Genomic DNA, 61337 nt, shown 5'->3' with positions numbered 1-61337 from the left:
CTAAAATCAACCATCATATATCATGTTAAATTAAACAAAAGCCAGCCATGAAACCGAAAACCACGTACTTGTAAAACAGTAATGTTAATAAACTATAGCTTGAAAGAAAGAAAAAAAAAACAAGATATAGCTTGAAATTTAATATGACGGTAATTAAACTGGCCATCAATCAAGTGTAAACAAAGCAAAACCCGAAAAGGAATGGTTTGGGCAGTACAGTACAATAAAATTGCCTTTTGCTATCACTATGTGTCAAAAAATCGGCCAAAAATATTAACTAATCAAAATCATGACAAAAGTGTAATTTTATTTAGCGTACAATTATATTTACATTAAAGAACTGGACCTTTAGCAATTGTTTTTCACTCCTATAAAAAAAAAACCTATAATACTCGACTACTCTTGGGGTAATAAAGTAAATCCTAATACCGTTGTTTACGTGTTATGGGTCTCAAAAACATTTGCCGAATAGTTTTCACGTAAAAATTATAGTATAAATTTAAAATATACGAATTCAGGTTACCAATTACCTTTAAATTATAAAAAATATAGAGTTTTATCGATATTGTGGGGTTGTCATGGCACCCGTGGCCACCACAGAGCTCCGTCACTGCCTAAGTTCCGTTAAGGGTGCTAGGGTGGTGCAAGCATGGTTTCATATGATTTGGTAGAGAGTATTAATTTGGGTTTTTCTGGTTTGTTGCAACTGTTTTACACAAACTACCATTAGTTAATAACTGCCATTAGTTATGAACTATTCTGTACAAGTTTAAAAAATTGAATAAATTTTATGTATTTTGTAGGAACAATGGTGGGATTTTTTTTGTAACAGTAATCCAATTACAATCAACTTATACTTAAAATAAACTAATTCTGATCGAACTCCTCCTTAGCCATAACTCGTACATAACCATGTAAAACGTATCAAAATCGACTGGTTTCTGATGCCATTGGAAATGCTTTTGCACCTTCAACACATTCTTCTGCAACTTGAGATACTCATCAGAATCCACACTCTTTTTGAGGATTCTCTTCAGGTTTACAATATCTTCTGTTGAAACAACAACCGAGAAGCTACTCCAATCCAAGATATCTGCAAATGGCAGATCATAATGGTCGGCCAGGACAACAGGAACACAACCATAGTAGATTGCATCTCCTATACGAGCCGTGTTCACTTCAAACCCTTTAGCATGGAGGCAAAACTTGCTTCCAAGGAGTGACTCGGAGTATGGTGTTTGGAGACGCCTTTGATGAACCCCAATTTCTTTATCGTTCAACCATGTCTGAACCAAGGATTCTCGCACCCTTGAGTTCATTGCTCCAGCATAAAATGCAAGCATTTCCCTGTTACATTTGGGTAAAAAAAATTAAGGAAACTTCAAGTTTTTACAATAATTCAAATAATAATCACTGATAAAAAAAAATGTATATTAGCAATTAAACCTTTTGGATGGGTGACGACTAGGGTGGACGCCAGGTCTAGGCCATATTTGTGGTATTGATGCATCTTTATGTGCAGTATAACCCTGCAAAAAATAACTTGAAGAGCAAACAACTTGAATTGCGTTGATCCTGACTTGGGGCACTTTCTCCATTGCAGTCCTTCCAATAGAATGACACGCCACGTAGAAATGATCAGCCCCGCCCGTGCGGTTCCAATAAGGGTATTCGTGACTGATGCTCGTGATATAGTCTTTTATGAAGGTTTGAATGCCTTGTGGTCCAATTCTTTTATCATGTCTCATACTTGCAATGGAAAAAGGCAAGAAAAACAAGTCTGCTTCGGATGGATCTTGTGTGACAAAGTGACTCACCGAGAGTGAAATTTTGAAGTAGCTCTCGCTAGCGTAGTTGCCTCCTGGCGAACCACTTGCTGGTAGAAGAACGTTGGCAAATGGGTCGGTTTTTGCGTGTGGGTAAATGTATACTTTCATACTCTTGTTCATTTGTTTGTAGTTCTCCATGAAGATATCTTTGTCATGGTACACTTCTTTTACATTCAAAGGCTTTACTACTGAAATAAAGAAAGTCATCTCCAAGCTAGTCATAAATTACAAGTAGTAGCAAAATGGGTAATTTTCAGTATGGGTCGTTTGGTTTGAGTTGACCCACAAACAATTTTTTCCTATCTTCGTTAAAAACTTTGTTGCAAAATAGTAATCAAAAACTTATGTCATGTTCATTACATAATTCAAATCATTTAATAAAGCAATTAAAAAAATTCTATGTAAACATGATGGATGATTTTTGCCCCACCCTTTTTAAGCATACATTAAAAGTTACGTTGCGGGTACGTGTTACTATTCATAAATAGGTATGTCCAAATCAATCACATGTAAGATATTTAAGAGTTCTACAATTTGGCTTATATATTTAGGTGAGATGATCACATATCTATCATAGTTTTTGATATATTAACCACTATTTATAACTTGTATAGTTGTCTGTATAAATTGATGATAATGTCTACTTACGATAAATAAATATATTAAAAGTAGATCTTTCATTTCCTGATATTTAATTTCATTCATTTAAGCTCAAAACGATATGTCAAAATGTGGGTGCTAATAGGGGGCAAAATAGTAGAATTTCCATTCAAAAACCATGTGGCAATCTTGGAAGTGTCCAAATATAGAGTATGGCCCATATATCCATCATCTAAAGGAGCAAAGAAACGGGTAGAACATCATAATTTGGAAAATCTTTTTTTTTTCTTATACAGTAATATTTTTATTGTAACTAGCTAATACTGTTATTGTTAAAAGTCACAACCTATATGCATATATATGTATCACAAGTATTTGCCATTTAAATGAACAAATATATATATTTTTCATGTTTTTTTTTTTGTACAATCAAGTAATAATAGGGACATGATAACTAGCCCCTAAAATAGCAAATGTAATCTTTACATCCCATAAAACCAGCAAACTTTACAAAATGTGAAATTCATGAAATGTTTTGAGTATTACGTACATTGCAGAATAAACCACTTTTGAATTAATACACTTTTGCAGATTAATGTATATCCATAACAATATTACACATTATTTTAATATTAAAAAAAAACCCTTAGTATAGGCCGGTTTATCTATTAGCTAGCCCTCAAAACCATTAGACACTAACTAACCGGGCAGCTGCCAGGCAGCCACAACTTGTTGAAACTTGTATAGCATTGACTGATCAAATTTCATTTAAAAAGTCTCATCGACATTTGATTTTTAATAGTCAAAGAGATTGTTATTCTATAATTAATTGGCTTAATTATCCTTTTTTATTTTCTATCTTTTACAAATAATATGAAGTTTAATTTTCAAAACCATGGGTTTTCAAAACTAGATCGACTTTATTATATATATACTTAATTAATATAATATTCTTTTGGTTTAAAACATAAACTTACATTTTGTCAGAGTTAATGGTTTAATTAAAGTATAAAGAATTAAGAGACAAGAATTAATTAAACATGTGGGGGGAAAAAATAAAAACAAAATATGAATTACCTTTTGAAGAGGTAGAGCCTGGTTGATCATGATCAGCTGGCAATTGAGGACCCTCAGCATGCACCACCACATGACTTGTAGTATTTTCTGCCATGAGTAGTTGAATCTTTTCACCTTCTCTGCTATCCATTATACTTGGATCATCATCAGCAATCAGTACCTTATTAGCCAAATTCTTCTCGTCAACGATAATGGAAGTACTTAAACCGTCTTCTTCTTCTTCGTGCAATATACGAACGGCTTCGTCGTACTGGTGACTATGAGTTGATATACGATGGTTGAGAAGGACTTGATGTTGATCATCATGAGCTGGTTTCATATCAAAATGATGATGATGATCATAATCAATCATCATCATTTTTGTGGTGGAAGGGATAGATGTTATAAAAAAGAAGGTTATTTTTAGAATTATCAAACTGCATGATGTCATGAAAAACAACCCCTTGAATGAAGCTGCTTTTATCACCATAGGGGCCATCTATGTGTTATATATGTAAGTAGTCGATCAAAGTTTATATATATATATATAACTTTCACAAACCAAAGCCAAGAACACCACACTAATATATATAGACGTACTCGGTCCTTGAAGCGAATATATACGGTGTTGATTTTATAAAGAAATCAAGACATACATATCTAGCTTGCAAATTATCACCAAAAATTACAATATGGAGCAGAGACAATAAGGGGATATATAACTGGCCTTAATTCGTGAAGAAAATCGAATGATGGCTTTATGTGGTATGTAATATATTATGGTTATATATATGTTGTTTTACGGACGAAAAATACCAATAAGCTAGAACACACACAAATTACAAGTACGGACACTACCAAAAGTTATAGACACACAAGGTATATATTAAGGAAATATAAATCCCTGAAAGCTAGAATATTGTAGTTGGCCGGGCTAGCTTCTAGCTAGTAGTATTTCTGGTAGCTAGTTAGATTCGTTAGTTGTTAAAAAAATAAAACATAACTACTACTAGAGAAGAGTTGTAACCTGATGAGGAGGTACGTATATATATATCTATATCTATAGGCGGATGATGAGTGATTGAGTATATATATATATATATATATATATATATATATATATATATATATATAGGAGAGAGATCAAATAAGAAGGTGTCTTAAGGAGAGAAGGTCTTATGAACCAATCAGAACGTGACATGTGAATTTAAAAATAAAAAAAACACGGTGGCATTTTTGTAAATAAATCAAACTTTTGTCAGCCTAGTTCTGGATCAGCCTGGGTCTGGGTCAACTTGGGTTATGATCAACTTGGTTGGGTAAGCTTGGTCAGCTTGGTTGGTCAGTTTGGGTTCTGATCAGCTTGGTTAGTCAGCTTGATTAGCTTGGTTGGGTCAAATTGGTCAGCCTGGGTTATGGGTCAGCTTGGTCAGCTTGGAATCTGGGTCAGTTTGGGATCTACATTTGTGTAGATTATGTGTAGTTTTGTGTCAAGCTGACCTAACCGGACCCATACCCCAAGCTGACCCAATCCAACCCAACCCTAAGCTGATCCAAAACCCATTATCTACATTTGTGTAGATTAATCTACATTTGTGTAGATTGTGTCAAGCTGACCCTACCCAAGCTAATCAAGCTGACCCAACCTGAACCAGACCCCAAGCTAACCCAACCCAACCCCAAGCTCACCAAACTTGACCCCAAGCTGACCCAAAACCCATAATTTACATTTGTGTAGATTAATCTACATTTGTGTAGATTGTGTCAACCTGACCCAACCCAAGCTAACTAAGCTGGCTCAACCTGACCTAGACCCCAAGCTGACCCAACCCAACCCCAAGCTGACCCAACCCCAAGCTAACCAAACTTGACCCAATCAGACCCTGACCCCAATCTGACCAAACTGATCATGCTGACCAACCAAGCTAATCAGAACCCAAGCTGACCCAACCCAGAACCCAAGCTGACCCAAAACCCATAATCTACATTTGTGTAGATTATGTGTAAATTGTGTCAAGCTGACCCAACCTGAACAGACCCCAACCTGACACAACCTGACCTAGACCCAAGCTGACCAAACTGATTATGCTGGCCAACCAAGCTGATCAAAACCCAAGCTGACCCAGATCCAAGCTGATCGGAACCCAGGCTGATCACTTCAGAAAAGTTTGATTTATTTACCAAAATGCCACCGCGCATTTTTTTCATTTTGACACATGTCGCGTTCTAATTGGTTCATAGGATCTTTTCTCCCTTCTCTCCTTAAGACACCTTCTTTCAGGATCTCTACCATATATATATATATATATATAGGATTATGGGTTAATAAATAAGATGGCGAATGATCAGAGAAATAGGATGGTTAAACAATTAACTTAACTGCATAAATAATTCAAAGAAATTATTAAAGAAAAAGTTGACAAATATGGCCTTATATTTAATTATTAGAAGCTTCATCAAATAATTGAATAATCGATGATCCGTTTTTATTACAAATTCTTAGCAATTTAATAATGCATGCGAGAGTAGTGACAAGGACATGATCGATGGTCTATTCTCATATGCCCATTTTTGTGCCGTCGATCGACATTCTTTTATAACTTTTTCTTCTGAAATTAAAATCGCGCGAGTATATATATTTGCTAATTAGACAGTAATTTTTAAGCTATATATATGATATGCTAATTAATTAATTAAGCTAGTTTGTAAGATATATACAAGGTTGTTTCTTTGACATTTAAAACTAAGGTAGCTATCGATCAATCAAGATAGATGAAACCGGAAAGTTGTCCTTTTAAACTACATATATAAAAACAAAAATAAACCATCGTTTTGATGTGTTGCGTTTAATTGATAGTACTAATATATTTAACTAAACTATAAAATGACTTGACTTTAATTTCACTCAAATTACCCTGACACTCAAATGAATTACAATATATGTAAGAATGCACTACTAAATCAAGGTAGAACCTAACTAACTCTTTAGCCGGTAAATGAGAAGTAACCAACTAATTAAGCAAAACCCACGACAATGTATTTCCTTAAGTACTTCACCATTATTTAGAAAAATAACAAAATCACGTACGCTAGGAGAACCAACACGCTTTTGATAAAAGAATATAGCTTAATTAATTAATTAATTAATTAATTAGAACAATGGGGGAAAAAAAGTTCCATATTCGTCCATGAACTCGATCATGAACCACGTAAACGTTGCTTATGCAATATATCTTCGATTATATCATTCCTATACGTAGTTAACATAATACTCATCATATCATTTCCACGCACTACATATCATATTGATTTAGTTCCTGTTTACTTAAAAAGATAGTTAGAGGGGTAACGCCGCCGATAATGATCTGGTGGTGGCAAACTGGAAACTATGGCTGGCGAGAGTGGCGACAGGGGGTGACGGTGACGACTAGTAGTAACGGCAGTGTGGTGGACAGGTGTAGGCATTGGCGATGGTCGTGGTATAGAGTGATTATTAATGTAAAAGTAATCGTTGTAAAAAAAAGTAGTATAGTTATTTTTTGAGTTGAATTGTTAATGTTATAAATTGTTGCATTAAGAGTTTGATAGGTATATTGAGCATGTAAAATGGAATTTTGCCTTTTCAACTATTTGTTTTTTAAAGAGAGAGTTCCGTAATGTGAGCTCGGTTAAACAACGAAAAGTAGACCTCCTAAAATTCACGGGTAATTTATACCTTAAGAAAAGATTTGATAAGAGATAACTATTAAGTTAATCAAAAATAAGATGTTTACTTTGACTTAAACAAAAATATACTAAATATATTGTTTAGTAATACAAACATTATTCATTCGTATACTAAAAGAAATAAAATAATAAACGGGCCTAGTTGTCATATATGCTAACTAAAATCAACCATCTTATTAAATTTAAATTTAATATCACATTAACTAAACCATCAAGTGTAAACAAAGCAAAACTTGTAAAGGAAATGGTTGGACAGTACAATAAAATTGCCGTTTGCTGTCACTATATATGTGTCAAAAATCGGCCAAAAGATATCACTAATCAAAATCAGTCACAAAAGTCGTGTAAACCAATGTGTTTTAATTACCTCTTCCTTTTATTTTAAATATATGTCCTAATTTGAATTTTATAAGTTTTTTTATTTTAATTTTGATCGAAAATTATTTTGTTGTATTATATAATAATCAAAGAAATGTATCAATAAAAAAAATATATTTAAAATGCAATTCATCCATATTTTTTTTTATGAAAAATGATAATGAGAGCCCTAATGGTTGTCATTAATAGTTATTACATGCATAAAAGGTAGTATCTTATATATCAATAACCGCCCTTCTGAATTTTCACAAAACAAAGTACAAATTTTATTGAATCAAATTAATTAATACTGACAACCCTAAGTAATGTAGTCTCTAAGAATGTAAAAAAAATTCAGGACCCGGCTCGAATATAAAATTAGACCCCCTAATGCTAAATGTAAAAATATAATACTATGACCATGAATGTTTTTAACATTTGAAATAAAGCATGGCATAAAAGAATAATATAATTTATATTTTTAAAAAAATCTTACGATGTTTTATGTGTAATATATTGGAAACAATTACAAACTTAAATTTACTATCTTAAAATATAATAGTAAAAAAAAATAAAATAAACAAATCAATTATTATTAGATGTTAAACATTATCAAAATAAATTAGTATTATAATATCTTATGTACGTGAGTAAAAATCTAAAACTTTAAATTGTGTAAACTAAAAAGACTGAAGTTGAAATCCAATCAAATAAAGAGCCCGGAACTATAAATTGTGTAAATTAAAAATCAAATAAAGAGCCCAGAAGATTAAATATTCAATTCCAATCATCTTTTTTTTTTCCTTTTTTTTTAACAGCGAGTTAATAGTTAGTAATTAGCATTCAAAACACCACAGTGACATCCAATTGAGCATTATGCGATGCTCGAACTATGCATATCTGTGATGAAACCCAAGACTCTCAAAAAACCTCATAATAATCCTCCCTCTATTTCTGTAACTCACATTTTATTCATAAAAAAAAACACTCTAACATGTTGATATCAATTAACATACACATAGTAAGCTTGAAGGTAGTGGGGCCTCAATGGAGGTGGTCCCGGCTCAGTTGCACCATTTGCACAACCTCATAGCCGGTCATGGCCCTAAGAGTTGTTATTAACAAACCTCTTTTTTTATATATAACAAAAACAATATTATTATGGTCAATTTGAAGGGAAAAATATAATATAATTCATTAAAAACAATCAAGACTACCATTATTTGTTTTGGTGATACTAAGATATTAAATCGTAACTATTCTGTACAAGTTAAAAAAATTGAATAAATTTTATATATTTTGTAGGAACAATGGTGGGATTTTTTTGGTAACAGTAAGCCAAGTACAATCAACTTATACTTAAAATAAATTAATTAATCTTATAGAACTCCTCCTTAGCCATAACTCGTACATAACCATGTAAAATGTATCAAAATCGACTGGTTTCTGATGCCATTGAAAATGCTTTTGCACCTTCAACACATTCTTCTGCAACTTGAGATACTCATCAGAAGCCACACTCTTTTTGAGGATTCTCTTCAGATTTGCAATATCTTCTGTTGAAACCACAACCGAGAAGCTACTCCAATCCAAGATATCTGCAAATGGCAGATCATAATGGTCGGCCAGGACAACAGGTACGCAACCATAGTAGATTGCATCTCCTATACGAGCCGTGTTCACTTCAAACCCTTTTGCGTGGAGGCAAAACTTGCTTCCAAGGAGTGACTCGGAGTATGGGGTTTGGAGACGCCTTTGATGAACCCCAATTACTTTATCGTTCAACCATGTCTGAACCAAGGATTCTCGTACCCTTGAATTCATTGCTCCGGCATAAAATGCAAGCATTTCCCTGTCACATTTGGGTAAAAAAATTAAGAAAACTTCAAGCTTTTACAATAATAAAAAAAAATGTAAATTAGCAATTAAACCTTTTGGATGGGTGACGACTAGGGTGGACGCCTGGCCTAGGCCATATTTGTGGTATTGATGCATCTTTATGTGCAGTATAACCCTGCAAAAAATAACTTGAAGAGCAAACAACTTGAATTGCGTTGATCCTGACTTGGGGCACTTTCTCCATTGCAGTCCTTCCAATAGAATGACACGCCACGTAGAAATGATCAGCCCCACCCGTGCGGTTCCAATAAGGGTATTCATGACTGATGCTCGTGATATAGTCTTTTATGAAGGTTTGAATGCCTTGTGGTCCAATTCTTTTATCATGTCTCATACTTGCAATGGAAAAAGGCAAGAAAAACAAGTCTGCTTCGGATGGATCTTGTGTGACAAAGTGACTCACCGAGAGTGAAATTTTGAAGTAGCTCTCGCTAGCGTAGTTGCCTCCTGGCAAACCACTTGCTGGTAGAAGAACGTTGGCAAATGGGTCGGTTTTTGCGTGTGGGTAAATGTATACTTTCATACTCTTGTTCATTTGTTTGTAGTTCTCCATGAAGATATCTTTGTCATGGTACACTTCTTTTACATTCAAAGGCTTTACTACTGAAATAAAGAAAGTCATCTCCAAGCTAGTCATAAATTACAAGTAGTAGCAAAATGGGTAATTTTCAGTATGGGTCGTTTGGTTTGAGTTGACCAAAATGCTAATCAAAAACTTATGTCATGTTCATAACATAATTCAAATCATTTAATAAAGCAATTAAAAAATTCTATGTAAACATGATGGATGATTTTTGCCCCACTCTTTTTAAGCATATATTAAAAGTTACGTTGCGGGTACGTGTTACTATTCATAAGTAGGTATGTCCAAATCAATCACATGTAAGATATTTAAGAGTTCTACAATTTGGCTTATATATTTAGGTGAGATGATCACATATCTATCATAGTTTTGATATATTAACCACTATTTATAACTTGTAGTAGTTTGTATAAATCAATAATGTATACTTATGATAAATATATTAAAATAGTAGATCTATCATTTCATGATATTTAATCCATTCATTTAAGCCTAAAACGATATGTCAAAATGTGGGTGCTAATAGGGGGCAAAATAGTAAATTTCCATTCAAAAACCATGTGGCAATCTTGAAAGTGTCCGAATATAGAGTATGGCCCATATATCCATCATCTAAGGAGCAAAGAAACGGGTAAAACATCATAATTTGGAATATCTTTTTTTTTTCTTATTATTATTTTATCGTAAGAATAATACTGTATGTTTTTATTGTTAGAACCACAACCTATCTACCAATAAACTAAAACAGAATTGTAATATTCTTTGATCGACACATGGCATCGTAATTAAGTGACATGTGTTCTTTTTTTAAACTTATTATAGATACCATGTTATATAATAATTTTTAATTTTTAATAACCTTTATCAAATTGTTTACGGATATAGAATATGAGTTGGTTTAAGATTCCAATTCCAATGTTAATAAAACTACAAAATATATTAAATTTCCGTATGGTAAAACCACGGACTATATCATGTGTTGGAGATCATATTACTTGCCATGAATTTGATATGTTTAACTATTTAAGTTATGCATTATTATTTTAATCAGCTTAGGTTTATAGTTATTATTATATCTTTAATTTCATATCCATCGATTAAACATCGTAACTTTTTTGAATTACCACTGAATTTCATACGTACGTTAGGATTCTTTTAATTTTTTTATTTTTTTAATTTATTATTTTTAATTGTACATAGATTTAATTTCATTATTAGACATAGAATTAAACTCTAACTCTTGATTTATATATACATAACACATTATAACCTTATTTGATTCACTACCACAAAAATGTCATATATTCACACTTACTTTTAAGAGGTGTGAAAAACTTTTTAATTTGTTCACACTTAAAAATGTTTAAAAAGTATACACATATAAAAGTGTGAAGAAATTTAAAAATTTATAATTTTTTCACACTTATATATATGGAAAGAAAAAGTTCACACCCAAAAGTGTGAACAAACACTACAATAAATATGTCATTTCCTCACACTTGTTTTTTAATAATTTTGAAATGTGTGAAAATTTTTGTTAATTTAATCACATTTATAAGTGTATAGAAATAATTTACATTTAAAAGTGTGAAGAAATTTAAAAAATCACAATATTTACACACTTATACATGTGGAAAAGAAAAGTTCACACTTTCAAGTGTGTAAAAATATGTCAATTGTTCACACTCTTAGGTGTTAAAGTTAATTTGTAACACTTATGTTCTTCACATAGGGGGAGTGTGAAGAAATCATGTGTTATAAATTAACTTTCACACTTTTAAGTGTGAAAAAATTTGACAATTGTTCACACTTTTAAGTGGTAACATTTTGTTTACACATTTATAAGTGTGAAAAAATTAAAACTTTTAAAATTTATTCACACTTTTAAATGTGATTTTTTTCTACACACTTTTATATGTGATTAAATTCATAAACTTTTTCACATTTCTTATAACCAAGTGTGAATAAATGAGATTTTTTTTGTAGTGAAATGTCAAACATATTCACATTTAAAAGTGTGAAAGTTATATTGTAACACTTAAATTCTTAACACTTCTCTTGTGTGAAGAAATTTAGTGTTACAAATTAATCCTCACACTTTTAAGTATGAATAATTAAGATACTTTTACACACTTAAATGTGTGAAACTTTTTTTTCCACATATATAAATGTGAAAAACTTATAACTTTTCAAATTTCTTTACATTTTTATAAGTGAATACTTTTTACACTTTTTTAAGTGTGAACAAATTAAACAATTTTTTCACACTTGTTAAAAGCAAATGTGAATAAATGGAAATTTTTTTGTAGTGATTGATCGTTTTCTCATTAATAAAATTGTTTTTTTTTCTTTATCAATTCTTTCTCTTATAAATTATATTGCTTCAAAATTTTGAGTTTACGATCCAAAATCACAAACCTATTGTCGTCATCCACTATGCTTACAAGTTCCGATTTTGATGTGATTGTAAAAATTTAAGGTAAATCAAAGTCTCTAACTAAACATATATTATATTCCCAATATTGTTTATTATAATTTAGCTTTGATCATCGGCTTACTTTAACCACAATTTATTTTATACTCACGAATCATGTAGGAAGCATATGCAAAAAGTTTTATAAAACAATCTATATAGCTACCATACATCATACGGGTATTAGGACTAATATGCATATAAATGTATCATAAGTATTTGCTATTTACATGAATATATATATTTTTCATGTTATTTTTGTACAATCAAGTAATAGGAACATGATAACTAGTCCTTAAAATAGCAAATGTAATCTTTACATCCCATAAAACCAGCAAACTTTACAAAATGTGAAATTCATCAAATGTTTTGAGTATTACATTGCAGAATAAATCACTTTTTCATTCATACATACATAAAATTAATGTATATCTATAACAATATTACACATAATTTTAATATTAAAAAAAAAAAAAACATAAAATAACCCTTAGTTATAGGTTCATCTCTTAGCCCTCAAAACCATTAGACACTAATTAACCAGCTGCCAGGCAGCCACAACTTGTTGAAACTTGTATAACACTGACTGATCAAATTTTTCACTTAAAAAAATCTGACATTTGATTTTTATATAGTCAAAGAGATTATTCTAGTATTCTACTATTAGTGGCTTATCCTTCTCTTTTTTCTATCTTTTACAAATATGAATTTTAATTTTCAAAACTAGACTTCTTATATATATACAGTACTTAATTAATATATATTCTTTTGGTTTGAAACATTTTTAAAAATATACATGCATTTTCTCTGAGTGAAACTTTGAATGGTTCAAGTATATATAAAGAATTAAACATGTGGGGGGATACAAATAATAAAAACAAAATATTACCTTTTGAAGAAGTAGAACCATGATCAGCTGGCAATTGAGGACCCTCAGCATGCACCACCACATGACTTGTAGTATTTTCTGCCATGAGTAGTTGAATCTTTTCACCTTCTCTGCTATCCATTATACTTGGATCATCATCAGCAATCAGTACCTTATTAGCCAAATTCTTCTCGTCAACGATAATGGAAGTACTTAAACCGTCTTCTTCTTCTTCGTGCAATATACGAACGGCTTCGTCGTACTGGTGACTATGAGTTGATATACGATGGTTGAGAAGGACTTGATGTTGATCATCATGAGCTGGTTTCATATCAAAATGATGATGATGATCATAATCAATCATCATCATTTTTGTGGTGGAAGGGATAGATGTTATAAAAAAGAAGGTTATTTTTAGAATTATCAAACTGCATGATGTCATGAAAAACAACCCCTTGAATGAAGCTGCTTTTATCACCATAGGGGCCATCTATGTGTTATATATGTAAGTAGTCGATCAAAGTTTATATATATATATATAACTTTCACAAACCAAATAAGCCAAGAACACCACACTAATATATATATATAGACACACAAAGTATATGTATATAGATAAATCCCTGAAAGAATATTGTAGTTGGGCTTCTAGTATATATTTCTGGTAGATTCGTTGTTAAAAAAATAAAACATAACTACTAGAGAAGAGTTTTGTAACCTGATGAGGAGGTACGTATATAATATATATATATATATATTGGCTGATGAGTACGTGTATATATATGGGTTAAGAAATATATATTAAGATGGCGAATGAGAGAAGTAGGATGGTTAAACAAACTTAATTAACTGCATGAATAATTCAAAGAAATTATATATTAAAGAAAAAGTTGACAAATATGGCCATATATTTAATTAGTAGAAGCTTCATCAATCAAATAATTGAATAATCGATGATCAATTTTTATTACAAATTCTTAGCAATTTAATAAAGGGAGAGTACTAGTGACAAGGACATGATGGTCTATTCTCATAGATGCCCATTTTTGTGCCGTCGATCGATCGACATTTTTTATATCTTTTTCTTCTGAAAAACGAGTATATATATATATATATATATATATATATATAGGGTGAGGATCCTGAAAAAATGTGTTAAAGAGATAAGGGAAAGAAGGTCCTATTAGCCAATCAAAATGCGACATATGCCAAAATTTTTAAAAAAATGCGGGTGACAATTTTGTAAATAAATTAAGTTTTGTGAAGCTTAGTCAGCTTAGGCTCTTAGCGGGTTGGGTCAGCTTGGGTTAGGTCAGCTTGAGTTGAATCAGCTTAATTTGGGTCAGCTTGATCAGTCATCTTGAGGTCTGGATCAGTTTGGGTCAGCTTGGGGTCTGGTCAAGTGTGTATATATGTATATACACACTTTAAAATAATAAGAGATGCGGCTAAAATATATATATATATATATATATATATATATATATATATATATATATATATATATTGAAAATAGGAGGAAAACGTATAATTTGAGGATTATGCATAATAAGAGGGGAGATTAAGGGTATCAAGTGTATCCCAAGGCCCCAACCTTCTCTTTTTGTTATATTATAGATAGATTTGCTAAGTAGACAAAGTTATATATAAATTAAGCTAGTTGTAAGATAGCGGTTGTTTCTTTGACATTTAAAATTAAGGTAGCTAGCTATCAATCAAATTAGATGAAACCGGAAAATTTTCCTTTTAAACTTTAAACAAAAATATAAACCATCGTTTTATGTTGCGTTTAATTGATAGTACTAATATAGTTAACTACACTATAAAATGACTTGACTTTAATTTCACTCAAATGAAATACAATATATGTAAGAATGCACTAAATCAAGGTAGAACCTAACTAACTCTTTAGCCGGTAAATGAGAAGTAATTAACCAACTAAGCAAAGTTGAGCAAAACCCACGACAATATATTTCCTTAATTACTTCACCATTATTTAGAAAAATAACAAATTTACGTACGCTAGGAGAACCAACACGCTTATAATAAAGGAATATAGCTTAATTAAGTAATTAGAACAATGGGAAAAAAAAAGTTCCATGTTTGTCAATGAACTCGATCATGAACCCCGTAAACGTTGCTTATGCAATATATCTTCGATTATTTCATTCCTATACGTAATTAAGATAATACTCATATAATTTCTACGCACTACATGTCATACTGATTTAGGTTTTGTTTACTTAAATCTTTTATTATACTAAAGAACAGTGGCTCTAATAACTTATTAACCAATCACAACTCTCGATTTTTTAATGTTTGACTTTTGTTTCCAATTTTGACTTTAATTTACATTTTTTTGTTTTCCATCACAAATTTATACTTTTTACCCAATAATTTTAATATAATAAATAAATAATAATAACTAATATATATCCAATAAAATAATAGCTAATATTTATCCAACTAAATAATAACTAATGTATTCTATCATATATAATTTTTTAATTAAAAATAAAATAAATTAAATGTAAATATATATTAAAATCTTAATAATAATTGTACTATTTTTGATTTTTTACATAATTTTATCTCAATTTGACAAAATTAAAATTTGATGATGTCATCTTTATATTTACAATTTAGTGAAAAGATCAAATGCAAACTCTTTTTTTTTTGTGAAAATCAGGAAACACATCCTAGCCATCCATCACTTCTTATCTACGACTCAGATTAAAGGACACCCCATCTTTATAATTTTAACACGGAGGGGGTATATCTGTCTTTTCACCTCTTAAACAAAACCCCCAAACACCTTCACTGTTTCACATTCTTTCCCGATCTCAAATTCTTCTAACCCTAATTCCCTCTCACACTCCCTCTTTCTCTGCCCTCCCTTTCTTCTCCGGCCACTTTTTCTTCTCCGGTCGCCGTCTCTTCTCCGTCCGATGTCGCCATTAGTCATTGATAATCGTTTTTAATCTTATCTCGAATCTCACAATCAACAATAATTTCAACAGATGCTTCTAGGACTCAGAAACAACAAAAGATGAAGGTTAAACTATAATTAACTTCGATCAAATCTTCAGTCAATTCCAGTAAGTTATAATTTGATTACTCTTTTTTTTTTAATTTTAAACTTAATTTTCATAGGTTATTTATTAGATTTATTGATTATGATGGTGACGTTATATACTAAAACCTATATATATATATAGTTCCGTTATTACAAGAACTTTATACATGTCGATAACCATGAGAACTTGTTTGTTTGATCAATGGTTATAAATAATAATTGAAATTAATGTAAATTAAATATGTAGCATGTAATGAGTCATTATTAAAAAATGGATAAAAGGGTAAAGATGGAATAAAAAACCGAACAACTTTTTGAAAAAATCATGGACTTCATTTTCTAATTTCAAACCTAGCTCATTGATCGGTTCTGTTCGTGTTTCTCTCCAACTCTCCATGTGAGTTGTAAAAAAGAATAATTTTAATACGTAAACTTGTGAATATATGAAATATAAAAATTAATAAATCACATACCGTAAACTTTTTAATACACATATGAATATGAATTTTTTTATGGGAAAATGATCCGTACTGTAGACTTTACCTAAGCTTAGGTATTGCCACATTAAAAAAAGTTATATATTAAACCTTTGAATTTAATAAACATACATAACCCCCCTGAATTTTACATAAACTCCTCCTGAATTTTACATAATCACCCCCTGCTTTACCTAAGATAGGTACTGCATGTTTTACCTAACTTTTCCCCTTCTTTTATTTACATAAGTTTGCCTCTAGACTTTTTAAATGATATACATATTCTAACTTATACACATATAAAAATATAAAATTTCTAATATGTACACATGTAAATGACTTAATTCATAAATATATAATAATTTTAACTATTAGCTTTTTAACTTGTACACCTGTTCAAAAACATTAAGATAGTACAAAAGTTTTAACTGGTACACATGTTTTAAGTGGTACAAATGTATAATAGTTTTAAAAATTCTAAAAAAAATAATACAAGGATCACTATCAAAATCAAAACTTAAGGATGGTTTGAAAATAAATATATCAAAGAACTATATAGTATATGGTTTCAGTATTAAATCTATCGTAATTATGGATAAAATAAGTTTGTAGCTTTAATTTTGATTAAGAAAGTAAGAAAAATATGGTATGTTAAGTTAGATCGATGAGAAGGATAATTGAGAAAATAATGGATATTTACAACTATATAAGTGGTTATATGTAACACCATGAGAGAGATTTACGGGATTTTTTTTTATAGATTAATAAAAATATTTGAATATGATTTTGCAAATTACAAAACACCCTTAAATGTATTTAATAGAAATTAGTTCTCATGGTAGTTCTCATTTTATCTTTTTACTATATATATATAGCTACAGGGGTACTCACACAAAACGTCACCGTCGTCGATCTGATGGTGGCAAAGATGGCTGGTGAGAGTGGCGACAGGGGTGGCGGTGGCGAGTAATAGTAACAACAGTATGATAGACAGGTGTAAGCATTGGCGATGGTCGTGGTATGAAGTGATATTAATGTAAAAGTAATTGTTATAAAAAAAAATAGTGTAATTATTTTTGGAGTTGAATTATTAATGTTATAAAGTTTTGCATTAAAAGTTTGATAGGTATGTTGAGTATGTAAGGATGTTTAAGTTAATGAATAAAAAAGGCAATTTTTACTTTTCAAATCTTTGTTTTTTAAAGAGAGATCTTGAGCTGGTTAAACAACGAAAATTAAGCCTATAAAATTTACTGGTAATTTATACCCTTAAAAAATTATTGATAAGAGATAAACTATTAGGTTAATCGAAATCAAAGATGTTTACTTTGACTTAAACAAGAAATATATTAAATAATTTATATATATATATATATATGTATATATATATTTTTGGGGGTAAAAAAGGTTACCCCGATGATTCTATTATAACAGCAAATCGGTGTTTCGTACAGGTAATGTGAGTAAATAACACATTAACTCATGTATATGACATGCCATGTACATGTAGACAACTAGCTAAGACTAGCAGCAAGAAAAACCATATACTTGCACTACATAATCAAAAGAAACGTAGATATGCAATGCAATCTTACCAGCTATACATTAGCCATGTTCATCTCTTCCATCATAAGGTGTGCATTGGTGCATCTTCCACGTCTTCAAAACAAGTATATTGCTGGACTTTTCTTTGAATTTGATAGTTAGAATCTTCAATCTAGTGGCCGGTAGCCACAATCAAGTCTCGAATCTGGTTAGCGCTTCGAGTCTCGTTCGAAAACAATCTTGCATTTCTTTCTTTCCAAATGAAGTATGTCGCTGCTGCCACCACCAATCTACTTAAGATGCTCGTTTGCAGATTTCCTCTTTGACAATGACAAAAGATGACTTACAATCAGAATCCATTTTCCATCAACTTGTTGCATATGCGCCAAAGGTCTGATTAAATTCCAAACCTCCATGGAAAAAGAACACTGGAAAAAAAGGTGATCTCGAGAGTTCACACCAATTTGGCACAAGGGCAACACATTAAATTGAAATTATACAAGCTCCCAACTTCCTAATGTTTCATCCTATCTTGAGTTCTTAATTTATTCCTAATAACTAACCACAAATGAAACGCATGTATGGAAATGCAATTATGAAACCAAACAATGTTTACCCACGGTACCTCATTTTGTCTTAAGCGAATTGTATGTCATACGACACTTGCTGAAAATCAAGGGTTCTTGCCTTCAGAAATATGCCAAGTAAGCAAATCAGGTTTATCATGAAGAATATGCCAATAATTTATATATTGTTAATTAGTAATACAAACATTATTCATATACTAAAAGATATAAAATAATAAACGGGCCTAGTTGTCATATATGCTAACTAAAATCAACCATCTTATTAAATTTAAATTTAATATCACATTAACTAAACCATCAAGTGTAAACAAAGCAAAACTGATCGTACAATAAAATTGCCGGTTGCTGTCATTATATGTGTCAAAAATCGGCCAAAAAATATCATTAATCAAAATCAGTCACAAAAGTCGTGTAAATAAATGTGTTGTAATTACCTCTTCGTTTTATTTTAAATATTTATCGTAAAAAAAGTATATATTATCGTCAATGTTGTATAATATGTATAAATGAAGTCGGTGGTAAATAAATATAATGTTTTAGTCCTGTTAACCAATTCACAACGCTCATATATATGCCAGCTTTGAAGAACTAGATACCAGGAATATGATAGCATTAATTATTATTATTTGTATAACATTAATTTATAATGGAGTATAATATAATACAAACGCTAAAAGATTCTTTCGTAACGGAATGATCCAGTATCGTGTTTGTATAAAATAACATTTTGTTTACTATATCTAATTATATATATGAAGTTAATGTTGGAATAAACATGGTTTGATTCAAGGGAAAATACTCACCAGATGATCCTGTGGAACCTGTAAGGGCATTAAACATAATTGTCATTGATTTCGGGTTTCCAAAACAAGGTGATTAAGTGATGATGAGATGAGTAATTCGGCTGTGATGTTATGCAAGAATTAGAGAGAGGAAAACACACGAAAATTAGGGTATTGTATGTGTAAGGATTAACCTTAACTTAAGGTTAATTACTCTCTATTTATAATGAGAGTAATTACACATTCAACCCTTTAGTATTTACACATTCAACCCTTCTAGTGTTTAATGTGTGTACCATTAGTCCTCTTAGTTACAATCACCTAATGGGAAACCCTATACTACGTCTCTAAGAGTAAATACGTTCATCATATATTTACTTAGACATAGGGATTTCATTATCATCAATTATCATATCAGGAATGATAAACAATCAGTGACGGTCACACTAACATGGTTCCAATAGTTAACATACAATATCGTTCTGTGAGGACAAAACCATATATTCTAATATTGGTCTTATCTATATCTATATTTATATTATAAATTACCTTTTAGATAAAGCAAATAGCTTTTTGTAAAAAAGAAAAAATAATAAATTTAAAATTTTATTAAAATCAAATTACATAAATAACACACTACTCATTACCTCCTAACCTCCACCACTACCAATTTACGTCGTTGCTGCCACCCCTACGGCCGTCGCGCCACCGCCACCTCCACCACCACTGCTATACACCACAACAATCATCGCCACATCACGCGGATCGTTTTAATAACTCTAAATCAAAAACTGACCATTGTATAATTTACTACTTTCAAAAGACAGTAAATGCATGCATAAAAAGTTATATTTTAAAACTAGTTCAAAATTTTGTGTTTTTATCTTCAATGCATGTAGTATTAACTATACTCTTTAACCCTTTTATTGTCAAAAATCTAATTTTAAATTTGCTTATCTTTTTCGTACATCTTGTATGCATTAAAGGTATGTTTGGTAAGAAGCTTTTAAGAGCTTCAAACTTTTATCAAAAAACTCTGATGTTATAAAAAGCTTCGTTTGGTTAAAAGAGCTTCAAGTTCTAAATTTAATGAAAAAACTCTTTTTTCAAACGCTACTCATACTAGTGTTTGGAAGTGGCTGGAGGCTTTTTACACATCAAATTACTTACATAGCCTTTAATTAAAGGGGAGTGATATATCTACATCAATTTTTAGCCATCTACAACAATCGCATATATTTTACAGCACAGTGTACAACTGTTTAATGCATGGATTGTTGTGGATGGCTAATTTTAGTTGTAGATATATCACTTCTCTTAATTAAATTATGTACGAATTGCACTACTCTTCTACTACTCTACTACTTACAATTCCTCTTTCCATGTCTATTAAAGACAAAAATAAAGAATGGGTATTTAGTTGGCATAATTTAACAAAAGAAAAAAAGAATTACTCGTATTTTTTTCATATATATTTTAACTTTAGTTTTTCTTTTATTAAATTAACGAATACCATTTTATTAATTGGTTTGAAAATACATAAGTATTTTTATAAATAATATAGCAAATAGGAAGGACTTCATGTTCAAAACCAAACTTTTGCTCATGAAATACTGGTAAATCATTATGTCTATTTTTGTCATTTTACATATTTTATTAAAGCCTACAGCTATTTTACCAAACACCTATATATATCTAAAAAGCTCCAGCTACTAAGTTTCCAGCTACAACTACCAGCTACAGGCTTGCAGCTATCAACTACCAGCTAACAGCTAGTTTTGCTAAACATACCCTAATTATTTTCTTAGCTTTTTTACAATTTTATATGTTAGAAGAAGTAAAATTTCCTTTCGATACAAGGCATGCATCTTAACTATAGGACATGAAGATGTAAGAAACAGGTCATTTGAATTACGATTTGTATCATTAATATATAAAAAGAAAAGAAGAAGAAATTAAGTATAAAGTAGTTCATGATGACCTACATGTATAGTTAATTTAATTAAAATTCAGAATATTCTTTTACATCCTTATATTGCTACTTTCTTCCCAAAAGGCGACACCAAGTGATCACATTTAAATACCATTGGGGTAACTTAATGGTTGACAGTATAATATTTATGATTTTTTTTTTAAATCAATGAAGGCCGGCCGGTCTTTCAAATTTTGTCAAATGCAAATCTAATTTGATGAATGGATCTTAACTACATTATATTGAGTAATTGAGTTAACAAACCCTTTAAAACATACATAAGTAAAATTCGATCATGAGATGAACACATAAAAATGTGGGTGTTAGTTACCTATATAAAAAAAATTCACATTTAAATATTTAAATACTTTTGACACTCTGTTACTTTGGAAAGTTTCCCATCATGTTTATTTGAATAATATTAATTGGGGTGATGAATTGTCGCACTCGTAGATAACGACATGCTCGTTTATAAAATTTTGGAACTAGGCTTTTGTGCATATGATTCTAGACAACTGGACGACGGCTTACGGAGATCAAATTCGAGCTAGAAAAAATGTTTACATAGAAAGGAATATGAGCAACTCACAAATGATCATTTTTATTCTCATAACAACCACTGTTCCTCTTTTGTAACCCGCAATTTTATTAACGCTGATATGGAAATTATTACCATCAACCGCTGTTACTTCCGCCCACCGCCACTGCATCGCGCGGGTATCCATCTAGTATCAAATGGAATGAACATTACTATTAATGATGCACGTTATAGTTTCAACTTTTTCTAACCCAGAAAATAACGGACCAATGGTTATACTGACAAGAATATAAAAAAATTAATATGTATAATATACATTAAGAGGTCATGCAGTGCGCACTAACATCATGATGACAAGATACATGAATGTGGTTTTTAGACATCTTGTTTTTTCCATACAAAAAGAATAAGTGAGGCAGCTTGTTGCTCGTTTACCTTCTATTCCTGCATAAAATTTATAAGTATTGGAATGAAATTGAAAAAATATATATATTAACGTGCATACAAATTTGTATATCTCATGTCAAAGCTTATTCTCCGAATTTTATGATAATTATATAATTATTTAATTTACTTTAAATACAACCCTAATGTTGCGTTTAGCAAAACTCATTTATAAAAGATGTTGTACATTTATAATTGGGATAGAAGGAATGTGCGTAAGAGGGAGGATTTAATTTAACAAATTCGAAATTTGATTAATTAATCGTAATATTCTTATCAAAGAGAGGATATATATGAGAATATGAGATAGATACATGATCAGTTTGCAAATTAGGATTTCACCCATCGGTCTCCATGTTGGCATGTTGCCAAAATGCCAACTAGTCAACTACATAGTCGTTAATTGGTAGTTGGATGAAATTATTTTTACTTTTCCCCTATTGGAAGACTGATAAAGTTATTCTGAAATTCTTGTTTATGTATGGTGTAGTTTCCGTTCAAAAAAAAAAAAAAGTATGGTGTAGTTTAAGCACCACGTACGTATCTATATAAGTGCGTTTGTGGGCGTGTGTGTTTTATAAATAGTGTAAAGCCACTGCCACTTGTTTGTTGAACTTGAACATTAACTTTTTGTTGAATTGTCCCATTCATATAAAGTGTTGTATTTCATAATATATGACTTATTAGAAGACTTGACAATTTGTGCACATGAGTTGTAATAATTGAGGTTTGCTTGCACATATTAAATTTCATTATTATATGTAAAATGTATTCAAGTTGCAAACAACGTGATATATATACTTACATTGCGTAGCAAAAATTTTGTCAAGAACATTGGTTTTTTTTAAAAATGCATTAGGTCCGAGAGAATAATAAATCACGTTTTAATGTTTTGTGAATTTGGTAGTATGAATACCTGAGTCCTAACTAGGGATGAGTAAAAAAAACCATTAACCCGTGCCCGAACCGGGAACCGACCCGCCCGAAGCCCAAACGGGTCGGGTCACGGGTCACGCATTTATGGTTTTCGCGGGTCAAGGGTCGCGCGGGTCGAGTGAAGGCAAAAACCGAAAAAAAGTGAAGGAAACCCGTGACCCGCCCGCGACCCGCCCGTACCCGATCCGAACCGGACCTTCACGGGCCGGGTCACGGTTTCGATTTTCATGCATTCGCGGGTCGTGAGCCGGGCCGGGTCGGGCCATTTGCACATCCCTAGTCCCAACACTGATCACAAAATATTATGAAATTCTGTCTTATAAACTTCTAGGCACACATGAAATATGTAAACTAGAAATGAAATGACATGATACATAGTAATCATCTAAATGGAAGCGTGTTAGGAAAAATCATTTAAGGTTTTTCCGTAGGAGCAAAAGTTTACGATTATACACATAGGACATGTTTAAATTGGCTCGGATTGACTCGATCATGAGGTTGATTTTTTTTATATAAAACCAAAATGACATCCAAAAGATAGTGAGATATGCACCATAATCTTTTCTATATACTATCAATTCATGTTTCAAAAAGCGGTATATAACGTCTACTAGACATTGAGGACATTGAGAAGCGATCATGGGCCTCATATTGGGTCGGTGATGGATTGAACCGGGCCGGAAACCAAATTTTTTTTAATTATTTTAACTGAGAACCAACCATGTTATACCGGATTGAGTTGGTGTATATGGTTATATATTCGCGTTCAACATATATTACAAAACTAGCTTAAGCACCCGGGTAATATTAAGGGGTATTTGTGTTTGCGTTTCCAAAATAGATTATGCGTTTAAAAATTGCGTTTTGAAAAAGCATGTCCCTACCTGCTTTTTCAAAACTGCGTTTTCTCTCTAATTAAACACAAATAATCACTTATTTTGCCAAACACATTTTTCGATTATTTGCTTTATATAAACGCAATAATCAGATAATCAGCTCAAAACTCAATCACAAACACCCCCTAAGATAACTAATTATATTTATAGAAATTGTAACGTAAATGTTAAATGTAAAAACTTGACAACAAAGCTAACAATGTAATACACATAACTTTATAATAGCATACCATTTAAATTTATTTTAAAACATAAAACACAAATAGAAAATTTAAAATATGATCAAATAATAGAAAATTTTAACACATTTTGACGTGTCATTATATGTTTTGTTTGGTTTGTCTTCTAATTAGTTGAGTTATTACGTCTAAATGAATTATCACCTGTATATTTTTTTTTCATTGGTTATGTTCTTTATGCAAGTTATTTGCTAATTATGAATGATATATAAATATGCAAATCAGATTATTGAAGGATTTTTAATTACAATAATTTATTTAATTTGGTTTTTGATAATGACAGCTACATAAGTTGTAATTAAAGTACATAAAATAGTTTTATTTTATCATAAAACTCAAGGATGAATTTTTGATATGTAATGTATGTTTTTTTGGGGTTTTTTTTGTGTGGTCGAGGTATAAGGCAGAAAAGAAGCTAAAGATGTACTAAATTTATTTGGAAATTTTAAAGTAAAGCCTACCATACCAATTTAAACACATTCTTAAATATTACTCAAAGTAGTGACAAATGTTCGATTAAAGCTGATATCCATCAGCATAAAAGTGACTGAGAACAATAGGCAACTTATGGAGGCTTGGAAATTGCCATCGGGGACTGATCAAACAAGTAGCAACAATGAAGCAATTTAACTCAGCCTACTTATGCTGCCTAATTTTGGTGGGGGCTGTTTTGCTTACAGGTGACAAAGTACTTTAGATCATTATCAGTAGTTACTTGTAATATATTTGTTAAATTGTCAGCAATTTCACATGGCAACATTTATACATGTCTACTGTTATATGTACGTCCCAATAAAAGCTCAAAGATAAACTGTTCTACCAGGGGCAAGAACAACCTACAGGACACTTGATTGGGATACTAAAAGAAAATAGAACCTATAAGGACTCATGATAACTGTCAAAAGTGGTTGATGAAAGTTGGAGCATGATCACGGATAAAGTCACTTGTTGACATACTTGACAGGAAGAATCGCTAGTAGCCTCCGTTCTAATAGTAAACAACTACTGCTACAAGCAAGGGTTTTCTGCAATTCTTGATAAGGCATCAGCTGCATTGTAACCATTCTTGGGCTGGGATGCGATTACATAATCATAACCCAACAATTTTGAGACCCATTTTTGTTGCACAGGTGTTGTTATTCACTGCTCTAGCAAATTGCTGAGGCTTCGCTGATCCGTTTGAATACAAAATTCTGACTGAAATTCGGCAATGAAAGTTTTGGTATTGACGTCATGACTTGCTAGAGGTGTTCAAAGGGCTTTGATAGTGTACCACTTGCCAAACACCTTGGGAAGGGTCGGGAAATCACCTCCCTGCGAGCTATGAAACCAACTCCCTGCAAGCTACATAGTCACCTCCCAGCAGGCAATGTAGCTTCCGGACACGACACAGCAGAAAAAGATGTCCTATACCACGATCACGTACGACCTTTTCAGAGTTGGCACCCACGATCTACGACAAGACAAGGGGATTTACTATCAAAAAGACGTAGTGGCTAACGGCTCTCTAGAGCTTCTCCTGTAAATACCCCCTCAAATCCTTATTTGAGGCCATGACCAAGATTCACCAAAACACTTGGTGGTGTATAGTAGCACCCGGTCTACTACCGGATGGGAACCTCCAACAAGTAACAATCCAACCCTAATCCCCTTCCTAACACAAGATTTACTCTCTTAACTTGGGTCAGGTGGGTGTAACCCTCACACAAATGTGAGAAGCTTAGCTATAATCCCATAATTGACCTTCATTTAATAGATCTGTGAGAAGCAGAGATATAATCCCACTATTGCAAACAACTTTTGATAATAACCTGTAAGGCCTAAGAATCCACGGCACTAGCATGGGTTTAATTTTTTTTCTTGGTCCACTTTGAACTATGAGAAGAAACGAGGTGAGCCAGATATTCTACTATTTCTTTCTGGCTAAATGCACATTTACTCGCTTTAAGCAAGAATTGAGGTTGCCTTAACAATTCTAACATATTCAAGAACCAGGATGCATGTCCCAATCGAGGTTATAGACTAATATATCCTCGAAAAGCAGCAGAATAAAGTTACAAAGGTAAGGACGAAATAACGAGCTCACAAATGCATGAAACGTGGATGCAGCATCACAAAGACCAAAAGGCATAACAAGGTAATGATAATGGCCATTATGGGTACGAGAAACAGTTTTTTTTCTGAACATGGACACGTACCTGGCAAAAACCTGGAGTTTTGTAAAATAAGATGCTCCATGATTCATGGACCGTGAATCTCATCGAGCATGTCCTCAACGCGGCTGTCATTGGATGGATATGAATTTGGATCTGATCTACGATCCAACATGATCCGCTCCATATCCAAAATAAGTTAAAAAGATGGAATACTATAGGTGGATCGATCCATTAGAAGCTTCAAAATATCTTTTTTAACACAATCAAAAGTTTGCTCATCTATTTTAAGCGCCCCTCCCTTGCAACCTGACGTCCCATTGTCTCCCAAGTCTCAACCTCACACCCACCGTTCCCCTGTGCTAACACCGTCATCTGATCAACAGAACTTACGTTACATTTCATGATAGATTACTATATCAAATGCTATCTAGGTAGATGATTTAAACACAACACATATAGAAAGAGCATATGCAAGAGTATGACAAGTTGCATTTCAGTAAAGAAAGAAGAGGTCAGCAACGAAATGCCATCAAAGTAAAGTAAAGATCTTTAAAACACATGCAGAATCACCAACTTTTCAAGTTTGGAATAAGTGAACATATACCTCAAAAATCACAAATGCTAAACACTGACATTTTATCAAACACTTTGCGAGCACCAATTTTAGAATCCAAATCATAAAGTAGAGCTGTCTGGAGATTAGAGGTGGCAATACCTTCCCATATGCATATACTGGGCGATTTTAGGTAGATGTTCATAAACTTTGGGTGTATTTGGGTGGTAATAATCATCTAAACGGGTTCAGATTTTTGAACTTTCGGGTTGAAATGGAGTGAGAGATTGAAAGGGAAGTGGTTAAAAAATGGCTTATGGCCATAGGACGTACTTTCAGGTAAAAAATTTTTTTTGACAATTCTCAAATATTTTAAAATTATCAATGTAACTACTCTTTTCGTCCCAATCGAAAAGTTCAAGCTTTTATATCTATATTATATAATAAAGCAAATTTTACTCCATGTTAATTATTTCTGTCTTTGAAATATTTTATTTGTCCTTGGACATTTTTTATTTCCATAATATCATTTTTACCCTAAAATCAGGTACGTTCTAACCATTATCCCTCTTTTGTAACCCGCAATTTTGTTAACGCTGATATGGAAATTACTACCATCAACCGATATCACTTCCGCCCACCGCCGCAGTATACCGTCGTTGCATCGCGCGGGTATCTATCTAGTGACTGTCAAAGTCTTTCTCAAGCAACTTTGACCATCAATATTATTGTTTGTGTTTTATAATACTTGACAAAAGTTATATTATTATAAAATACATTAAAAACGTAATCAATTCATATATATGACATTAAATATTACATAACACAAATAGAATTGTAGACGGTCAAAGTTAATCATTAAAGACTGAATATGTCAAACTATGACATTTAAATTGGGACGGAGGGGGTACTTTATTAACCAATCAACACTTTTAATCTCTTAAAAAAAAACTTGAACTGCCCAAACTACTAGTCTATTTTATTTACTAGTTTAATACTTCCACTTAATATACCGATAATTATTTACAATATACATGTTGCTAACCCTTAAAATAACTACAGTATTTTTTTTTATATTAGTTACTTTTATATTAATAATCACGCTACTATCAACACCCACACGGTATATTCAGGGCCGGCTCTAAGGGTGTGCAAAGGGTGCCACCGAGCCGAGCCCACCACTCTGAGGGGCCCACCATGAAAAAACTGGAAAAAAAATACTTGCAAGTTATAGCTTTAATGGAGGATTTGAGATTGCTGCTAGTAGTTCTGAAATAGAAAGGAAGACAACAATGTCTTTATTTAATATATGACCACTTGTACTTTTGTACTAATAATCCCTTATAATTGTATATATTTATAACTTTAACCCCTAACTATATAATATAATCAACTTCATGACAATCAACTTCTTCTAAAAAACGAGTATATATATATAGGGTGAGAGTTATGAAAGAAGGTGTGTTAAGGAGAGAAGAGAGAAGGTCCTATTAGCCAATCAAAATGCGACATGTTTCAAAATTTTAAAAAAAGCGCGGTGACAATTTTGTAAATAATTAAAGTTTTGTGAAGCTTGGTCAACTTAGGCTCTCAGCGGGTTGGGTCAGCTTAGGTTAGGTCAGCTTGAGTTGGATCAACTTAGTTTGGGTCAGCTTGATTAGTCATCTTGGGGTCTGGGTCAATTTGGGTCAGCTTAGGGTCTAGTCAAGTGTATATATATATATATACACACTTTAAGATAATAAGAGAGGCGGCTAAAAAAAATAAAATATATTGAAAATAGGAGGAAAACGTATAATTTGAGGATTAGGCATAATAAGAGGGGAGATTAAAGGTGTCAAGTGTACCTCTAACCCTCTCTTTTAATTATATTATAGATAGATTTGCTAAGTAGACAAAGTTATATATAAAGTTGTATATAAACTGAAAGAAAAATACTTACAAGTTATAGCTTTAATGGAGGATTTGAGATTGTTGCTAATAGTTTTGAACCAAAAAGGAAGACAAAAGTGTCTTTATTTAATATATGACCATTTGTACTTTTGTACTAATAATCCCTTATAATTATACATATTTATAACTTTAACCCCTAACTATATAATATAATCAACTTCATGACAATCTTGAATGTGTAGTTCAATATTTGTTTTCTTTTAAACAAATTAATAAACTATTCAAATAAAAAACTGTTTTGAATTTCTATATGGTTCTATTGTATATAACTTTGTTTTTTATAATTTGATGTTTAAGCTTACGAATGAATGGCGAAGACAATAGTTAGCTTAATAATATGCTTCTTTTATTTTTGACTTACTATTTTAGGAGCCCGATTTTTATTTTTGAGCGGGGTCTTAAGATATTTTTATTTTCTCGGAGACGGCACTGGGTATATTAAGTGAAAGTTTAATTATACTAGTCTGAGTTGTCAGGTACTTTAAATCTGAATAAATTTTTAAAAGTAATATTAAAAATATAGAGTTTTATATAAATTATGAGGTTGTTGTAATCTGTCATTAAGTGAAACGGTTATAAGTGCGACAAGAAACTAGTCAAAAGGTTGGAAGATATGTATTTGCATTTGTTTGAGGAGCTTGATTAATAACCCACGCACCCAGCTAGACATCCACTTCAACTTTGAAATGTTTCTGTTGAATATGTGCCCAGCAGCCAATCCCCATCACCCTCTCATTTTCTCTTGGACTGGACGGAAAAGAGAATGAAAGAGACGCTCATCTAGAAATGGGAATTAAAACACCTACAATTTATATATTTGAGTGCTTTGTATTGTTGTCGCAGGGAACAAAGTCAAAAGAAAAGAAATTGGCCATTGGGCCGGCCATCTCCCACAAGCCCACTAGACATCGAAACATAGCCCAGCCGAGCCCAGCATCAAGTCTGCAGTTTATTATGTGAAGAAAATGGTTGACGACTTGTGGCTTGACTTTCTTGACTTCTTTTACTGGAGTGGACCGAATACTAAAAGCAGCAACACAAAATTGCATGAGTTGAATCTGTTGACCAACCAGTCACAGCACGCCACATCTTCACATGGCAACAACCATTCATTGAATTATGAAAAAATGCAACAACGGTCCCCATGTTAGGGCACCGGATGTTCCACGAATATCAAAAGATTGTAAGTAACTAAAAAGGTCATGATGAAACCTAATTGAACTCTCACATTTCATACGTCGAAGCTATCATATCTTCAATCTATTCTTTCTTATTACCGTGTGAACGATCAAACTTCGAGGATGAAGTTCTTGTTAAAGGAGTAATGATGTAACAATCCTCAATTTCTTATTTGGACAACTTACTTATATTTATCTAGGTATCTACCCCTAGAGATTTATTAAGAGAATTGATCTTTTAGACATTTAAGGCATAGAGATAATTGCCCTCTAGTTTAATGGAATATGATAGATAGCTAGTTATCTTAAAAATGTCAAACACAATAATTGTAATTATTCAAATCAATCTCGAAGTAAATAAATAATAACAACCTTATAAGAGTAATAATTAAATAAAAAAAAAATTAAGAATCCAAACAACTCAAGAACTCAAACAATCAAATGATAAATCAATAAAATTTACAAGTCAATTACGTATATGTATACATATACCTACACGACACACACACATATATGATGCAACATGTATATAAGTTATAAAAATTATAAACCCAAATAATACCCATACAATTAGGATTCTACATAATCCAACCATTTGCATTCAACATGTTCACAAATGACCCACATTATGAACCTATGCATAATCTTGAACTACATTCATACACCCCCATTCTCCTAGCCAATCCCTACCTTCTCACCACTCTTACTAACCAATTAACAAGCCTCCTACCCACCACACAACTTCATTCGCTTCTCCAACACACCTCACACACACATCAAGAAATGCTCTCAACTTTGTCTTCCTCTCCTTTCTTATTTTCAGCAAAAAATGGGGCAAAACACTCATAAAACTTAACAATAAATCATCAAACAAACAAGTGATCATTTCTATAATGTAAGGAGCAAAGCCATGAAGGGTTGGAGCATGGATGATGATGCGAAATCAGCCCCCAATAGCATCAAAACTCACGACCAGGAGGTTGTCCGAACAACCCTCTTCCTTCTTGATTTCGAGCCACATGCAAGCCAAAATGGAACTCAAATTTAATCTAAACTATTGTAATAATAACCCATCTTGTCGATTTATCATTGAGAGTCATGCATGAAGCCGATTTGGTGGTCACAAGTCTCAAAAATTAGCCCCATCACCACCATATTCGATCCATCTAAGGTTGATCTCTCAAAACCGTTTTCAATACATCTTTATCTATAAATTTTTCAATTATCCATTAATGCTTTTGAGTTTGATTATCAGTAAATATGTGATTTGCAAGTAAATAATGCATTGCATGTTGAGAAAAATGCAAGATCTTTACATGCATGTTGTTTTTAGGATGATCAAGATATGTTTTTGCAAGAATCAAGTTAATCAATTAAGTTTTGTGTTGGAAAAAGTAAGTATTTCCTAACTTTGGACATTGATAAATATATGATCGAATGACATATATTGAGAACCTTTTGATGTGTGTGTAGTCTCTGGCCAAGACTATACAATAAATTAAGACATGTCCAAATTGAGTTAAAAGTGAATGAATGTCAATCTCAAAGGTGTGTTAATTGTAAAATTGGAAGTAAAACTTCATAACGTATGATTTATGTATATTATAATTATGTGCAAGTTGAAAGTGAAATTCACTAATATGTATTCCATAACGTATAATAAATTGCAATTAACATTACACCAATTTATTGATATTGATTATGAAATGAGTTTCATTTCTATTTGGTGTGTATAAAAGGACCATTTTGGTTCTTGGAAGAATATATGAAAAATACATGAATTATATGAGAAAAATACACACATAGAAAACTCACTATAATTCTATGAAATAGCATTCCATCCCCGTGTTCCGTTCATCTTTCAAGCAAGTGTTTAAGTCCGGCAGTACTCTGCTTTGAGCCGGTGTACCCTGGGAACAAACGATGAATCTGTTTAAGGGAATTGTGTCAAACACAAGCCCGGTTCCTTTACGGTTATTGTTACTATTTTGTTATCTTCTGCAGGATTAGAACCAGTTGTTGCTCATATTCGGTTTCACATCATATTCTTGTTATTTTACTTTGCTTATTTATTTTCATTGTATTGTGATTAGTAAAGTGATGACAAGTATTTTATTTAGAATTTCCAACATTTTGTATAAGTTCACTTGAAAATGGTGATGAATGATCTTGAATATGTCTGAAATAAGTGAATATTGATGTTAAAATGATACAAAAGTAGTTTTAATCTTGTGGGTGATAAACATAAGTGTTAATTAAGCAAAAAGGTCATTGGTGGGTTGAATTAATCAAAAAGCAATCTGACAGAATTAATCTTCTGTCTTGTAATGGGTAAAATGGGCATGTGATGGCATTTTCAAGCAAAACTTTAAAAATAAAAGTTGTATAGGAACGAGTTAAGAATAACCACCAACTGGAATTACTCAAAAATACTGAACCAAACGAAAGATATCATTTTTCTACTGAAACTGGTCAAAATTGTTATTTTGACCGAATATTTTATGAACTTTAACAATTTATATCTCGTAAAACAAAGGGCTCCAGGAGGTCATACTTGGTGGAAAGTAATTTCAATGTGTTCTAAACTTAAAATAAAATTGTGGGATTTTTATTAAGAGCATGACCCAAAGAACTTTTATAAAACATTTGGGTATGCAAAATAGTGATTGTTTTGACCACTTTCACTTCTAAAAATAGCTTGAGGTAGTAAACATTATCTAAAAATTATATAAAAATTCACAAAACTATAAGACACATATAAGTTGCTACACAAAAATCAGGAAGGTCCAAATAATTCGTCTTGACCCCAAAATAGTAGCTAGCATTTCGTAAAAATAAAGTATAAAACAGAAAATTTGTAAGTAATCTTATAAATGGTATAATGGGCTATGTAATGAACTAAGAACCATAATGGGCTAACCCGGCCCAAATAACCAACCCATAAAAAAAACCACAAATCAGTAGGCCCAACCTAGCCCAATAAAGTATATAGCCCAATAACCCATATAACCCATTAAGCACATAACCCAAATAAGGTAAAGCCCAACAACTAATGTAAGCCCAAAACATTTAAAAGCCCATGACACTTTAGGCCCAACTGATAAAAGCCCACAACACTTAAACGAATTTCATGAACCAAGTAATCGAAAGAATCGAGAAATATACGAGTTGAAGACAAGTGTAATCAAAATAAAACAAAAATAATTAAGTGGATAAACGGAAACAACTAAGGTAATTATAATATAAAATGATACCTTGAAATATAATTTACACTAAAATCGGTTACACATCAAATGATTAATAAGGATAATATGACTTAATATTAGCATATGATATCCTAAAGATGCCAAACCAAACCACAAATGAAGCCAAGTTACCGAAATTCTAACAATTATAACTACGTATATAATGAAAGTAACCTTTACACCATCAATCTCTACAACCAAAATGATGCGAATATTAGCAATACATTTGAATTCCAAAATTGATAACAACATAATGAAAATGGCATTTCTACGTGATGGCTTAAGATAGGAACTTACGTATATTAGTCCTATCGTAGGGATAGTCTTGGGTTGAAATATGATCGAGGAATATAACGGATATATGATCAAGCAAGCTATAGATGGGAAGTACCCATTTTGGATAGATGAATATAATGCACGGCATAACAAGGTGAGTCATAGCCCCTTTTCAAACTATTTTATGTGTTTAACTATCGGGGTGAAAAGCATGATATATAAATGAAATTGCTTTCTATATATATATATATATGAAACGACTCTTGATATTATGATTATGAAATGAAATTATAATGTATGTTCAATGTGATAAATGTTATATGATGAGCTTGAGTTCTGTCACCCGTTTCCTTTCGGTACACTACTATTTACTCCGAAAAGGGAGGCTTGTAGTTAGATAGTTGCGCAACTAGGAGTCGTCCACCCACCCAGAGTGTAACGGTGGAGTGTTGGTTGCCTTCGTGACGACCTCCACTTTTAGTCCGACCAGAGCGGTGTTCTAGCTACTTTAAACTTGATTGGTCGTCTCCATGGCACGACCCCAACTATAATTAAAACACTTGATTGACAACTTGTTCTATGAAATGAACTAAAATATTGTTTGGACTTGAAAATGGTAGTAATGGCTCAAGCATTTACTCATCAAAAATTATTTAAATTATGTCTTTGTGGCTAAATGAAATTGATATTAAATTATGCCTTTGTAGCTAAATGAAATTGATATTGATATTGTTGATAATTGGAAATTGTCTGAACATACGGTTTGGGTATCGTCCCTCATATGAAATCTTGAAAGTCGTTGAAATTGGAGATATTGAAAAGAATTTTGATAACCGAATGATTTTGGTATGGTATACGATTAATCGATTTATATACTTTTTTTCTCGTGATGATTTGACAAATGAGAACTTTGAAATTTTACCATGAATATTTTTCAAGTCTTGATATGACATTAGGGTATTTGGAAAACTTGATAATATGATATGAAATTTTTGTCGGTCATATGGTTTGGATATTTCAAAATGTAATAGTAATCTGTTTTCTAAGTATTAATATGGTTACGTACCAAGTTTTATAAAAAAATCTACGTTTTCTAAGTATTAATTAGGAGGTGTGTCCATGACTAAATATCTTTCTCTTCATACTTGGATTGAACCAAGTTGGTCTCTTCACTACCCCAAAAAAGAAGAGGAGGAATAAGAGCACCGGTGTCACGCACAAGGCTCTCTCAATATCGTGGTCAAATGTATCCTAGTAAAACAGTCAACTCTGCATTCTCATTTCTTGAAGAGAGCCCGGGGCTAAGTGCGTGAAGGTATCTTTCAAAGTTCAGACAGCTAACTGATGTCATTATCAGTATTATTAGGTGGTAAACTTTTAAACTGTTGCTTCTTTCTAATCTTTCAGTTTTGTTATATATATATATATATACATTATATATCCTTGACAAAGGGAAGATTTTAAGGAGCTAAATTCTAACTTTGTCCTTGCAATCATTGCATAAGTGACGTGAAATGATTGGTTAGATGATTCTCTGCTCCGAATAGATTTCTGTTTTCACCTCTTACTACGGTTGCATCTTAGTCAAATTGCAATTTATGTGATATTAGATACCTTTTTAGCGGCTGATTTAGAACATTATTAAAAACAGATCAACCGAGTATCTTCGTCTATAGTAACACGAGAATGTATCAGCTAATGACTGCTATAGAGGATTAGACGCAGGCACTAGCTTTTTAATTCCAACTCTCTACCAAAGTCCGTGGAAACTATGATATGGTCTGATAATTTCATATTACAAATGTATACGACAATCTCATACAAAACTAGATCACAAAACACTCAATATAGAGCACGTAACGATGACATATAACACTTCATCTCCGAACTTATTGCTGTTTTAGTTGTTTACAGTCACTTACAAATTTAAAACCACGGACAATTTTAAAACATACATCAGTACTATTACTGCATATTAGAAGCCATTAGAGCCTTTGACTCTTAATTACACCACCAAAGTGCACGCAAAACGGATGGGAGTTACTTGTGGGATGACTTTGGTGGTCGTACTATAAGAACAGGACATTTTGCATGATGCACACAGTAATCACTAACACTCCCCAAAAACGCCCTGCAAAAAAAGATTCATAAACACTTGAAAATGCCATCTTTTCAGTTTTAGTTCATAACAATGTATAACTTTCCGTTGCCATACGCCATTTACAGCTGTTGTTTTTTTCCTTAATACCTTTTAATTTGGCCGAGGCCTCTACTCCCAACCACCAAAAGATCAACATTCATTTGTTCAGCAGCTTCTACTATTATCTCTTTCGGGTTTCCTCTAATCACCATTGTCTCTGCTTTAATCTGTTGTCATGAGTTTTTTAAAGTTAATCAACTACCAAGAATTGCAATAGTATGTAAATGTAAACTAATGTTATTCTATATATGTGGCTGCCCTCGACTTGCCCTTTGTTGTTCACATATTTTTGTTGCACGTGACATGACTTCGGCTGCACTTTCTTCCTGCGCCTTTTTTACAGAATCCATCACCGCTGGTGTTGCGAATAGAACTATATATCATAGCAACCAATAAATAGTATTCTCATATTTAATCGATCCATAGGCTGTTGTATGTAGGGTTCAATGTGGTTTGATATTTAGCCGAACTGTTTAATTAATCCAACTAAATGACTATGTAACGTAAGCAAATAATTACTTCTCTACAACATCCAATAATGCAATATAATTGTCACGAATTAGCTAGGCTCGATCATATTCTATTTTCATTTTACTTCTTTAGTTACTCTTTTAGTGATGTGCATTGCTCGTTTAAAGAACGGGCATCACGAAGAGGAGACAAACGGCAACATCAATTACGAAGACGGGAAGAGAGAAATAACGTAAATCATGTGTCAAAACTTGAAAATCTATCAAGTTGTGGTAAGACGTTTGAAAGGTATCAGAAGAGACCCGCATTAAAATCTCTCAACTAACCTTTTCGGGACAAAGCGTAGCTAAGAAAAGGCAACGAGAATACAGGTTTGGCTCGTATATCAAATCTAAAGGCTTAACTTTCTCTAAATACTTTAAACAACAATTCGGGCCTCTCCCTTTATATATTTTACTCCATTTTATGTTTGAAAAATTGAACGGCGGGGGTCATATTCATGTTTTGACTTTTGACTATATCATGTCACAACTATGTAACATATTCATGTTCAATATAATTAATTTGCGGTTTACATGAATTTTAATTATTTTTATACAAATTAATCACATCTCTTAATTAACATATATCAAACATGTATATTGAACTCATTTAAATATTCAACTTGTGACAAAACATGTGAAATGACCATAAAGTCTAATAAAAAGGATAATAGTAATATATATGTACCGGGACCAACAGGGACAGCGGTGTATGGCATTTGAAAAGGAGGCTGGACATGAACAACCGTGATCATGGAGGGCTCCGCCTCCTCCGGCGGAGGCGTTGAGGTGGTCTGGTGGAGAAATAAATGATCAAGAGCCCATTGAAGAGCATACAAACTCCCATCACTCTCGTCTATTGCTACCATTATCTTCATTATTGTTTCTTGTTTTTGCACTTGTACCAGTGTCTGCGCCACCGTTTTATTAATTGCCGAAAATATTGTCACCTTAATCCTTTATCAGTTTGGTGCGTTGTTTTCTTTTTCTTTGTTCTTGAGTTTTTGTTCTCTTTTTTTCCCCCACTATATATATCGATATCGATAGTAGTGATATACAGGTGGCATGCATGAATGCGTTTTGAGGATATTGACACGTAGTTTTGGTTGTTTCCACGTCTCAATTACGTAGTAAGGTTTTTTTAATGTTTCACTGCACGTACCCTTTATGTGATGACAAACTTCATGTTTTTTCTTTTTGTTTTTTTTTTTTTCCATTTCAAGAACGGCAAATATATTATAAATAGAAGTGTTTAATTAGCAAATTTGTAAACACCAAACAAGGCTACAAATACCATTACAGTATGTAGAGTAGCTAACACGAAATTATGTGATCCCAAATGAACCCCAACGTACGACAAATACGTAAGTTATCAAATTAGAGAGGATTCATAAACCACTCATCTCAAAAAATAATATGAGTGTATTTAGTTTAAGAAAACTTTTTTGTTTTCCATTTTTATTTTTCTAAAAAACATGAAAAACAGAAAACGTGTTCAAATTGTATTTTTCTATAAAAGTTTTCCATGGAAATAGAATAAAACACTTTTTTCTACTTTTCTATGTAAAACTTGAAAACACCTTTTATTGTTTTTCACTTTTCCTTTTCCATTTTCTAAATTTTGAAAACCTCACATTGTTTTTCATTTCCAGGTTTTGAACGCGTTTTTAAAAATTTTATTTACTTTTTAGAGATGAAAACTCATTTCATTTTCTATAAAATTAAAAAAGAAAAACATATTTTCTATAATTAAACGCGCCCTAAGCTTCTTAACGCACAAGTTAACAAACTTTGTCATTTGATGTGTTTTAATTTTTGAGCTTTTATTACCGAAGTCGACAGCGATATATGTAACAAAATTCTTATCTTTACTAATCATAATAACCCTTAGATAATCTCTATCTCTATTATAAATAAAAGAGGATTGTTTACAAAAGTTATTTTTAGAAAAAAATTAATGTGGCAAGTTAAAAATATTCTACACATAAATATTTTTAAAAAATATGACATCATATATTCATATTACTAAAATATGTTTGCTTTTTAATTTCATTTCCTTCCTAATTCAACTTTAGACTATATTATACTCTTTTACATATTTTCAATTACCCAAATCTAAGAATCATGTCATTTTGTTAGATTCTATTTGTGTGACATACAATTTTTTCAATAAAATGAGCAAATGAGTATATATTTTTCCTGGTTGGTCATTGGAAAAAATTTAGAGACATAATTCACTTATTTCTCTTATAAATCAATATTTTTTAGTATTTTTTATGAGTTTAAAAGATATAAATAGCAGGATATACATTACAGTTATGTGTTGGGCTGTAAAGTATATACTATTAAAGCATCAATATTTAAGTTTTAACAATTGTTTGAGATCGTATTGTTTTCATTATTTCGTTATTATCTTCTTTTTTTTTACTTACAGTTATGTGTTGTTATCAATCATAATGACTTATATTTATATATATATATATATATATAAGTTTATCATTTTTGATTAATTTGGATTTACATTTTGTGCAAGTTGAGTATTTTGACTAGTATTAACGCATAATAATGTTAAGATCGAGGATTACTTTTTACAAATATTTGTATCTTATATTTATAATGAAAATATATTTTAACTACCCGGATTGAATCCAGGCTGATTAACTATTAATTAATTAATCCAAAACTAAATATTATCGGGTGCACAAAATTGTTTGATTGTTCATACTTCATACGACTATTCGAGTAATAGAAATGTAATGAATTAGCTAAGTGTACTTGTTGTAGAATACTAAAAAAAAAATCGGACAATACATTTATACATTATATAAAAAATTCTATAATTGTTGTTAGATATAAACAAATTTTATTACACACTGTTCGGAAGGTGCGCTGACATTTCCAATGTGTGTTAGTAATTTACTAATTTACACACTTCAACACAAATTTGTATATGCAACTGTTTTTTGCTATGCACATGGTTGTGACGTTCTATATGCAAGAACTAATTCATCATAAATATATATAAAAACACATAACTGTTAAGCTTGGTTATATGCTCATTGGGTTAGTGTTAGGACTCTTTGATTGGTTTATTTGGGATGATACCAAAATCTAATAAATAATTAACTAATTAATTTTTTTTAACAACGAGTTAGTAGTGAAAAATTAGCAAGCACTCGAAACACTATAATAACATTTAATTGGACAGTATGTAGAGCTTAAACCACGCAACTAATTAATATAATATAACAAGATACTTGTCCCTGTTATATGATATATCCCAAATGTTACACTCTTTTTGACTGCTCTTCAAATGAGAAAAAGAGGTTGCTCTAATTTTATTACAAAAACTCAATTCTAACTCATATAATCTAGTTCTTTATCATTCTTGTCCTCACCTAGTCAAATTGACAAAATTCTCAAATAAGTTTTCACTTTTAGTTTAGTACAATCATAAATTATTTTGTATCATTTTACTTGCTACTATTTTATGTTTGTTAGTCTTTGTGTTGGTAAGCCTGCCGTGGGCATTGTTGATGAACGTCGTGAACGATGTTGTTGTTTCGGCAGTCGGTAAAGTCGCTTGCCGACCACCTTTTGATACATTTTCTAAATACGTTTACAATTTATTTACCCTACAATTTAAAACTTTCGCAAAGTTATCCATCATTAAGCATTATACAAGTACACTAGTTATATTATAAGGTTGATCATTAAAAGTTAAAAAATAGGTACAAAATGCTACGTTGACGTGATTGTAACACTTTTTGTTGTTACAGGGTTAATCCATTGGTTGTAAACGTGTCGAACCAAGCTTGAGCTTAAGTTCCTTTTTTTTTGGAGAGCTAGGTTTTGAGCTCGGTTGTATGGGCAAACTTTGAACTCTGATAATAAGTAACTTTTGAGGTTCGATCTCGATTCGTTTACAAAGTCTTCAATCATTCTAATTTTATATTCCATTACTTTCTTTTACATAAGTTCGTTATGGTTATATATACAAGCAATTATTTTCAGTACTATTAGTTATAGATATAAAAATGTATAGTTGAATTTCATTCAATGATACTCGATATCTATTATACTACATGTTTGTTTTCGTTTGCTTAAACTCGTGAGCTTACTTCACAAAGACTTGCCATGGTAAAGAAGAAGGGGAACAGACACACTTGGAGAGTGCAGTACAATGGAGAGTTCTGAATCTAAAGGTCAAGATCGAATAATACTCGATATGTGACAATTTTGTTCAAACAAGAACGAAATGCATTTTTGGTCCCTGTATAATCACCTCATTTGCAGGAATCGTCCAAACTTATGCAAAGTGGCTTTTTTGGTCCCTGTGATATCGACCTAGTGGCGATCTCAATCCAAATAGATGGATCCGTCTATTTTCTACCGCTAAGAACATTACGTGCCTCTCACGTGAGGGGCAATATTGTCATTTTTCACTCACAATCATCACCTCCATCCAGTTATCACCATCATCATCCACCAGACCATCACTCACAATTATCTACAACATATTTATCTCAATCACATTTATCATCAAATTTAAATATATATAATTAATCACAAAAACCTACAAATAAAATATTAACATTGAATCAAAGTTAGCCGACCCACTATTGTTTGATCAAATTAATTGCAACATGAAAATTAAAATATTAGAACATATGTTAATTGTGATTGGATAATATTGTTTCTGGTAATCTAACGAAAGAATGGAAATTAAAAAACAAAGCAAACATAGATAATTAATAAAGTAGTATTTACTTACCCACTAACAAATCATGAGGAAAAGATTAATTAACACTCAAGGATAAAAACGATTGTAACTTACTACCCACAAATCGTTGATTGATTGGATGAATAATCGAATGATGAATGAAAAATAGTTAAGATTCATGGTGTTTCCCTCTCTCATAGGGTTTTTTTCCCAATATTTAACGTTCGCCACCACCACAATCCCTTCTTGTTTTTCAGGCCAACACCCAACGAACCTTTAACCTTCGTGGCTACCACCCTTTTCCTTGTCGGAGATGCTTTTAAACAAAAACCCAGATCTCATTCCTGATTGTTTAATCTTTGAGTTTCTTAAACAAAACCCCATATCTTAGTCTTGTTATTGTCAAATACAGAGTGTTTAAACAAAATAGATCTTAGATTTTTTTTTTCTTAAAATGACACAGATCTAAGTTGAACGGAAGAAAGATTTGAAGAAGATGTATATATATATACAAGTGATTTGATGATGATAAGAAAAATATGTAATTGGGTTAGTTGCAAAAATAATCCTCATTTATGTGAAAAGACAGTTTGCCCCTCACATGAGGGGCACATGATGCCCTTAACGGTAGAAAATAGACGGATCCGTCTATTTGGACTGAGAACACCACTAGGTTTATATCCCAGGGACCAAAAAAGCCACTCTGCATAAGTTTGGAAGATTCTTGCAAATGTGGTGATAACACAAGGACCAAAAATGCATTTCGTTCTTCAAACAATCCAAAATTATCAAAATAACCCTCACACATTTACAAAAATCCACAAAAAGTCCTTACTTCTCCATCGATGTTCTTCTTCAGGACAATGCCTCCGCTGTTCCGCACACATTTTTAGGGCTGTGTTTATCAGTCACCATTGTAACACCTCTCTCTCTCTCATCATACTTTCTTTCCTCCAAAAATCCGTCATTGATCGTAACTTCTCGTCATCATGACTATGGTCACTCCACAGCCACAGCTAGATGTACGTCTCTTCATTTCATTTACCACTATACATATATTTATACATTTATATATACGTATGTATTTCAGCTGTACTTTTTCACATTGTTGATTTTGTGATCGTGCCAGGGTTTTATAAGATAATGATTTAAGTGTGTTAATGTAGTTTAAATTAACATTACTGTAAGTAGGGATTTTAGGGTTTTGGTTGAGTGTTTTGATAACTGTTTGTTTTTGTTTGAATGGATAGCAAGAGGACGAAGAGATGCTCGTGCCGCATACGGAGGGGATTCGTCCGGTTCAAGGTCCTGTTGCTTTTGACGGCACTCCGCCGATTGAACTACCTCAGCCTATGGAAGGTTGTTTTTTACTCGTAGCTTTTATTTGATTAGTAGTTTAGTTATGTATTTAACTATATCTGTACATATATATGTGTGTGCATGGTTTATAGTATGAGTGTATCAGATTGTATCTATAAATGTGAGATTACGTTGCGTTTCAAAGCGCTTGTGTCTGCAAGTTTATTAAAATTTGTGTTTTCATTACGAGACAAGGCAGATGATCTGTTTCTAAAAATGATTTGACATAATGCAAACGTTGTAGTTAGATAATTTCTTGAAAATGCAATCCTTGACAGCCTCTAGTTCTTACGGCTAAGAATTTTTTTTTTTTTTTGTTTCTGTTATGTACTTTTGTGTTTGTTTGGTTATTGAAGATTTGATTTTATAATGTGGATTCGTAGTTATGAGTCAAGCTGAAGGGGCTAGCACAGGAGATAATCAAGCAAACGAGGAACCTCAGACATCTAGGTTTACATGGACTATCGAGAATTTCTCTTGCCAAATCAATAAAAAGCTCTATTCTGATCCCTTTGTGGTCGGTGGATATAAATGGTAAAGCGTAGTTGTATCATTTTGGTCTGGGTTTTTATATGCATTTCTGTTGTATTTTTACTCATTTTCTACATCCTCATCTCGCTTAATTTTTGGCAGGCGTGTGCTTATATTTCCAAAGGGAAACAATGTGGACCATTTGTCTATGTATCTAGATGTGGCTGATTCGCCATCCTTGCAATATGGTTGGAGTAGATATGCACAATTCAGTTTGGCTGTTGTTAATCAATTGCACAATAAGTTCACTATAAAGAAAGGTATGTTTTATACATGTCTCATTGGTTGTGGAGTAATTATTATTCTTATATACAGTATAGCTTTGTTACTGAGCTACTTATAATCCCAGTTTCCTCCTTATGAATTGTATCCTGTATGAATTGTATCCTATGTTAGAAAACGCTTGCCAACAGATAACTTTTAATTAATTCAAAGATTGCACCAATGATTTGATTGTTTTTTTACTATGTTTAAGAATCTTTAGTGGAGTTGATGCATCACTCACAAATATTGTTATAGTTTCCTTATTCTGTATTTAAATGAGAATTTTTGTAATGCATAATGCTTACCCTGGAGTGAGAGATAAGATATAGACTGAGTGCTAGTTATAGACTGAATTTCGTTTTTTTTAAGTCAGTTCAATGCTAATTATAGACTGAATTTCGTTTTTTTAATAGATCTGCCTACTGAAGATGTCACATCAGGATGTTTATGCTAAGAAATGCTCTTGTATATGACTTTATCATTAAGTAATTATATATTGAATTAAGTATGAAGTATCAAGGATTAAACAGAGGCGATGCTTAACCATCTTACTTCAGGTTAGTCGAAATTTAGGACTAAGCGAGTAGCGTATAGAAACAATAGGAAAGGTAGTTTAATTCATAGAGGTTTGGATACCCGTCTACATGAGTAGCCCACAGGCCCGTATATCACGACCACTATATGAAAACTATAGATGGATCTCTAGTTGTCCATTATCTATGGCTACATATATATAACATTACCTATAGTAAAACCCACTTTCAGGATTAAGTAACATGAGTAGAATAGTGCCACATCACCTATTTTTTTTTCCCAATAATAAAAAAAGGGACAGATCACCCCTTTTTTCAACCCAAATAAAAAGTGACTCATTACTTCTCTCTTACAACACCATTACCAATGTGCTTGTGGGAAAATTTTTAACCACCTAAATATCATAACACGATATTTCAAATGCTAATATACTTGCTTGGTAACGGCCATGCATTAAACAAAATGAACGGCACAAGAGTTCTTGAACTTCAATTATAACTTCATGATCATTATCTCCATCTACTGTGATCATACAAGTATTGTAGCATGAAGTACAAGTCAGAGTTCTATGTTTCATGGTGAACCATAACATTTGTAGTAGGCATGACACCAACCAATTATAACATGATTTTGTATCTCAGGTAGCCTTAACTCTATTGCTATCATGCTTTTCTCTTTGTCTCCTCGTTCCTGACCCACCTATCTTCACCTCATTCATCCTCAAACCTTACTCTACAGGTTTCCCCTCTACTTAGGTTTATATTAGAAAAGTACCAGATCAACAAATCATAGATCAATATATATATATATAGGGAAAGGTTATATTAGGAACCTCAAAAATTGCAGGAACCTTTAGGAACCTTCTTTAAATTGAAATTATTTACTATATGCTTCCTTACACATGTTCATATGACTATAAAGTTGCTTACAAATGTTCATATAACTATTTGATATACATTTGATCACCATCTATCTCATGAAAACATCTATTTACAAAATACTTGCATACATATGATTGACTGCATACATATGATCATAGCACTATTCATGTACATATGATCCAAGAATTCATATATTTACATAATTTATAACGGATGATAATCTATGTCTTTACATAATTGGAAAATCCAATTGCACCTAAATAACTGAAATAACAATCATCAGGTAAAGAACAATCAATTATTGAGCTTGATTTAAAAAGTTCCTAAAGGTTCTTGCGGTTTTTTGAGTTCCTAAAATAACTTTTCGCTATATATGTATGGGGGATAGTGAGGGTTGTGCTGTTACACACCCAAGTTGGGTGAAGAACCCCTCACATCCTATTTTTTAATTTTTTTTCCAAATCAACATGTGATTTTTGTATTTTACGCAAAATATATTAGAAAATTAGGATGTGAGGCGTATAATAGTACCACCCTCACTTTTCCCTATATATATAGATATATGTATGATAGATATAAAGAGCCTGATAATATTGAACAAGATAATTGTTAGTATGGAGGTGCATTGATTCAAATTGAATAAATCAAGCATTCGTCATTATGGACATGATGTACGCATAACTGCATAAGATGAGACATCCATACTTCTGAATGACTTGTAACAGTCTTATAAGCACAATGGTTGCTTAGTAGTTGAGGTTGGAATTTTGCCGTTGAATGTGACATCACTGTAAAAAGGTTACACACCATCCTTACCTGTATGGCTCTTCCAATCACTGGTAATTCCATAGAAGTATCTTTCCCGTTTGGGCAAAGTTTATAATTCTTATTTTGTTTGATCTGTACCAGTTTTTTGAACTTAGCTAACTTGTTTCTAAACCTTTTCTTATTTAGAGGCGGTTTAGACAATTGTTTAATAGTCTATACTTTATCGAACTACGTGTTAAGTTAAATGTTTCCTTTTTTTCCAATGTAGGAAGTAATATATCATACAAAATAACGCTTTCCTGATTTTTATCATTTCATTTGTTCATTAAGTCCCTAAGATAGTATTGCCTCAATGAGATGAAATTATTAAACCTACGTTGTACCATTATTTGTGAATGCATCATTTTTCTTGATTCTGCATACAATTTTTACAACCCTAAGGATGTTTATGTTGAAGTCTTGAAGAGAACATGTGAAACATGTGAAAAAACCTGAATGAAGCAATAATGTGATTTTTGAGTGTGGGTTTTATTTTTGAACTGTTAGCTTGATTCAGGTAAGATTTTGTGTTGCTCTGTGTGAACATTAAACCTTGTGTCTTTGTGATGGAATTTGTTAATAGGTGATTGGAGAATTAAACCACAATGTGTTGCAGCCCATGAATATAAACCTTTTCTCATTTTATTGTAATTGAAGTTTAACGGATTTGAGGTCAATAGGGTTGTGCTTGCAGAGACCTATTCTATTAGATGAAGCAAAAATCAATAGCTTACTCTTCTGTTATGAATATTGATCTGCTTCCTCTTATATGACAGACACACAGCACCAGTTCAACGCAAGGGAGAGTGACTGGGGGTTCACATCTTTCATGGCTCTTAGTGAGCTATATGACCCAAGTAAAGGGTATCTTGTGAATGATACATGCATTATTGAAGCTGATGTTGCTGTCCGGAAAGTGATCGACTATTGGACGTATGACTCAAAGAAGGAGACTGGTTATGTTGGTCTTAAGAACCAAGGAGCAACATGTTACATGAATTCCCTTCTTCAAACCTTGTACCATATCCCTTACTTCAGAAAGGTAAATGCTGTCATTTCTGTTATTATTACTCTACGGAAATTTATCTCATTTAAACTTCCATTGTCAGGCCGTCTACCATATGCCGACAACAGAAAATGATATGCCATCTGGGAGTATTCCTTTGGCTCTTCAGCGCTTATTTTATAAGCTCCAATACCATGAAACAAGTGTTGCAACAAAAGAACTTACAAAATCTTTTGGATGGGACACATATGATTCTTTCATGCAGCATGATGTCCAAGAACTTAATAGGGTCTTGTGTGAGAAACTTGAAGACAAGATGAAGGTGACCTTTCTTTTCCCTTGGAAGCCTCAGACTATGCATTTCATTTGTATCCTGACTTTTGATCGTTGTTGGTCCAGGGAACAGTTGTAGAAGGGACAATTCAGAAGTTGTTTGAAGGACACCATATGAATTACATTGAATGCATGAATGTGGACTTCAAGTCGACAAGAAAAGAGTCATTTTATGGTATTGATATTATATATTATTAACAAGATCTGTGAATATATACCCAACACAGTCAAAGTAGACTAGGAGTTCCAACTGTTTCACACGTAGTAGTAGTTTTTATTATGTATGAGACAGTTGGAACTAACTAAAGTCTGGTCTAGTTTGAGTAAGTGTATCATCTATTATCTTGTTAATAATATTATAATATTTGTACCAGATCTTCAACTTGATGTTAAAGGCTGTCAGGATGTTTATGCTTCATTTGACAAATATGTTGAAGTGGAACAGTTGGAGGGGGACAATAAATACCAAGCTGAAGAACATGGATTACAGGTTGAATATAGATTCAAACTTGTAAATACTGGAGATGACAAATATATATTAACAATTCATGAGCTTTTTTTGCCGGGTCCAAGAAATGTCTTTTGTGCATAATTAATACTGCTTGTGTGCTTCTTGTGAAATTCATCAGTTAATTATTTGGGTTGAATTATATTTTTTACCATGTGCAGGATGCTAAGAAAGGAGTGCTATTTATTGATTTCCCACCTGTTCTTCAACTTCAGCTAAAGCGTTTCGAGTATGATTTCACTAGAGATACAATGGTAAAGGTAAAGTGTTGAGAAACCTTATCTATGCATTTTAGAGTGTGTGTAGCTCTTTTATGCCCTTGTCTAGTTAAATATTAATGTATTAGTTGATCAATGATGTCTTCTTTTTGTAAGGTTTCCCTCGTTCCTTCTTTTGAGGTGGAGAGGGTTGTGAATTCTTTTGTTACTCATGTAAGATATTTTAACATTTTCACTTGAACCTTGTTTGAATCACTTTGCAGATAAACGATCGTTATGAATTTCCGCTGGAGCTCGACCTTGACAGGGATGACAGAAAATATCTATCTCCTGATGCTGATAAGAGTGTCCGAAATCTTTATACACTTCACAGGTATCAAATGTGCTTATATAAAACTTTAACATGGCTTATCTTATTTATATGCTAAAGTCAATCTAATAATCAACTAGATTACCTGTTCTTTATTATTCATATTATATAAAAATTTAACCAGGGTTAACATTTTAGCCAAAAAAAATCTTATTTATATGCTGCTAACTATATATATTATTCTTTCTCAATCAAAGTGATATCTTTGGGCTGGCATTAGGTGTTTAGAGGGGAAAATCCATCACTTCAAAATCTGATTGGTAATGACAAATGGTTGCAAATAAACAGGAAAAAAATTTATTGGCTATCCGCTATATGCAAAAATATTACGGAGTAAACTTCGGTGTATAGAAATCTGTACCTTCTATCTGGAATGTAGGTGTAGTTTTCCTAGCATTGAATGTCATCTGAATTTAGGTACTGGTCTGTTTATCTGTAGTTCAATGTCAAATTATATTTGAGTTCATAGTTTTTATAATATGCATACAGCTTATGTACCCAGTTGTCCCCCTCTTTTCTGAGGTATCTCTGTCTGTACCAAGGTTGTACAACCCGGCCGAGTACTTGGACTCGGTTCGTGACTTGGCCATTAAACTCGTTGATTTAAGGCCACTCATTTACAAACCCGGTCAATGGCTAAAATTCAGGTAAACACTAGCAAGGGTCAAAGATGGTCAACTTTTTTATTTTCTTAAAATTACTTTTTTATTCTTTTAGTAAGATTATCACTTTATCTTTTAACTGTTTTATTACCAAGGTTGGTGGCATCACCCGCAGATGGAGGCACGGGTTCACCCCAACTTACGTGGTAACACCACCGCCGACCCCATGGGTTGGCACGGGTTGAGGGTGTTGCGGGTTCCCAGACTACGTTAAAGTATACTATATTTGAAACGCCGGGGGTACTTATATACATATATATAAGTACCCAGCGCTCCTTACAGGGACGAAATGAAGAAGATGGTCAAACCATATTTTACTCCTTTTTTGTTTGTTAGTAGGATTTAACTATTATATTTGACTTTAAACCCTTAGAGTTTTATCTTTTTAAAATCCACTCTAATATATATATATATATATTTATATATATATGGGGGAAGGGAGTATAAGGTTGTCCCATACCCAAGCTTAGGTATGGAACCCCTCACATACCATTTTTTTAACCATAAATATCATGGGGGCCATGTGTTTTATAACAATGTTAAAATATTCTTATGTGAGGGGTTCCATACCTAAGCTTGGGTATGGGACAACCTTATATTCACTTTTCTCTCTCTCTCTCTCTCTCTATATATATATATATATATATATGAGGGCTGGAGGGTTGGAAAAAGTAAATTTGAGATGGCATCAGGGGATTGGTATAAATGAGTGTGAGTTGAGGGGTTGCGTTGCCAACACCCTAAGCAATTAACTTTGAACTTTGAAGTAGTGTGTTAATGTTTCTAAACAATTATGTTCAAGTTTGAAGTTTCTAGTGTATTTCTAATTTTCTATCACATATAATTTCAAAATATCCTATTTATATATATAAAAATCTCAATTTGGGTACCCGCCAAGTCGAGTCCGAAACACCAAAAACTTGTGACTCGCCCCATCTCCCAGTTGAGTTCAAGGCGCACGTTCTCCAACCTTTCTGTGCATTCTGTGTGAGTGTAATTTCCTCTCCTTGTGATATGTTTGCAAGTAACACGAAAAGCCCTTCATAGTTTGATAATGTGTTCACATATATCTTCGAAAATAATCAACACATTCTTTTTGCTATAAGTTGAACATTTCTCTGTGTTTACTACTCCATGTGCACCTTGTTTCTTGACAGTGTATTGGTTCATAGTGGCGGTGTGCATGGTGGACACTATTATGCATATATCAGGCCCACTCTGTCAGATCAATGGTGAGTTATGTACTTATGTATACTTAAATAAACAGTTGCTTTGGACTTATAATAATACACATTTTGTTGTGTACACGTTCAACAATATGCAATTTCTTCTACCATTTTCCTCGTTATCGTTTGGTCCTTGTAAATTGTAATAGAATTTTGATTAGGTTCAAGTTTGATGACGAAAGAGTTACTAAAGAAGATATGAAGAAGGCATTAGAAGAACAGTATGGTGGCGAGGAAGAGGTAATTCATTGCTTTCTTTATTGTTTATTTTTTCCTAACTACACGTTAATCCTTTTTGCCTTTTAACAGCTACCCCAGACAAATCCTGGCTACAATAATTCTCCATTTAAATTTACAAAGTACTCAAACGCCTACATGCTTGTCTACATACGCGAAAGTGACAAAGAGAAGATTATTTGTAACGTTGATGAGAAAGATATTGCAGAACATCTTAGGGTAAGCAGGCTGATGTTCAAACAAATCCTAACCTTTCTTGACTGCTTTTTGGCAGTCCAAAGCTTGAGCTTGTATTTATTCTTCTCTAGACAAGGTTAAAAAAAGAACAAGAAGATAAGGAAGACAAAAGAAGATATAAAGCGCAGGCTCATCTCTACACTATTATTAAGGTCGTAGATGATTATTGGTAGATAGATCTTCTCGAATTCCTGTATTATTGTTTTCAATTCTATTCATCAAATTTTATTGCTGATAGCACTCATTTTATTACTAGGTTGCCCGTGATGGTGACCTGTTAGACCAGATAGGGAAAGATATACATTTTGATCTTGTCGACCATGACAAAGTTCGTAGCTTTCGTATACAGAAGCAAACCCCTTTTAATGTTTTCAAGGTATTTGTTGCTTGCTAGTTTTGGGGCCTGTGGAATTTTGTCATATTTCATTGTTGATTTATAGTTTGTAACCGTTTGCATCGCTTTAAACAACTTACATTGTATTTGATGTGAGCATACTCTAAAATTGACAAGCTTCTCCACATTGGAGCCTAATATACCACTGGTTCTAGTATTAGTGTATCTGGCTCACTTTTATTAATCTTCTGCAGGAGGAGGTGGCTAAAGAATTTGGTGTGCCTGTTCAATTTCAACGATTCTGGATTTGGGCAAAGAGGCAGAACCACACTTACCGTCCCAACCGGCCTTTAACGCCCCTGGAGGAAGCACAATCGGTATACTACTTTTACTTGCTAACATCTATTTCTAGACTTGTAGTCTAGCTGTTGCTTTACAGCTTTAATTTTGTTGCGTAATGCGTATACGGATTGCAAATTCGTAATCTAGTTTAAGTTTTTGGATTTAAAGAGCACAATTTTTTATGATAGCTATAAGTGATATCAGAAGTACTAGAAGCATGGGCTTGCAATGTTGCCTTTAGATCAGATGATACAATGTTTCATTTCTGACTGCTCTGATCCCATTACCACTTCCATTGAGTTAGCGTTTGTTTCAATGGATATGAAACTACATTTACCCATCTTCAAGTGTTAGTTCTGAGTTATTGTAACCAATGATAACCGTGTGCAACTGCAGGTTGGACATTTGAGAGAAGTTTCCACTAAGACTCACAATGCTGAACTGAAATTGTTCTTAGAGATAGAGATAGGACCGGTAATATTTTCTTACCGTTTTACTTTTTATTGAAGCTCTGCTTATGAACTTCTACTTTGCAGCTCTATAAAAGTGAAGTCTTGTTTTCAGGATTTGCTACCTCTTCCACTACCCGACAAAAGCAAAGAAGATATACTTCTTTTCTTCAAGCTTTATGATCCAGAGAAGGAAGAACTACGGTATTTCCAAGAAATTAATTTTTACATTTCTATGTTTTAATGTGGGGGTGTTGTTTCCATATGATCTCCATTTGATCATTTGAGGGGCAAAAGGCTAGTTGACAGTTGTGTAGATAAGATGATTATGACATGCCTATCTGTAGGTATCCACCAATTCAGAGTCTTTCATATGCAATTAGAGAACGTTATATACTCTACCGATGGACTGAGTTTTTAATCATAGCTGTTATTCTGATATTTCCTGACAAAAGTGACAATGAGTATAACTCTGTGCTATTCTATTTTCAGGTTTGTTGGTAGATTTTTTGTTAAGAGTTCTGGTAAACCAGCTGAAATAATTTCAAAATTAAATGAAAGAGCCGACTTTAGTCCTGATGAAGAAATTGAACTATATGAGGTCTGTTCTATCTTGTCTGTGCCTGCAGTATTTTTACCATTTGATCTGTCACTATTATTTTCTATGAATATCTTACTATGTGTTGTCCACCAATGATCAGGAAATAAAATTTGAGCCACATGTCATGTGTGAGCGTCTTGATAAGCGAAGTTCATTCAGATCTAGCCAGGTCTGAGCCTCAACCTATCATAATAAGTATTTCACCTTTATGTAAAGCGTCTTGCTAAGAAATTCCTTCTTTTTCTGTTTAGATTGAAGATGGAGACATAATCTGCTTTCAGAAACTCCCTCAGGCCAAGGACGAGGAGAAGTACCGTTACCCCGATGTCCCTTCATATCTAGAATATGTGAAAAATCGTCAGGTGTGTTGTGCTATATAATCCATAAGGTTCTTCCATGTTTTCTACCAAAATCAAGTTTAACCTTGTGAAACACAATACATGCTTAATTTCCATTTCGAGATGCCGTTTGCAGATAGTTAATTTTCGATCTCTGGAGAGACCTAAAGAGGATGATTTCTATCTGGAATTGTGAGTTCAACTTTCTAGTTTATGAACCTTGTACCTGATCAATTTCAGTAAACATGGCACTGTTACTGTTGATCAAGGCTTTGAAAATGAATGGACAGGTCAAAGTTGCATACATATGATGATGTGGTGGAGCGAGTTGCTCAGAAACTTAATCTGGATGATCCTTCGAAAATCAGACTTACTTCTCACAACTGCTATTCTCAACAGCCCAAACCACACCACATTAAATATCGGGTTGCAGAACATCTGCTAGACATGTTAGCTCATTACAATCAGGTATTGTTGAATGTATGAAGTCTTGTCTTGTATATTTGAGCTAGCAAGTTTAGTATTGTTGAATATATGCAAGTCTTGTCTCTTAACAGGTACATTTGTTTCTTCTTTTCTTTTTGAGGGCAGGTTTCTGATATTCTGTATTACGAAGTATTAGACATCCCTCTTCCGGAGTTGCAATGTCTGAAAACTTTGAAGGTTGCTTTTCACCATGCTACCAAAGAAGAGGTATGCTCTCTCTGTTTTGTTAATATGCTGTGGGAATATTGTTTGTGTTATAAACTGTCATGCTATGTTGCAGCCTACAGTTCACAATATTAGGATGCCTAAGCAGAGCACTGTTGGAGATGTTCTTGAAGAAATAAAGAAAAGGGTATATACTTTGGATAGTAGTTACACTGATGGACCATATGCTGAATTATGTTATCTCATGATCAATGCATGTTTAAACAGGTTGATCTATCTCATCCAAATGCTGAACTTAGACTGCTTGAAGTATTCTATCACAAAATTTACAAGGTCTTACGTTGGCATATTGGATTAATTCTGTTTGCTTTTTCAAGTTTCTAGCAGAATAGTCAATACTTCAGATTTTGCTCTTTAAACCACCAGCTTGACTCAACTTAATGTGTTATATTTGTTTCTCTTAACTTCGTAGATCTTTCCACTGACCGAGAAAATCGAGAATATTAATGATCAATACTGGACATTACGCGCTGAGGAAGTGAGTCTACTTTAAATTTTTCGGAATTGTGCCAAATGCTCAATTTCTTACGTTTGTTTTTTGTTACCATAGATTCCAGAAGAAGAGAAGAACCTGGGACCCCAAGACCGTCTAATTCATGTTTATCATTTCACCAAAGAGGCTGCACAGAACCAAATGGTAAGTTTTTTTCTGTTCTATTTTACCATGATACGATACGTCACTATGTCTGCTGAACTATGAATTTACGGTTGCTTTTCTCTATCTACAGCAAGTGCAAAACTTTGGGGAGCCTTTCTTTTTGATAATTCATGAAAACGAAACTTTGGCTGATGTTAAACTCCGTATTAAAAGAAAATTGGAAGTTCCCGAGGAGGATTTTTCTAAGGTAATTATTTTCTAAGTTATTAGCGAGGCCCTGACATGTAGTTGGGATTTCTGTACATTAATTTCTTTTAATTTATTTGATTTAAGCCATAGTAAACATCTGACTTGCTCCTTCCTTTTATCAGTGGAAGTTTGCCTTCTTATCTTTGGGACGTCCGGAGTATCTACAAGATACAGATGTTGTATCTAGTCGTTTTCAGGTTCTTAGTTGAACTTTTGTCATTGAGAGTTGTTAATTGATTGATTAATTCAGGTCAACTAGCTGACATGTTTTTGGAATGTGGTTTTTTAGAGAAGAGATGTTTACGGTGCTTGGGAGCAGTACCTAGGGTTGGAACATTCAGACACCACCCCTAAAAGGCCCTTTACAACAAATCAGGTAAATTTTATCTCCTTTAATGACCATAAAGTTTGTTTTTTTGCACGAAATGATCTTTGATTTTTCTTGTTATTATTGGCTATCATTGTCTTGCTACTTAAGTAAATTTATTTTTCATTGGCTTCGGGAGTCGCGATAATGGTTGAACAGGCCTTCTAATACACTTTTATGTTGCTTAAAATCTGCAGAACCGGCATACATTTGAGAAACCAGTCAAAATATACAACTAAGAGAGCACTATGAATGATGTGCATGTAAAGCAATCGAAGTTGTCGACAATGATTTTTTGTTTCTCTAAGGATATTTACATGGATTCCATTGTTGGTTTTGTTTGTTGGTGCTATTCTTTTTGGATTTGGGGTCAGGGAATGAAAATTGTGCCATATAGTGCGGTGGACCTTATATAGTCTGCCATTTTCTTTGGTTCCCTGTGTAATTTAACAGTACATAGGAGGAAGATTTGTTGGATGAGTGTACAAGCTATAAGCTGGGGGCGAGCCGTTCCTTTATTTTGCCACATGGAGGAGATGATTGTCTAGAATGCTTGGAGGACATAGATTTTGTGTAAAAAGTTAAACATTGTACTGCTCTCAGTTTTACATCTATTTGATAGGCCTTATATTAAAAGTTAAGTGTATTACCATATAGCCTTTAGGTGTAGCAAAAGGCAAGATAATGTTTGTCCCCTGGGCTTATAGCATTTGTTGTTGGGATATGAATGGGTGAATGCAATTTTGCTTTCCGATTGCAACCATGTTCAAAACAAGCGTGGTTGCATCTCGGGCTTCGAATTACATATATGGCTATCTAATATATGCGCTTAAGGTATAAAACTGTGGTTTTACATGTACTTTACGCCCTTCATGTAATGTGCTTATGTACTGTACAAGTTCTTTTCATATGTTAAGCTCTTTTGTTTACAAGTTTTTTTCAGTCCTGCTCTTGTGGCATGGATAAATTGATTCGTTTATATAACACCAAATCAAGATTTTTTATCAATCAGTCATTTTCTAGTGAAAATGTTGCGATGGATTTGCAAAGTCAAGTTAGGTCACTCTCAATCTTCTATTGCTTTTAATATGGTTCAAGCTGTCAAATACAAATATTAGTGACTCAAAATATAAATATTTTTTTTTCACTTAAAATTTAAAAAAAAATAGTATTAGAGATGATTGGGTAACGGGTCATGTTAAATTTACAAATAAATATTCTTCTCTGCAAGTTTTATAAAAAAAGATGGATATTTTATCGTATAATTTGATCTAGTGAAATCCCTATAGTTCGATCAATCATTAATTCAGAATGGTAACAATTATGTTAACTTCATATTACTATAATAATAGTATTACATAGGTTATATCTAGCAATGTATCGATTATTAACATATCAAAATATTAGAAAATTAAAAATCAATTAGATTAATAAAGGATTTGTTTAAACATGAAATCTTTATTTAGTGTAGTAGTATAATAGAAATTAAAAATGGATAGAATATAAATGTTGTATATAGAGCATCAATAGATGGATGAATTGATATCTATGAAATTGACATGTGAAATAAATGATTTCAATTCATTAAGATGTATATAGATATAAAAGAATTTGTAACAACACCATTGTGCACAGCTGATGGTCAAACAACAAGTGTTGGTAGTCAAGCCCTTGGAGCCGCGTGATGATTGTGTTGAGAAGTGTGTTTATTTCACAATCGCTTTGTGAGCACCGAGCATGTGTACACTGTACTGTCTGTACATGCCTACATGGTCACATGGAAATACAAGACTTGCCCGTTGATGTTATATGGGCTAGCTAGAAGCTTGTTGGGCCAATGTTTATAATGGGCTAAAACTATTAGTTGGGCCAAAGGTGATACGCAAGATGTACGTCTACACTCACAAGTTACAACGCGTCTTAATATATAAAGACTTGTTGCACAAGATATATCTATAACCTTTTATAAAACATATTGACTCTATTATTTTAGAAAATTCAATATTTTTTATACCCAAAATACCTTTATTTATTAATCATAATTTCTTATACACCTAATCTATACTTTTATACTATTTAATAAATAAAACAACCATCTCTTTAAAAGTTAAAGAGAAATTATCTAAAATGCCATTAATGATTAAATTACAATATCAGTCATTTATATCCAAAATATCTTCATTAACATTTTACATCAATTACATTTACATCAGTTATCTACACCACTCTATGCCACCTCCACCACCTACAGTCGCCTCCACCACCACACCGTTGCCGCTACAACCACCGCTGCATTGCGCGGGTATCATGTTAGTACTCTATAAAAGAACCAGAAGATAGCCTACCGTTATAAGCAGATTTTCTTACCGTTTCATTGCAAAACTGTAGTCTTCTGGGATTTTTCATGTTCTTAACATTAAGTGTTTTAGGATGGGGTGTTTTTAAATATTCGTAATACCGGGAGGATGTGGGTGTTTATACAATATTGTAATACGCTTGAAAATTATATTATGTTCCACCATTTTTTATTTACTTAAGTCATGTATTACTTATTTATATTTATACTAGTCTTAATATCTGTACGATGTATGGTAGATATAGTGATTATATTATAAAGGAATTCGAATATGGCTCATACATAATTCATGAGAATGAAATAAATTGTGGTTAAAGTAAACCGATGATCAAAGCTATATTATAATAAATAGTTATGATAAATATAATATATGTTTAGTTAGAGTTTTGTATTTACCTTAAATTTTTAGAATCACATTAAAATCGAAACTTGTAAGCAGTGGATGATGGCAAATATCCTTGTGATTTCGGATCGTAAACTCAAAATTTTGAAGTCTTCATGTTAATAACTTATTATAAGTAATATAAGTAATAGGAGTTGAAGATTTGAGAAAGAAAAATATACAATTTATCAATGAGACAACGATAAATCAAATAAGGTTATAATGTTTTTTGTATTAATAAGCCAATAGTTAGAGTTTAATTCTAAATCTAAGAAAAAATTTTGAATTTATACACAGTTAAAAAAGCTAATTTTATAAAATAAATAAATTAAACAAACCCGTACCGATCAAAAATTACACCTTAGTTTATTGGTAAATTCTTGCATTTTATTTAAGTAATACTAGTCTTTTTCTAGTATTCGTATCTGTAAATAGGAAAAAAAATTTAGAGATATAATTGTTAGATTTACATTAACATAGAGATGTTTCGGTTTGAGACTTGCCTTATTTCTATCCCGCTCAATTACAGAAAGTCGTCATGTCGTTTTTGGTTAAAAAAAGTCGTTTAAAACTGTTCACCATGGCATCTTGGTAATTAAATAATTAACGGTGCCTTTTATACCAAGGTCACGGCTTCTTCTTATATGTTTGACTTTCTCATGGCAACATTGTAAAATAAATCAACTTTTTAGGTCAAATATGAAACTATAAATACAAACTGCTCGTGTAACATGGGAAATTTTGATGGCAGAGATATAATCACTATCTAACTTTTAGGTCAAATACGTAAGTATAAAATGGCATGCATCACAAACACAAAGCATACTTATATGATTAATTTAACATTTTTTAATTTTATTAAAAACATGGTTATAATTAAGGTCATAGAGATAAAATTTTGGGACCGGTTTTGATATAAAAGGTAAAATTTTCTATACACGTTAAATACAATCTTTAAGACCATCGTAAATATTGTTTTTTAACTTCGAATGACACAACATCATAAAGTTTCGTAACTTAAATCCCAGTATATTTATATCTCTATTTTTTATATTGTTAAGTTAATACATTTGTTATTTTAATTTAACATACGATTTTATATGTTGTTAGCTTATTTTAATTTTTTTCTTTTATGATTTATGCTAAATAATAAAAGATTTTTAATATTACGTGTAAATAATATGAATATTTTATATGTTGTAATTTCAATGTTGTTATGATGTTACTATTAGTTTTACAATACACAAAGTTATACTATGTACTTCATGAATTTAAATGTTTGAAAAGATGTTATTACATTTTCTAATACAAAAATAACACATATTAATTTTTGTTACTTATGTTCAATAAATGCATACAAGACAAATGCTAAATATCTGGTAATAAAAATTAAACATGATAAAAACGCAGCAAAGCGCGTATAATATCTCTAGTTTGTTTCATTAAGCCTCTCATATCAATTTGTTAGCCGAATAGAAAAATAAATCTGAATATAAATCAAAACTAATTCTTCTTTTCTAGAAGGCATGGCTAAGATTCGAACGTGGTAATTCCTTGTACAAAAGTGCCCTTCCTTCTAACACACATTGTTACACTTTGCTTTTGGTATTAAGGGTTAATGATCAATCCTTTTTAATTATTAGCTTAAAAATCCTCTCAATTAATATAATTGTCACATGTGGAAAATTATGGGGTGAGATTAGGAAAGAGAGTTAGTGGATTTCATGTGTTAACAAGTGGATATATTAAGAGGATTTTTAGGAAGATTGGTTACGATGATTTATCATTTTCTTTTAAGTATATTACTAGTCATTTTATTTGTCCATTGTCACCGGATATGTTTTGTGGAAAACAAAATTTTGGATTAAGTCACTTACAAACTATAATTTGAGGTCCTTATCACTCATACAAAAGTTACATATATAACAAAACGAGCAAAAAAATATCGGAACCTAATCTTCCTATCTTCCTATACTACTAAAGGAGGAAACAATGTGACATAAGAATTGCTTATTTGTCAAGCTTTTAAGCTAATCCATACATAATTGTGAGGTAATAGATGATGAAATTAATGTGTTTTTGATGGTGCTTTTAATGTGTGTAAGTAATATATACTCGAGTAATTTTTATATTATATATGTATACTTGAAAATGGGAGGGCTATTTGATTTTTGAATGGGGAAAGAAAAAAGAGCGGAGGGAGAACAAAGAGAGAAAGGGTAAAAGGGAGTTATCAGATCCAAAATGCCTTCTATGTTTCATCTCCTCATTTCTCTTTCTTTATTCTTGTTAATCATTGTTAATTAATCCATATGTACAGATACATCTATGAATCAAATTCTTTTTTTATTTTTATTATTTTTATTTTTTTAATCTTGGATTAGAGAAGAAGAAGAAGAATAAGAACTAGGGATATACATATATAAAACGACTTCTGTTAAGGTTGCTGCTGTCGCTGATGATGATGATGATGAAGCCGCCGCCTAATATCAAGGTATATATGTTTACATATTATATACATACGCAACTATAGATATAGATATATATATGTATATATATCATGTAAATCAGATCCAGATTCATATTTCTTTCTCTACTTGTTCAATCTACAACAAAAACATGTTAGAGAGAGATTTTTTTGAAGAATGAATATATATTTACTTATTTTTCGATAAAATCTTCAGATTTAAAATTTTGATTTATTGTTATTTCTTTCATACAAAATTTCAGATGATGAATAGATTTATAGTCATTGTCATCATCAGATTCTACAAGGTTTGTTCTTTCTTTCTTTTGGTGTGAATTCATTGTTTGATTTATTTTCTTTTGAGATGAATTTTGGTTTTATGATTTAGGGTTATTGAAATTGGGGATTTCATGTTAAACAAGTTGCCGCCCATCTTTTTTTGCTTTTCTTTTTCTGTTTTTTACATATTTGACTATTTGAGGTTGAATACTGGTTTATTTACCGTCCAAAGTGCAAATGAAGTTCTGAATATTGGGTACTTTGTGTGTATTTTGATTGGCTATGATGACATGTTTACATTTAAAGAATAGTTGAGCTTATGTGTTCCTTGAAATGCACTTTGAGATGATTTTGTGACCTTTTAAGTCAGGTTTGTTGCTGCAAATGATGATATCAACCTTGTGTTAATTAATTGTTTTGTAAATATGAATGATTAATTTTGCAAATGGAAAATGCGAGATATTGGGTTTGTATTTAGTGGTTGTTTTGGACCTGTTTTAGGGGCTGCAAACCGAAAGGGAGAAGGGAGTGAGGTGAAGTTGTACTTCGAGTTCGAGTATTGAAAGAGTGGTGTTTAATGGCTGTTTTGAACTTAACCAGAAGGGACTGAAAGGCTGGTGTTTGATGGCTATTTTGAGATCGAACAGTAGGGAAAACAGAGGCTGATTTCCAGCTTCTTACAAAATTATGGTGGTGAACTAAGATAAGAGCCTTTTCACTATACCTTTATTTTATATAATACATACTTTGCGAGTCGTTTTATAGAAATTTATCTTTTCATAATATGGTTTAACTACAACATGTAACACATTTATTCTTATAACACTTAAATTTTATGCTGGAGTCGGTGCTAAGATATTAAAATTTCAGTTTGAGGTCTTAGGTGAAACACATGATCATGTACTTCTTTATGCTAATAAACTTAGTGATTATTGGCAGAGAGGTCAAAATGCAGTAGGTTAGGAGGTTTGGGTAATGATTCGAATTTGCCGTTTTAAGTATGGGCTGAGAAC

General features: G+C 32.3%; 4 protein-coding genes and 2 long non-coding RNA genes across 7 annotated transcripts; 2 read left to right on the top strand and 4 right to left on the bottom strand.

Annotated features, from left to right (window-relative positions):
• Positions 1 to 743: 743 nt before the first annotated feature.
• Positions 744 to 4492, bottom strand: LOC122606286 (probable glycosyltransferase At5g03795). The gene is made up of 3 exons (XM_043779247.1): positions 3507 to 4492; positions 1447 to 2017; positions 744 to 1347 (listed from the first exon to the last, which is right to left on the bottom strand). Exons 1-3 carry the CDS (start codon positions 3982 to 3984, stop codon positions 858 to 860), a joined length of 1539 nt encoding a protein of 512 aa, XP_043635182.1. The 5' UTR covers positions 3985 to 4492; the 3' UTR covers positions 744 to 857.
• Positions 4493 to 8827: 4335 nt separating this feature from the next.
• Positions 8828 to 14099, bottom strand: LOC122603560 (probable glycosyltransferase At5g03795). 2 transcript variants are annotated; one of them, XM_043776290.1, is made up of 3 exons: positions 13413 to 14099; positions 9500 to 10070; positions 8828 to 9420 (listed from the first exon to the last, which is right to left on the bottom strand). In XM_043776290.1, the coding sequence occupies exons 1-3, from the start codon at positions 13879 to 13881 to the stop codon at positions 8928 to 8930; spliced, it is 1533 nt and encodes a 510-aa protein (XP_043632225.1). In that variant the 5' UTR covers positions 13882 to 14099; the 3' UTR covers positions 8828 to 8927. The 2 variants fall into 2 exon arrangements, with proteins under 2 accessions (XP_043632225.1, XP_043632226.1); XM_043776291.1 differs by having other exon boundaries at positions 9500 to 10067.
• An 8544-nt stretch (positions 14100 to 22643) lies between these two features.
• On the bottom strand, positions 22644 to 27745 carry LOC122606083. The gene is made up of 3 exons (XR_006324802.1): positions 27643 to 27745; positions 27081 to 27410; positions 22644 to 22811 (listed from the first exon to the last, which is right to left on the bottom strand). It is a non-coding gene; the product is annotated as an uncharacterized LOC122606083 (long non-coding RNA).
• An 8346-nt stretch (positions 27746 to 36091) lies between these two features.
• LOC122605516 (universal stress protein YxiE) lies at positions 36092 to 37842 on the bottom strand. The gene is made up of 4 exons (XM_043778471.1): positions 37644 to 37842; positions 36713 to 36816; positions 36492 to 36610; positions 36092 to 36374 (listed from the first exon to the last, which is right to left on the bottom strand). The coding sequence occupies exons 1-4, from the start codon at positions 37831 to 37833 to the stop codon at positions 36284 to 36286; spliced, it is 504 nt and encodes a 167-aa protein (XP_043634406.1). The 5' UTR covers positions 37834 to 37842; the 3' UTR covers positions 36092 to 36283.
• On the top strand, positions 36370 to 37942 carry LOC122605517. Its single transcript, XR_006324629.1, has 2 exons — positions 36370 to 37285; positions 37656 to 37942. It is a non-coding gene; the product is annotated as an uncharacterized LOC122605517 (long non-coding RNA).
• Positions 37943 to 42545: 4603 nt separating this feature from the next.
• On the top strand, positions 42546 to 55699 carry LOC122602778 (ubiquitin C-terminal hydrolase 12-like). The gene is made up of 32 exons (XM_043775375.1): positions 42546 to 42700; positions 42929 to 43037; positions 43421 to 43571; positions 43671 to 43828; positions 46831 to 47096; positions 47164 to 47382; positions 47460 to 47568; positions 47768 to 47883; positions 48063 to 48161; positions 48383 to 48492; positions 50309 to 50383; positions 50539 to 50617; positions 50687 to 50833; positions 50923 to 51003; positions 51108 to 51227; positions 51440 to 51562; positions 51924 to 52001; positions 52092 to 52180; positions 52469 to 52577; positions 52678 to 52746; positions 52829 to 52939; positions 53052 to 53107; positions 53206 to 53383; positions 53507 to 53608; positions 53682 to 53753; positions 53834 to 53899; positions 54039 to 54104; positions 54177 to 54263; positions 54355 to 54471; positions 54596 to 54670; positions 54763 to 54849; positions 55038 to 55699. Exons 1-32 carry the CDS (start codon positions 42668 to 42670, stop codon positions 55077 to 55079), a joined length of 3399 nt encoding a protein of 1132 aa, XP_043631310.1. The 5' UTR covers positions 42546 to 42667; the 3' UTR covers positions 55080 to 55699.
• The last annotated feature ends 5638 nt before the right edge of the window (positions 55700 to 61337 follow it).

The sequence above is a fragment of the Erigeron canadensis genome, chromosome 6, assembly GCF_010389155.1.
Source record: "Erigeron canadensis isolate Cc75 chromosome 6, C_canadensis_v1, whole genome shotgun sequence".
In the NCBI taxonomy this organism is placed as follows: domain Eukaryota; kingdom Viridiplantae; phylum Streptophyta; class Magnoliopsida; order Asterales; family Asteraceae; genus Erigeron; species Erigeron canadensis.
This window is presented reverse-complemented; position numbering and strand designations above follow the sequence as displayed.

Coding starts and splice junctions, on each gene's coding strand:
- LOC122606286 (XM_043779247.1), bottom strand. CDS start 3,984: ATGGCCCCTATGGTGATAAAAGCAGCTTCATTCAAGGGGTTGTTTTTC. Junction 2,018..3,506: donor AGGCTCTACCTCTTCAAAAG/GTAATTCATATT, acceptor TCTTTATTTCAG/TAGTAAAGCCTTTGAATGTA. Junction 1,348..1,446: donor AGTCGTCACCCATCCAAAAG/GTTTAATTGCTA, acceptor CAAATGTAACAG/GGAAATGCTTGCATTTTATG.
- LOC122603560 (XM_043776290.1), bottom strand. CDS start 13,881: ATGGCCCCTATGGTGATAAAAGCAGCTTCATTCAAGGGGTTGTTTTTC. Junction 10,071..13,412: donor TGGTTCTACTTCTTCAAAAG/GTAATATTTTGT, acceptor TCTTTATTTCAG/TAGTAAAGCCTTTGAATGTA. Junction 9,421..9,499: donor AGTCGTCACCCATCCAAAAG/GTTTAATTGCTA, acceptor CAAATGTGACAG/GGAAATGCTTGCATTTTATG.
- LOC122605516 (XM_043778471.1), bottom strand. CDS start 37,833: ATGAAGATAATGGTAGCAATAGACGAGAGTGATGGGAGTTTGTATGCT. Junction 36,817..37,643: donor CGCTGTCCCTGTTGGTCCCG/GTACATATATAT, acceptor TATGATATATAG/TTCTATTCGCAACACCAGCG. Junction 36,375..36,491: donor GGCCTCGGCCAAATTAAAAG/GTATTAAGGAAA, acceptor CTTTTTTTGCAG/GGCGTTTTTGGGGAGTGTTA.
- LOC122602778 (XM_043775375.1), top strand. CDS start 42,668: ATGACTATGGTCACTCCACAGCCACAGCTAGAT. Junction 50,834..50,922: donor ATATTGCAGAACATCTTAGG/GTAAGCAGGCTG, acceptor ATTCTTCTCTAG/ACAAGGTTAAAAAAAGAACA. Junction 52,002..52,091: donor TAGAGATAGAGATAGGACCG/GTAATATTTTCT, acceptor TCTTGTTTTCAG/GATTTGCTACCTCTTCCACT.